Source organism: Primulina tabacum, chromosome 17 (assembly GCF_025594145.1).
Source record: "Primulina tabacum isolate GXHZ01 chromosome 17, ASM2559414v2, whole genome shotgun sequence".
In the NCBI taxonomy this organism is placed as follows: domain Eukaryota; kingdom Viridiplantae; phylum Streptophyta; class Magnoliopsida; order Lamiales; family Gesneriaceae; genus Primulina; species Primulina tabacum.
Genome location: NC_134566.1, coordinates 9,943,462 through 10,014,904, shown reverse-complemented (window position 1 = coordinate 10,014,904; position 71,443 = coordinate 9,943,462). Strand labels below are relative to the sequence as shown.

The 71,443-nt window shown below is 36.5% G+C and overlaps 6 protein-coding genes across 8 annotated transcripts; 3 read left to right on the top strand and 3 right to left on the bottom strand.

Moving 5' to 3' along the window:
* Window positions 1–4,126: 4,126 nt before the first annotated feature.
* Window positions 4,127–7,300, bottom strand: LOC142530466 (uncharacterized). The gene is made up of 3 exons (XM_075636304.1): window positions 5,494–7,300; window positions 4,690–4,989; window positions 4,127–4,392 (listed from the first exon to the last, which is right to left on the bottom strand). The coding sequence occupies exons 1-3, from the start codon at window positions 7,298–7,300 to the stop codon at window positions 4,127–4,129; spliced, it is 2,373 nt and encodes a 790-aa protein (XP_075492419.1).
* Window positions 7,301–28,470: 21,170 nt separating this feature from the next.
* Window positions 28,471–29,505, bottom strand: LOC142530465 (uncharacterized). Its single transcript, XM_075636303.1, has 3 exons — window positions 29,269–29,505; window positions 28,894–29,220; window positions 28,471–28,782 (listed from the first exon to the last, which is right to left on the bottom strand). Exons 1-3 carry the CDS (start codon window positions 29,503–29,505, stop codon window positions 28,471–28,473), a joined length of 876 nt encoding a protein of 291 aa, XP_075492418.1.
* A 5,933-nt stretch (window positions 29,506–35,438) lies between these two features.
* LOC142531239 (MADS-box protein SOC1-like) lies at window positions 35,439–39,792 on the top strand. Of its 3 annotated transcripts, none has more exons than XM_075637333.1 (8): window positions 35,439–35,870; window positions 35,998–36,187; window positions 36,672–36,753; window positions 37,925–37,986; window positions 38,099–38,198; window positions 38,417–38,458; window positions 39,056–39,097; window positions 39,482–39,792. In XM_075637333.1, the coding sequence occupies exons 2-8, from the start codon at window positions 36,006–36,008 to the stop codon at window positions 39,596–39,598; spliced, it is 627 nt and encodes a 208-aa protein (XP_075493448.1). In that variant the 5' UTR covers window positions 35,439–35,870; window positions 35,998–36,005; the 3' UTR covers window positions 39,599–39,792. The 3 variants fall into 3 exon arrangements, with proteins under 3 accessions (XP_075493448.1, XP_075493447.1, XP_075493446.1); XM_075637332.1 differs by having other exon boundaries at window positions 35,975–36,187; XM_075637331.1 differs by having other exon boundaries at window positions 35,439–36,187.
* Window positions 39,793–46,596: 6,804 nt separating this feature from the next.
* Window positions 46,597–48,787, bottom strand: LOC142530464 (uncharacterized). The gene is made up of 3 exons (XM_075636302.1): window positions 48,513–48,787; window positions 47,625–48,419; window positions 46,597–47,266 (listed from the first exon to the last, which is right to left on the bottom strand). Exons 1-3 carry the CDS (start codon window positions 48,785–48,787, stop codon window positions 46,597–46,599), a joined length of 1,740 nt encoding a protein of 579 aa, XP_075492417.1.
* A 7,593-nt stretch (window positions 48,788–56,380) lies between these two features.
* Window positions 56,381–59,639, top strand: LOC142531834 (uncharacterized). Its single transcript, XM_075638107.1, has 4 exons — window positions 56,381–57,021; window positions 57,174–57,289; window positions 57,489–58,580; window positions 58,747–59,639. Exons 1-4 carry the CDS (start codon window positions 56,772–56,774, stop codon window positions 59,500–59,502), a joined length of 2,214 nt encoding a protein of 737 aa, XP_075494222.1. The 5' UTR covers window positions 56,381–56,771; the 3' UTR covers window positions 59,503–59,639.
* Window positions 59,640–64,834: 5,195 nt separating this feature from the next.
* LOC142530463 (uncharacterized) lies at window positions 64,835–70,693 on the top strand. The gene is made up of 4 exons (XM_075636300.1): window positions 64,835–66,415; window positions 66,765–67,979; window positions 70,305–70,389; window positions 70,485–70,693. The coding sequence occupies exons 1-4, from the start codon at window positions 64,835–64,837 to the stop codon at window positions 70,691–70,693; spliced, it is 3,090 nt and encodes a 1,029-aa protein (XP_075492415.1).
* The last annotated feature ends 750 nt before the right edge of the window (window positions 70,694–71,443 follow it).

Sequence of the window (71,443 nt, the reverse complement as noted above, 5' to 3'; positions counted from 1 at the left end):
CAGTTTAAACCGATCTATGAAGAACTCCCCAGATCATGTTTTCTCATGTCATCTTATAAATATTATTCACTTTAATTATCCACATTTATGTGAATATTTATAAGCCAAATTTTTTCATTAAATAACTTTATATTCACATTTTTACTTAATATGAACAAATACGTTCCCCATCAGTTTTTCTCTTCAATCAGAATATTGATAAAGTGAGGATCACATTTACGCAAAAATGTGGACTCCTCATCAGTTTTTCTCTTTTATCAGAGTAGTGATAAAGTGAGGATTATTTGTTCATTTGTGACCATCTGAAATATTTTATTTTATAATATTATATTCACATCTTACTTGATATGTTCATTTCAAATTATAAACTAATTAATATAATTTAATATGATAATAATGTGAATATTGATGTACCAATTATTTTTCAATATTATTTGCATTTTAAATTTCAAGAATAAATGCAAACATAATATTAAATTTGAATGTACACATCAAACACTTATCCATAATATTTGACATTATATCTAACATGCAAAAATAATTTCTAAACATGTACGTCGATCTTTGGAATTATTTTAATGTGTACAAATTATTTAGCCAAATGCTATATGTATACCGAATTATACATATAACTTAATAATACATTAATTATTATTTATTTATTTAATATTATTATTTTTATTTTAAGAACAATAATAATAATGTAAGAAAAAAACTCCATCATTACCGACAATGTCACAAATTGACGTGGGTTCCGCTTAATTTATTAGTTTTTTTTAAAAAATAAATAAAAAACAACCGACACTTTGGAAACAATTTTAAAACGTGTGGCCTCTTTTATTTACTTCAATACACTGCATGTGATACAATTGATTAATCTCATTCAATTGCATCCTTCTTTAAGCTGCTTTCTTCTACAATTCCTTCGTAAATGTTTTGCTCTCAAAAATTTTTCTCATCTCGAAAAAATTTTCAGAAAGCAAATCTTCAATTTTTGAGATTTCATAGAAGAACTTCAAACTCCGATCGAGAACACAATTCTAAGGTAAGTATCTTAATATTATTACGTCCGATCTTTAAATTTCAAGTTTCTTACGTAAATTCCCAAAAGCAAAATTTTCAAGGCAGAAGTATCACGGCTCTGATACCAAATGTCAGAATTTTGCTCAAAAATCATGTTTCTACGTATATATGAACATGATAAACAATATGCGAAAGCGGATGGAGAATTACCTCCGGCCATTGAAATTTTTTTATTTATCTGCTTTTCCTCCGATTGATGTCTTCTAAGCACTTCACACACTCTATAGATGGTGTATAATTTTCTTATGTGGTGTGTGCTTAGGAACTTAATCGCTTCTATTTATAGGCGTTTATCGTACCATCAACGAGAAAAGTCGGGAGTCTGAATGTCAAAAGAAGATGCGCATGCCGTCTCAATTGTCAAAAATTTGAGGCTGCGTGTTCGTAAAAAATGGTAGGTGTCACGCCCCGAAACTCGGGAATGACACCGGCGTTGTTTAACAATCACACAATCGCAACAACAAGCCTCTTGTAGCACAGTATAAACCGAACCAGTTTATATATCATAATCTTAAATTAAATAACCATTGTCTTTACAATTCCCAAAATAAATAAGACGATAGAGTTTTAATGCGGAAACATAAATCTAAGTAATAATAACGTAAAGATAATCGATTTCCTTGAGCATTCACCATCCCCAAAACTGCTCGGATTCTTCCTCCTCAATCTGTTCTTCGGACTTATCTGGGAAGGGTTGTAAGGGGGTGAGTATTTGGGGAATACTCAGCAAGTGGGGGAAATCGAGCACAATAAAAGCAACATGCATAAATTTCGAATCATAAATCATGAGTTCATACGTACTTCATAACACATGCATAACTTTACTAGCCACTGTGATTTATCTAACTTTCTATGGTTTACTGACGTCAGTTCCTAATTTTTACTCCTCTAAGGGGGCGAGGCCGTATAGCGGTTATATCCCCCACCGCGTAAGGGTACGTCATGGTTGAGATTCCCACCCATATGCAGTCGACTCCTCACAGTGCTTAAAAACGAATGACAACAACACAAGAAAAGGAGTAGAAGAGAATTGTACTCGACTGTATTTTCAAAAACCAAAAAATTTCACATATGCATAACCGAAATTTTAATATTTAAAAACAGCCCACTTACCGTATATAATGATGCTAAAACGTGGTGCACAACTTCGGGGATTGGGTCGCTTCTCGTTCTTCGGTCGGACGGCGCTTCGGCTTCGATTTCTCGAATGATTTTGAGACGATATTTGGGCAGAGTTTCGCTAGGGAGAGTCTCGAAAATTTGCAGCAAGTATTTCGAGATTTAGGTGTGAGGATGGCTGGGTATGGTGTGGTATTTATAGGGGAGAAAAAATGGTCTAAACTTGGTACTAAAATCATGACAAAATTGCTTCAAATCTTGCAATATTTTACTCCAAATTTCCTTGCCCCTTTTCGAAAATATGATGACTAAATTATGGGATTTGTTTCCAATTTCCTTGTGGTTTATTCTTGCACAATAATAAAGGGATTTTCGAAAATTGTCAAGTCCATGCATTGATTCCTCTAGCCTTGGATGGTCCTTACCAAATCTTGTATATCCCCTTGCATTTTTCGAAAATATGCATGCCATATTGTAGGTATTCTTGACTTGGTGACAAAGATTCCAATAATTAATTATCTCCTCATATGTATATCTTATTTATTACAATAATCAAATCTGACAAATTTCCTTATCGTCATTAATTGCATGCTATTGCAGGCTAAAAAAAAATCGGTTCTTACATCCCTCCCTCCTTATGGGAAGTTTCGTCCTCGAAACTGGAGTCGGTTTGGTCTCCAAATAGGTAGGGATATTCCTTTCGCATCTTCTCTTGGACTTCCCAAGTTGCTTCTCGCTCCGTGTGGTTGGACCATTGCACCTTGACGTAGGGAATAATACGTCGTATAAGAACCTGTTCTTTGGTATCCAAAATTCTGATGGGGACTTCTTCGTATTTCAATCTTTCTCCCAAGTTTCCTGCGGTCAAGAGTGGTTCTATTTCTAAAACGTGACTTGGGTCTGGAATGTACCTCCTCAGTTGGGATACATGGAACACGTTGTGGATCCTTCACATGTTCGGTGGCAGTGCCAGCCTGCATGCTAGCGTGCCCACTCTTTCCAAGATTTCAAAGGGTCCAACATATCGAGGGTTCAATTTCCCGGCCTTACTGAATCGGACCACTCCTCTCATAGGCGAGACTTTCACATAAGCCTTCTCGCCCACATTGAACTCCACAGGCCTTCTCCTAAGATCTGCCCAACTTTTCTGTCGATCTTGAGCTGCCTTGAGTTTCTCTCGGACAATTTTAACTTTCTCCACAGTCATCTGCACTAGCTCGGGTCCCAATAAGGCTTTCTCTCCGACTTCGTCCCAATAAAGTGGTGATCGACATTTTCTTCCATAAAGGGCTACGTATGGGGCCATTTCGATGCTGCTGTGATAGCTGTTGTTATAAGCAAACTCAATTAAGGGTAGATGAGTGCTCCAGTTGCTACTGAATTCAAGGGCGCACGCTCGCAGCATATCTTCTAAGGTCTGTATGGTTCTCTCTGTTTGTCCATCGGTTTGAGGATGATAGGCAGTACCGAGGGTCACTTTCGTTCCCATGGCCTCTTGGAAGCTCTTCCAAAATCGCGAAACGAACCTCGGGTCTCTGTCAGATAAGATGCTAACTGGCACTCCATGCAGTTTCACGATGTTGTCCATGTACAGTGAAGCCAACTTGTCGAGGTTGTAATTCATGCGGACGGGTAGAAAGTGTGCAGTCTTTGTGAGTCTGTCCACGATCACCCATATACCGTCGTGGCTTTGCCTAGACTTTGGCAATCTTACCACAAAATCCATGGAGATATGCTCCCACTTCCATTCGGGAATTTCCAAAGGTTGCAATAATCCTCCAGGTCGCTGGTGTTCTGCTTTGACCTGCTGGCATACCTGACATCTGGAGACGAATTCAGCTACATCTCTCTTCATGCCATTCCACCAGAAACTATTCTTGAGGTCCCTGTACATTTTCGTACTGCCTGGGTGGACTGAGAATTTTTACTTGTGCGCCTCTGCCATTATCTCTTGGCGAAGGTTATCACTGTCGGGCACACACAGTCTCCCTTTCATCCACAAGATTCCCTTGTCATCAATCTGATGATCCTGAGTATTCCCTTCTCTGACCTGCTCCTTAAGTTTAGTCAGTACCGGGTCTCGACCCTGGTTTAACTTGACGGTCTCCTGCAGACATGGCTGGGCCGAGAGGGACGTTAGAGTTACCTTGCCACGGCTCTTCCGACTTAGCGCATCAGCCACCTTGTTTGCTTTACCCGGATGGTAACTTATGGTCAAGTCATAATCTTTCAGAAGTTCGATCCATCGCCTTTGCCTCATATTAAATTCCTTTTGGGTGAACAAGTACTTGAGGCTCTGATGGTCTGTGAAGATTTCACATTTAGCACCATAGAGATACCAAATCTTTAAGGCGAAGACAACCGCTGCTAGTTCCAGGTCATGAGTAGGATAATTCTGCTCATGCGGTTTCAACTGCCTTGATGCGTAGGCGATCACTCTTCCTTCCTGCATGAGTACGCATCCCAGACCTTCCTTAGATGCGTCACTGTAGATGGTAAAATCCTTATTCTCTGCAGGCAATATTAACACTGGTGTGGATGCGAGTTTCTCCTTCAATGTCTGGAAACTCTTCTCACAATCGTCATCCAAGATGAATTTAGAATTCTTCTGTGCGAGCTTCGTCAGTGGCACGGCTATCGAGGAGAACCCTTCGACAAACTTTCGGTAGTAACCCGCCAATCCAAGAAAGCTTCTGATATCGGTGGCGTTCTTAGGTCTCGGCCACTCGGTAATTGCCTCTACTTTCCTTGGGTCCACTGACACTCCTTCTCTCGAAATCACGTGTCCTAGAAACGACACACTCCTTAGCCAGAATTCACACTTGCTAAACTTAGCGTATAGCTTATTCTCTCTTAAGGTTTGCAGTGCAAGGTGAAGGTGCTCTTCATGGCTCGTCTCGTCAGGAGAATAGACGAGGATATCGTCGATGAATACCACTACGAACTGATCCAGGAATGGCTTGAATACTCTGTTCATCAGGTCCATGAATGCTGCCGGTGCATTGGTCAGACCAAAAGGCATCACTGTGAATTTGTAATGCCCATACCTGGTTCGAAAGGCTGTCTTGTGGATATCTTCAGCCCTGACCTTCAACTGGTGATAACCTTTCCTCAGATCCAGTTTAGAAAAGACGGCGGCTCCTTTAAGCTGATCAAACAGATCGTCTATCCGAGGTAGAGGGTACCTGTTCTTGATGTTGATCTTGTTTAATTCTCTGTAGTCGATGCATAATCTCATACTACTGTCTTTTTTCTTTACGAAGAGTACTGGAGCTCCCCACGGGGACACACTCGGTCGAATCTGCCTTTTATCTATCAATTCTTGGAGTTGTTTTAATTCCTTGAGTTTGGCTGGTGCCATTCTGTAGGGTGCTTTAGAGATTGGTGCAGCACCAGGAACCAAGTTGATTTCGAACTCAATCTCACGGTCCGGGACCGTCCCTGAGAGCTCTTCAGGAAAAACATCTGGGAACTCTCTCACTATCGGGATGTCTTCCAGTTTCATTTCGACTTCTTCTTTTCCTTCCCTGACCATCGCTAGGTAGATGTCCTCCCCGGATTTCATGGCTTTCCAGGTTTGAGATGCGGAAAGTAGCAACTTCCGTTCCCTGGATTTACCATGAAACACGACTTCCTTCTGCTCTGCGGTTAGGAGTTTAACTCTCTTCCCTTTACAATCTACTATTGCACTGTTTCTTGCTAACCAATCCATTCCTAAGATTACGTCGAAATCGACCATGATTAGCTGTATCGAATCGGCGCTAAAAGTCTGATCACTAATACTGATTTTACAGTCTCTGTAAATCTCGTTCTTTTCAACGGCTCTATTAGTAGGTGTGGCTATTCGGAAAGGTGCAGTTAGTTTATCAGGCTTACTTCCTAACTTCTTAGCAAACCTCTTAGACATAAAGGAATGTGTAGCACCACAGTCAAATAATGCGTAGGCAGGTACTGATTTAATTAGAATGGTACCTGACACGACTTCAGTTGCGTCGTCAGCCTCTTCCTGAGTCATGGCAAAGATCCTAGCATTGGGTTTGTCCTCCTCTGGTTTACTAGGGCCTGCTCCCGTATTTGGCCCAGTTCCTCTGTTTGGCCCTGCTGGTCGGTTGGCAGCGGTAGGACATTCTGCAATTCGGTGTCCCGCTTTCCCACATCCAAAGCATACACCGCTGGCCCTTCGGCATTCCCCGGAGTGCTTGAAGCCACATGTTGAGCATGGCTTGAGTCCTTGATTGTTATTGGCGGGGAATTTCCCTGAGGGAGGTCCACCCGACTGATTGGGCCTCTTGAACATTGGTCTGCCCTGAGAAGGCGGGTTGACAGGGGGTCGCTTGTTCCTGTTTTTCCCTTCTCTTCGACGAATATCAGCTTCGGCTCGGATAGCCGCACCCATCAAATCTGAAATGTTGGCAGGTTGGTAGACCGCTAGAGCTGATTGGATTCTGCTGTTCAACCCCTTCTTAAAGCGGTGCAATTTCAGAACTTCATCCGCCATAATCGCTGGAGCATATGATCCAAGGGCATTGAACTGAGATGTATATTCCACTACTGACATATCTGGGGCCTGGCTGAGATTTTCAAACTCACTTAGCTTCTGTAGTCTGACTTCTGCCGGGTAGTACTGTTTCAGAAATGTTTCTCGGAAGATTCGCCATGTGATTGGTCCAGCAGCGGTCATAGCTGGCGAGACTGCTTCCCACCATTTAGCTGCCTTATCTTCCAAGAAGGGCACTATCACGTCCACTTTTAGTGCATCCGGGACTTCCAACAGTCTCAACTGAGTTTCCACGCTTTTTAGCCAACTCTGGCTAACTTCGGGGTCGGCAGCGCCACTGAAGGTTGGGCACCTGTTCTTGCGCAGTGACTCGTAATGAAACTTGACCCCATGCTGTGGTGGAGGTGGGGGCTGCTGATTAGCATTGGGGTTCACTAACCCCTGAAGTGTCGTCGCCACGATCGTGGCTATGGCCATTAGGTCCGCTTGATTGAGATTGAACTGAGGTGGAGGCCCGTTGCCTTCTTCATTAGTGTTGTTGTTGTTGTTGTTGTTAGCATAACGGGGGTTGCGGTTTGGTCTTGGTGGTCTACCGGCCATTTCCTACAAGTTAAACGCTTCTAAGAATTTGTTGTATATATAACAAGATTGAATAGATAAGTTATGCTGGAACAACTGAAGTTAATAAGTAAGCATAACTTGAATATACATGAACAACTGAGATTAATAAATAATCATAATTTTATTAATTTTTTGAATGTAAAGAAACAACTAAATGAACAAAGCATGCTGAATGAAAATAAATCATACTGACTGAAATAAAATAGCAAAAATGGAAAGATAAACTCCTAGTAATAGGGAAAGGTAACTAAGAACTCTAATCATCTATCTCTCCATCTCCTATGGCAGCTATAGGCTCGTCGATCTCTATCGGCTCCTCTTCTTCCGGCTCCTCCTCCGGCTCCTCCTCTTGCTGTAGCTCCACCATGTGGGTGAGCTGGGCATTCTCTGCATTAAGCTGGGCCACCTGTGTCTTCCACCCCTGAACATCTGCCTATGCCTCGTCCAACAGATCTATGGTACTCTGATGGCGTAGTTCGTACCCCTTCTTATTCTCCTTGATCTTGTTCTTTAGCGCTTCACCCTGTTGAGTCAGCTGGTGGTTCACTTTGGCAATGCAGCTTATCGCCTCACTTAAATTTTCGAGTCTCCTCTTACCCTTGGCATTCTGCTGTTTCTCCTCTTCAAGTTCCTTGAGACAGCGCTCCGCATCCTCTCGTAGCTTTCCATTTTGATATTTGCATTGCTCTATGACGTCCCGTAGGTCCATGTTATCTCCCCTAACTAGTTCACCCTGATAGATAGCCTGATTAAGGCGGATCTGAATCTCTTCTTTCTCAGCGGTTAAGGTTTCGACCTCACTCCTCCTCTCACTCAATCGGGCTCTAAGTCGTCGAATCTGACGGGACTGATAGTGAAGGGCAAGCTCCTTCAGACGAATGGCAGCTTGGGCACGGGTGTGGGCCCGCATAGGGGTAGATGGAGCCATTTCCTGAAATCAAAAAAATGGAAATGCTCAAAATCCGAAATAGACAGTATATAACAAGTGAGAATATGCAATATATATGAAATTTTCGAAATTTAAATAAATATTTTTTTTTCCAAAAATGGAAAGTTTGGAATTTGACATATGGGTTCGAAGAATATGTCGAGAGGATTCCGGGACAATTGACGGAATCGAATTCGGAATTTCCTACGATATGTTATAGGGTCTACGAATATTTCCTAAAACGGCAAAAACGACGTTTCGAAGGCCTAAACGAAGGATTTTCGCGATTTCAGCCTGGTGCTCACAACTTTAAGGTGGTGAGCCTTGCTCGTTGGGCCGTTTCGGAGGGGGTAGCATCGGCCTCGAGTTAAAATTCCACCGAAAATTTTTAGGTTTTTTTTTTTTTCCACTCGGATTATGAACCTGGCGGCTCTGATACCACTTAAATGTCACGTCCCGAAACTCGGGAATGACACCGGCATTTTTTAACAATCACACAATCGCAACAACAAGCCTCTTGTAGCACAGTATAAACCGAACCAGTTTATATATCTCATAATCTTAAATTAAATAACCATTGTCTTTACAATTCCCAAAATAAATAAGACGACAGAGTTTTAATGCGGAAACATAAATCTAAGTAATAATAACGTAAAGATAATCGATTTCCTTGAGCATTCACCATCCCCAAAACTGCTCGGGTTCTTCCTCCTCAATCTGTTCTTCGGACTTATCTGGGAAGGGTTGTAAGGGGGTGAGTATTTGGGGAATACTCAGCAAGTGGGGGAAATCGAGCACAATAAAAGCAACATGCATAAATTTCGAATCATAAATCATGAGTTCATACGTACTTCATAACACATGCATAACTTTACTAGCCACTGTGATTTATCTAACTTTCTATGGTTTACTGACGTCAGTCCCTAATTTTTACTCCTCTAAGGGGGCGAGGCCGTATAGCGGTTATATCCCCCACCGCGTAAGGGTACGTCATGGTTGGGATTCCCACCCATATACAGTCGACTCCTCACAGTGCTTAAAAACGAATGACAACAACACAAGAAAAGGAGTAGAAGAGAATTGTACTCGACTGTATTTTCATAAACCGAAAAATTTCACATATGCATAACCGAAATTTTAAGATTTAAAAACAGCCCACTTACCGTATATAATGATGCTAAAACGTGGTGCACAACTTCGGGGATTGGGTCGCTTCTTGTTCTTCGGTCGGACGGCGCTTCGGCTTCGATTTCTCGGATGATTTTGAGACGATATTTGGGCAGAGTTTCGCTAGGGAGAGTCTCGAAAATTTGCAGCAAGTATTTCGAGATTTAGTGTGAGGATGGCTGGGTATGGTGTGGTATTTATAGGGGAGGAAAAATGGTCTAAACTTGGTACTAAAATCATGCCAAAATTGCTTCAAATCTTGCAATATTTTACTCCAAATTTCCTTGCCCCTTTTCGAAAATATGTTGACTAAATTATGGGATTTGTTTCCAATTTCCTTGTGGTTTATTCTTGCACAACAATCTTTATGCACAATAATAAGGGGATTTTCGAAAATTGTCAAGTCCATGCATTGATTCCTCTAGCCTTGGATGGTCTTTACCAAATCTTGTATATCCCCTTGCATTTTTCGAAAATATGCATGCCATATTGTAGGTATTCTTGACTTGGTGACAAAGATTCCAATAATTAATTATCTCCTCATATATATATCTTATTTATTACAATAATCAAATCTGACAAATTTCCTTATCGTCATTAATTGCATGCTATTGCAGGCTAAAAAAAAAAATCGGTTCTTACAGTAGGTTTCTTGGCCATCGCCAATTCCTACACGCTACGCCTTTTAACATGTATGTGTCATATTTCTTACATCTCTACAATCCAGACACTGGAAAGACAATCATCAGCCGAGATGTCATATTTGACGAGGAATGAGAATGAAATGGACTTGGAGGTCACATGATGAAGAATGAGCAAGCGAGAGAACAACCAAGGATGGAGCAAGCAAGAGAGGAGCCTAGGGGTGGGCATAAAACCCGAAAAACCGAAAAAACCGACCGAACCGAATAATTCGGTTTAAATGGTTCGGTTTATCGGTTTTTCAGTCGGTTATGGTTTTAAAATTTATGAAGTTCGGTTTTTCGGTTCGGTTTTTAGGTTTTAATCCCCCAAAAAATCGAAAAACCGAACCGGCCATATTATTGTTAAATAGAATGTTTTTATGTATAGTGGGCCATATTATTGTTAAGTATAAGATTTTTATATATAATGAGCCTATTAAGATTTAGGAACTTAGTATCATTAACCCTCAATTTTTCAATCCGATCGTTTTCTCTTCTTTCTCACCACTCACAAGTCGACGTTTTCTCTTTTTTTTTTCTATATATATTTCTTTAATATTTTCGTAAGATTATTTGTGTCCATTCGACCTGGTTGACACTTTGTTATCATTCTTATTACTGAATATTCCGTTGGATTCATGCATTTTTCGCGTTTACTTGGTTAATTAGTTATATATTGTTATTATATTCGTATGACATGTTTGTACATATATATATATATATATATATATATATAAGATTAAGTCTCACAAATTAAATGTTTGAAAAATACTATGATTTAGATTTTAAAGGCTTAAAATGACATATAATTTTATTTCTCAACAAATTTTAGCTAACCGTATATAACCGGCCGTATAAATCGAACCGTATTACAAAAAAACCGAACCGAACCGTAATAAAATGGTTTGGTTTTGGACTAGAGATATTCAAAACCGAAAACCGAACCGTTGTAGAGTAAAACAGGACCTAACCGACCGTTGCCCACCCCTAGAGGAGCCTACTACTCGACTAGCAACTCCAGCTTCAGGCACTCAAGGAAACTCGTCAACTTTAAGAGAAAGTTCGAGTGAAATAATATCATGCTTCAGGATCTTGCATGAGCTTTATGAGGTAACTGAGTTTATATTGAAGCAAACTCTCTTTCACTGTAGATAATCATAGAATCCGTAAAAAAAACTCCCATTTTACTATGAAGAACTGTTTTAACATGCTTCATAGTCGAAAATGCACGCTCCGTATTTTCCGTGGAAACATGCAAAGTTAAAACTAGACGTATCAACTTGTCAATAAAATTATAATGTTGCAACTTTTTCGTTTCAAATAACCCTCAACACAATTCTAAGATAGTGGACCTTTTCTGAAAATCTTCATGACGAACTACATCGAGCTCAAAATGTTGTAGCTGACACCTCAAATGATGCATTTCTTGTTCAGTGAAGTCCTCAGGATAATACTTCTCAGTGAGAGTACAAATCTTGGCAATGGTGAACCATTTAAAATTATATTTTGGATCCAAAGCAGAGCTGAGAATTAGAAGTTCAACTGTCTAATCACTGAATCTAGAGTTTAGCTCTTCCAACTGAAAATCTATTGCAACATTAAATATACCATAATGAAAATGGTATCCTTTTTCTTATATGAACGACTAGAATACTTATAATGAGAACTCATCTTCGGTATATCGACATCCAATCTTGTGCAAAATAATTTTACATACGAAAGAAGAATATAAAAACCATCATTTCTCAATCTCAAGAAAAGTTCTTTAGTAGTAGAGACCAAATCCATTGCACTTATGATATCAAAAGATTTTTGTTGCAAGGCACGACAAAGCAAATTTGTGATCCCCATATTTTATGCATCAAATGCAAAATAAAAATGAAATCAAAAGACTTCATCACTATTAATGAACCACCAGCTTTCCCACGCATTGAAGTAAAGGTTTCATCAATGATAATGTTTTCGAGCACATTAATAGTTGCATCATACATATCTATTAAGTTGCAAATAGAATCAAAATGGGAGCTCCAACGAGTAGTACCTGCTCCATGCAAAGTACCAATCTGATTAGCTCCTCGCCCAGTCTCATGTTCACCAACAACAACATGACGTGCAATTTCATTAACTTGATAAGATTGTAACTCAGCATTGCGCTTGAAAGAAGATGTAACAAGATTGACAATAATCGTCAGATTTGAAAAGAAAAACCATATAGAGATCTCCTTTTCAACTGTTGCAACTAATGCTAGTTGGAGTCGATGGATAAAACAATGTACATAATATACACATGGGTGATAAGTGCAAGAATTGCACTTAATTGATATGTTAATCCTTTTGATCTATGCTGGTTTCGAACAGAATTACGCGTGGTTTTTGTTGTTTTTGTGTCGTGCAGGGGATAAACAACTAGTTGATGGTTTAGAGCAATTATAGATGTTTTTGAGCGTGAAACTGCGATAGACGAGAGCCGCAGCGCTAAAACAAGCGCCAAGTGCTCATTTGTACGAAAGACGAGTGCCTAGGCGCTGCCCAAGAAGCGCCGCGGCGCATCATTGCCGAATTGGGCAGCGCCGCGTTGCCTAAAAGCCGAGATTCAAGCACTTAGGAGCTAAGGAACAAGCGCCGCGGCGCTAACCTTCACAATTGACCGGCGCCTATGCGCCACTTACTCAGCGTCGCGGCGCTAATGGCGGCGAAACAAGATTAAATGGGCTTCGACTCGCGGCCCAGACGGGGTTATAAGAAGAAATAGAGGGTTCAGAAGAAAAAAAGGCCGTTTTTTGGAGAGAAAAACACACAGGAAGACTGACACGAACACGAGACGAAGATCCAGAGTGCGAAGAACGATCACAAATACGAAGAACGACGGATCTGGGGACGGAGACGACACTTCGGATTTGTCATCTATTCTTTCGTTTTTTGTATTTTCGTGTATTTCGATGTCTAAATCTTTGAACATGCGTTGTTCTTATTTAAATTCCGTCATGAACTAATTTTCTAGTCTAGATAATGACGTAGCTTTGTTGATACGAAAATTTGACTCGGTTCTTTATATGATTGAATTCCTTCTTGTTTAATTGTGTTTCTTTGTATTGTTTTGACTGCAATTTACTGGCCATAAATTGTGTGTTATTTGATTAATCCTACAACTCGGGAGAGGGAATATGATTGTAGATCATTAGAGACGCATCGTTTAATATTTATATTGTTCGGACCTAGGCAAGAACTTTGTGTGCATTTATCATATAAATCTAGATTCTTATTAAGAATGTTTGAATCGAGGTTTGAATGATACAGTTTATTCGTCACTTGGGAAAGGAGGAATAAAATAATTAAGTGTTCTTGGTCATTAAATAATTTGAATTCATGAATATAAATTCAATCGGGAATCATTATCGTGGAAACTTAGTGAAATCATTTATCTAGATACTTTTCTCTCAGTGATATTTCTCCATTCGGTGTTAGTTTATTATTCATTTGCAATTAAATAGTTGTTAAACAAATCAACCTTCTTTTGATTTTTCTAAATAAAGTTGAGACTATTTTAATTACAAGCACTGATATACATTGATATACACACTCCTCGTGGGATTCGACACTCGTACTCAAAAATACATTTTACTATAACTTGACGTCGTGCGCTTGCGAGCAATCAAGAAAACACGCAACAAGGGGCAATATTTAAGAAATCAAGCTTGCAATCCATTAATAGCACCACTCATGTTACTAGCACCATCATACCCTTGACCTCGCATATTATGAATTTCTAGATTATATATAGTGAGGACATCACATATTTCTTCCTTGAGTGTTGCGGCTGCGGTGTCATGAACATGTACAATTTGAAAAAAACTGCTCATACAAAAAACCATGGGCATCAACAAATCCTAAAATTATATCCATCTGTTATTTGTTAGATACATCTTTCGCTTCATCCACCAAAATACAAAACTTAGAATCTCCAATTTCATCACGAATTTTATTTCTGACTCTATTACCAATAGTATGCAAGATTTCTTTTTGAAATTCTGGTGAGGTATATCTTGCATTTCCTGGAGCCTTGTCTAAGATAACATCTCCAATACTAGCATTCATTTTCTCCAATAGTTTTAACATCTCAATGAAATTACCATGATTTTGGGAATATGAAGATTCATCATGACCTCTCAATACACATGCTTGAAAACTAAGCCAATGGACGCTCTCAATTGTTGCTGCAAGCCTTATCTGATTTTTTTGAATCTGTTTAGAAGTTTCTCGATTCATAACTTTATCTATATTCCTAGTGACATTCATCAAATCAACAACAGATTTTGAAGATTTATTTTGTGTCGAGTTAAAAATTCCAATGTGAGACAAAAAAGCACACTTTGCTTCATCATTCACGCGTTTCCAACTTTTAAACCCTTAAATTGTAAATGTAGATTGTTGTGCTTCACTTAATTCAAAAAGATAGCAAGGAAAACGAAATACTGCATCCTTCGAAGGAGATTACTCTAATCATGGAAACTTTTTTAAACCATGTTATTGAAATCGACGATGCTGCTTTCCTGATTCAGACCGTGGGTTTTCCGACAATTTAGGTTGATATGACCTCATTTTGATATAAGCTCGTCTAATTTCATCACGATGATTAACAGGATGTCGCAACATCGAATACGCAATCCAAGATCTCGTTCAAGGGAAGTTTCATCAAACACAACTCTTTTAGATTTAGAAGGAGGTCCGGGCTCCTCAATATGAATGGATGCCTGAGTCTCGATCCTCTCGGATGATGAAGGATTATCAATTCTTGGCTGAAAGAATGATAAAATATTATTTCTCTCTTTCTCTCTTGATTTAACATTAAAATAACCTAATATAAACATAATTATTAAATTTAGATTAGAACCAAATAATAAAAAGTAAATAGATAAATTTAACGTTAATAACATGAGAATGCTCGATAAACAAATAATTCAAGAACATGTAAAGATTTCCCTATCATATTCGTCTATTTCTTGGCATTAAAATCAACCCAATCATCCCAAACATATTAAAATTCCAATAATTCTCATAAATATCACATAATTAAATCTGAAATAATTTATAGACTCATCGAATTATACCTCAAAGACTTCCGATCATCGAACCTGTAACAAATACCCAATTAACTATCAATAGCGATGTGATAAATTCGACGAAAAAGAATTACATCAGAACTATTAAAATCCCAATTTTCAGCAGATTGTAATCGATTCAAGGAGTGGGATTAATCGAGCTCAATACCTCAAAATTGAAACACCACTGGTCTCGCGGTCTTGATGCATATAGAACTCGTCGAAAATATTGTCGGAATTACTGTTCACGCTAAGAAAATGGTTGGAAACGGCACAAAGTGTCCCAAAGTTTTCCAACATTACAACACCACTAACCACAAATAAAATGAAGCAAGATCATTACCTAAATCGATCAAGAATCGAATGCAAGAACAGAAGCTGAAATCGCGTGGCTTCTTCGGCACAGTCGCACAGGAAGAATTGAAAGAAAGCGCAGTGCTTGGAGCTGTCGATGGCTGATCTCGCGACAGTGGTCGATGAGCAACACGATGGGTTGGGAGGAGGGTTTGAAATGTTCTTTTTCTCAGCTTCTATAAGTCTGCAACATAAATCGTGTCTTCAAATTTTTTTTCTTTTGATAATATCAAACAATCAAGTATGGGACTTTGGAGCATGGGCTGAGAAATTTTTAAGCCCATTTTGAGACATATTTATTAGTTATGTAATTTGGACCACATGGCTTGACCAAAACTAATACATACTAATAAAAAAAATTGGACCAGCTGGGCTGTACAAGTCTCCCTTCGCCCCTAGTGCTATATCAAAGGTACGATTCAACTTTGGTTTGTTTTAGTAATCATATAATGATTTTATTTTTTTATAATATTGTGACAGTGATAGGGTGGAGATATGGATGATAGAAAGAGCATCACGTGAATTGTGATTTTTATGGGAAACAATTTTTTCACTTAGATGTCGAAAAAACTTATAGTCGGTCTTTCCGCTTGCGAAGAAGAGTATGAAGTTGCAACCTCGTGTGTTTGCAATGCTATTTGGCTCCAAAACTTGCTAAAGGAGCGGAGTTTTCCACGAGGAAAGATAACCAAGATTCAACTTCTTCAACTTCTATGTTCTAAGAACCCGTGTCGTTACTTGTGGAGATAGGGGAGGGGTAAGTCCTAAAAAATCAATATGGTTCTCACAATTCAAGCAGCTAACCAAGACATAGTATCAGGGGCGGAGGGAGACTTAGCCCGAGTGGCCCATTTTTTTTTATTATGTATTTGTTTTTGGTCAAGCCCAGTAGTCCAAATTACATAAGTAATAAATAGTTTCTCAAAATAGGCTTAAAAATTTCTCAGTCCATACTCCAAAGTCCATACTTGATTGTTTGATATTGTCAAAAGAAAAAAAAAATGAAGACATGATTTATGTTGCAGAATTATAGAAGCTGAGAATCAGAACATTTCAAACCCTCATCCCAACACATTGTGTCGCTCATCTCCTCTCCCAGCATCAGCCATGATCCGCCGCACCACTTTATCCCAGAGTTCTGACCATCGTCACGAGATCAGCCATCGACAGCCCCAAGCTCTGTGCCTTCTTCAGTTCTTCCTATGCGGCTGTGCCGAATCGAAGAAGAAGCCATTCGATTTCAGCTCCTGTTCTTGTGTTCGATTCTTGCTCGCTTTAGGTAATGATCTTTGTTCATTTTATTTGTAATTAGTGGTGTGTGGTGTTGGAAAACTTTGAGCCACTTTGTGCCATTTCCAACCATTTTTCTTAGCCTGAACACTAATTTCGGCAACATTTCCGACGAGTTCTATATGCTGCAACACCGCGAGACCACTGGTGTTACGATTTTGAGGTATTGAGCTCGATTAATCCCACTCTTTAGATCGATTACAAGCTGCTGAAAATTGGTATTTTAATCGCTCTAATGTAATTCCTTTTCGTCGAATTTATCACACTGTTATTGATAGTTAGTTATGTATTTGTTGTAGGTTCGTTGATCAGAAATCTTTGAGGTATAGTTTGATGAGTCTATAAATTATTTCAGATTTAATTATGTGATATTTATGAGAATTCTCGGAATTTTAATATGTTTGGGATGATTGGGTTGATTGTAATACCAAGAAATAGACGAATATGATCAGGAAATCCTTACATGTTCTTGAATTATTTGTTTTCGAGCATTGTCATGTTATTAACGTTAAATTTATCTATGTACTTTATATTATTTGGTTCTAATCTAAATTTAATAATTTTTTTTGTATTAGGTTATATTAATGTCAAATCAAGAGAGAAAGATGAGAAACAATATTTTATCATTCTTTCGGTTAAGAATTGATATTTTTTCATCATCCGAGATGATCGAGACTCAGTGCATCCATTCATATTGAGGAGCTCGGACCTCCTTCAAAATCTAAAAGATTTGTGTTTGATGAAACTTCCCGTGAACGGGATCCTGGATTGCGTATTTCGATGTTGTGACATCCTATTAATCATCGTGATGAAATCAGACGAGCTTATATCAAAATGGGGTCATATCAACCTAAATTGTCGGAATAACCACGGTCTGAATCAGAAAGCATCATCGTCGGTTTCAATATACATGGTTTAAAAAGTTTCCATTGTTAGAGTACTCTCCTTAGAAGGATGCAATATTTTGTTTTTCGTGCCATCTTTTTAAATTAAATGAAGCTCAACAATCTACATTTACAATTGAAGGATTTAAAAGTTGGAAAAGCGTTAATGATGGAGCAAAGTGTGCTTTTTTTGTCTTACATGGGAAGTTCTAACTCGACACACAATAAATCTTCAAAATCTGTTGTTGATTTGATGAATGTCACTAGGCATATAGATAAAGTTATGAATCGAGAAAATTCTGAACAGATTCAAAAAAATCGGTTAAGACTTGCAGCAACAATTGAGAGGATCCATTGGCTTAGTTTGCATGCATGTGGATTGAGAGGTCATGATGAATCTTCATATTTCCAAAATCGTGGTAATTTCATTGACATGTTAAAACTATCGGGGAAATGAAATGCTAGTATTGGATATGCTATCTTAGACAAGGCTCCGAGAAATGCAAGATATACCTCACCAGAAGTTCAAAAAAAAATCTTGCATATTTTGGTAATAGAGTCAGAAATAAAATTCGTGATGAAATTGGAGATTATAAGTTTTGTATTTTGGTGGATGAAGCGAAAGATGTATCTAACAAAGAACATATGACTATAATTTTGAGATTTGTTGATGCCCATGGTTTTTGCGGGAGCTTTTTTTCCAAATTGTGCATGTTCATGACACCACAACGGCAACACTCAAGAAATAAATATGTGATGTACTCAGTAGATATAATTTAGAAATTTATAATATGCGAGGTCAAGGGTATGATGGTGCTAGTAGCATGAGTGGTGCTTTTAATGTATTGCAAGCTTTATTTTTTTAAAGATTGCCCCTATGCATATTATGTACATTGTTTTGCCCATCGACTCCAACTAGCATTAGTTGCAGCAGCTGAAAAGGATATCGCTATATGGCTTTTCTTTTCAAATCTGACGACTATTGTCAATCTTGTTACATTTTCTTCCAAGCGCAATAATGAGTTACAATCTTATCAAGTTAATGAAAATTGCACATCCTATTGTTGTTGGTGAACGCAAGACTGGGCGAGGAGCTAATCAGATTGGTACTTTGCATGGAGCAGGTACTACTCGTTGGAGCTCTCATTTTGATTCTATTTGCAGCTTGATAGATATGTATGATGCAACTATTAATGTGCTCAAAAACATTATCATTGATGGAAACTCTACTTCAATGCGTGGGAAAACTGGTGTTTTATTAAAGTGATGAAGTCTTTGATTTCATTTTTATTTTGCATTTGATGCATAAAATATGGGGATCACAAATTTGCTTTGTCGTGCCTTGCAACAAAAATCTCTTGATATCATAAGTGCAATTGATTTGGTCTCTACTACTAAAGAACTCTTCCTGAGATTGAGAAATGATGGTTTTGATATTCTCTTTTCGTATGTAAAATCATTTTGCATAAGATCGGATGTCGATATACCGGAGATGAGTTCTCATTAGAAGAATTATAGTCATTCATGCAAGAAAAAGGATACCATCACAGTTGAACATCACTTTCATTATGATATATTTAATCTTGCAATAGATTTTCAGTTGGAAGAGTTAAACTCTAGATTCAGTGATGAGACGGTTGAACTTCTAATTCTCAGCTCTGCTCTGGATCCAAAAGATAATTTTAAATGGTTCAACATTGACAAGATTTGTACTCTCGCTGAGAAGTATTATCCTGAAGACTTCAATGAACAGGAAATGTATCATTTGAGGTGACAGCTACAACATTTTGAGCTCGATGTAGTTTGTCGTGAAGATTTTCAGAAAAGGTCCACTATCTCATAATTGTGCGGAGGGTTAATTGAAACAAAAAATTTGCAACATTATAATTTGATTGAAAAGTTGATCCATCTAGTTTTAACTTTGCATGTTTCCACAACAACTATGGAGCATGCATTTTCGACTATGAAACATTTTAAAACAGTTCTTCGTAGTAAAATCGGAGATTGTTTTCTGATAGATTCTATGATTATCTACATTGAGAGAGAGTTTGCTTAAAATATAGACTCAGATTCTATAATTGATGAATATTATACTTCGAAGAATCATAGATCACGGTTTCAATAGTAAGATTATGTCTATACAGATCATCTTTGCATATTTTAGTTTAAAAATATTTAATTTAATCATCTAACATTAAATGAATGGTTTAGAAATATTCATTTTATTTGATCTTCATTAATTTTTCTTGCAGGATGATGGAGATATAATATTACATTTTGAATGTTTTGCCGATTTCTGAATCTTACGAGTTCAATAACCAAAATATTGAAGATCTTGTTAATGAGAAACTTTTTGAGACTACGATGAACATGTATCATAGTTATGATTTTAATTGTTATGGATTATTTTGTTTTTTGCTAAAAAAATTTAGCCAGAGTAGATTTTAAATCCTGGCTCCGGTGCTACATAGTATTAAATAGGTAAACATAATCACATGCTTAACATGGTCTAACCATATAGGTTCATAACAACAATCAAGAATAACTTAACATGATGCTCTTGAGTCACACACAACACATACAATTGCTTCCCCGAGTTGCGGTGGGTAACGAGCCTTAGCCAGAGTGGGAAGATTTCATGGATGTCCAAGATTTTGTAAAAACCTCGAAACATTAGTACAACATAAAAAAATAAAAAAAAATGTATAAATATATTTCGTTTCGAAATAAATTTGCATCCATAATATATATATATATATATATATATATATATATATATATATATATATATTGAATGCTTTCAGAAACCATTATAAACACAGATATTGTGTGCCCTAATTAATTGAAATAATTTTTAAAAATTTTATTTTACATATTGTTTTCAATAATCGCCTTAGGTGAGTTACTAAATTCATTATATACCTAACAAGTCAAAATAAACTCTATTTGACAGCACCAAATGAACACGAAACATGGTTCGAGGTTCTTCTCAATTAAGGACATATTTACTACAATTTATTTCATGCGGACCACTTTTTAGTTTCTCCTACAATTTTTATATTTATTTGAAGTCAAATGAGAAGCGTAATTGGCAAAAGGCTCTTCTTCCTTTCGAAATTTTAATATTGCAATTTCATGGTTATATTCCCAAATCATCATTGATGCATGGTATTGCTTACATATAACAAAATTAAAAGAGAAATAATTTTGAAATGAAAGAAAACATAAGCAATGTTCTTCTCGCACGAATGATATGTAAAACAAAATGATTCGGGTCGAGTTGATGATCTATCTCACAAAATTATTTTGTGAAACAATCTCGTAAGTATAAAATTAGAACATCCCGATAAAATGCATCTGGTGATGTCTCGACATGTTAGGGTTAAATAAAGGAGTCAGCACACCTGCATTAACCTATGTCCATTAGAATTTATTTGAAAGTGGAAAATTAAAATTAGAATCTCACTTCTTAGAAGGTGATGTGATCTCGCTGAAATAGGTGAGTTGGGTTAGGAGCTCCAACGGATCAAATCAACAATTTATAGTGTTTGGGAATTTTGAGTAAAGATAATGGCTGTGATGGCACCTGCAAACAATGAAAAGAACTCGTGAATGGGCGGCGGAGGGGTGTCCGGCAGTGGCCACTCCGATGCTAAAGTCAGCAGGTTTCAGATGAACACAAACAATATTTGAGAGAAAATATGTAAGTTCTTTAGAGTTCAAAGGTTTCAGAATCATTAAATGACATTAATACCTGCTATTTATAGTAGAAAATGGGGTAGGTACCTCGATTCTCGTGCCACCTACTAACTATGGCAAGTCGGCTGCCCATACTTGTAGCTTCTGATGACTTCTAGGACACTCCAAACCCAAGTTGTTCTGACAGATTAGACGGCCTGTATCAATCACGCTCGAGTATGGTGCAAGTTTCGAGGTGGCCTGGGTAGTAGAGCACCCGGGTTGTTAGTGGAAATCCCGAGCTTACGATGATGATTGCCCGAGAAGAGCCGCAGTGCCCGGGAAGAGAAGATTTGCCCGGGTCTTCAGGAAAGTAACCGACACATTGGCTATGATCTGGTCTATCCAAGTACCCAACCGGGTTAATGATGATCCCGATCCTTACGGGGGTATCACCACCCATCCCTAAAATAGTCGGGCTAGAGCTTGACTCGCTGTCCCGCTCAGTCATAATTGTTCTTTTGTAGGAACATAATTCATAGTGTGTAAGAGCATCGAAGGCTTCAAATATCCCATAGATGGATAAGATATCGGGGTTTGATACCACCCGGGCTTAAGATAACATGCCGGGGCCTTGCATCGCCCGGGTTTGGATATTCTGTTCTTTTAGTATTCTCGGGAATTCCAAGGGATATCATTATGACGTATGCATGTAGCATTAAATTCCCGCCGAAAATCGTTTCGTATTCCGAGAATCCGATAAGTCTGACACATTGATATTCGTGCACGTCCTTTCATATGCCCGATACAATTTACAAGGCGCATCATGATCGTCCACGTGTTTTTAGATCAACGGCCGAGATATCCCCCTTCCTGCCTATATATATTAGGCTTCCATTTTCGAAAAACCACTTACAAATTCAAAACCTCGGCGAAGCCCTTGCAAAATTTTTTCTTGAAGCTCCTCCGCGCAGATTCCTCCTTCTCCGGTGAACTTCTGTCGCTGCAACCACCCATTTCTCTTTTAAAATCGTAAGTTTTCCTCCTTTTATCTCCTTTTAACATGTCAAATTCCACATCTTCTACTTCGGGAGCAAATGCGGGAGGCTCTCCTAGCGATGAGTCCACCGCGATGCGCTCCGACTCATCCTCCTCTCACCCTCGTCGTCGCCTTATTACCCAAACTTCTAAAGAATCAAAAACTCTCCAAACCAAACCCTCCTCTTCAAAACCCTCCTCCTCAGGCACCTCCCGCGTTCCTAAAAAGGACAAAGGTAAGGGCAAAGCCCGGGCTTCTGAACCACCCTTCCTCGGAGACTCCGGGAGTTCCTTGGTTCTCCTAAATGAGCAGCTCTCTGCGCTCAGGGGCGGACGAGGAACTCAGAACTCTGGGGTCCATTCCTTCCTCCTACTCTATTATAATTCCCGGGGCTTCTGACAGGGCAGACAGTCCTCCTCCGGGTTATACTACCTTCTTCCGGGACCAAGTCAGAAATGGTCTTCGTTTTCCCCTCCCTCTTTTTTATATCCAGGTCCGCCAAGTTTTTTGGCGTTCCTGTCAACCAATTCCACCCCAATTCCTTTCGCATCATGGCTTTGGCCTATCTTTTATTTAAAATGAATAATCTCCTTATCAACCCCCTCATTCTTCATTATTACTTCTCTTGCAGGCTCGAGGATAATGCATTTTCCCTGACCGCCCGGCAAAATGCCCGATTCCCTGATGACATCCCTTCCTCTCAGAAAGGGTGGAAAGGAAGATATTTTTTTATTCAACTCCCCGGTCCTCTCCCTTGTCTGACCGGGTTTCTTCCTTCCATTCCAACACAACCTGCCCTTCCTCAAGCCTACAAATCTGAGGAACCTTTCTTCATGAGTCAAACCCTGGTGGAGGGCCAAAAATACTCCTCCTCCGTTCTCATCTCGAATGAGAATTTGGTAGCCTATGGGTTGAGTGCCCGGGCGGAGGACCCTTTAGACAGGGTGATCGACGAGGCTGTTGGCTCGGGTGCTCAACCTGGTACATATTCTTTCATACATGTCCTTTAATTTTATTTTTATGTGAATTTGCAATTTGTACTGACTTTTCCTTTTCCGTATTTGTGCAGATAACCCGAGAATACAGGAGGCTTTTGCCAAGAAATGGGCGGCCGAAAAGGCGGCCTAAAGAGAAGAAGCTGGCAGCCCGGAAAGCCGCTGCGGAGAAACAGGCCGAGGAGGAGGCCCAACAAGCAAAACGGGCTCGGGTCGAGGCCCAACGAGAGGAGAAGGCCACTCGAGATGAATCCCGGGAGGATTCTGAGGATGACGTCCCTCTAACCCTAGAGAAAGCGAAAGGCTATCACAAGCCCGGAGCAGATTCTGCTCGAGGATAGCCGGGAGGTGGGTCAAAGCTCCTCTCAAGCGACTCTGTCAACCACCCCCCGGCAACAATCCACCCAACAGCCTCCCCTCCTCGAGCAGCCTCCCCGAGTCAATATCCTTGATGAGGGATCCTCGGCAAGGGGGCTGAAGATTCTCAAGCAGCTCCTCACTCCTGATGAGGAGGCCCGCCTGAAGAATTCACAAGCCTCTGCCAAGCTTTTTGAGGGCTCAAATAAACTCTTGGAGGTAAGTTATCACTAATCTCCTTTCGCTCTGTTTTTGTTTATGCTCACTAACCTTGTTTTTGAACAGGCTGCCCACCTGCTGATCTCGGTCTTCGAGGAGGTTGCGGGGGCTGCCACTGTTTCTGGCTAGTGAGCCGGCATTTCCAAGATGCTCAGGAGAGGCTGCAGGAGGAGTTGGCCTGGGCTCGAGCCACTCACGAGGAGGAAGTGGCTAACTTGCGCTCGGCCTTGGACAAGGCCCAAGAGGACATCAATGAAGGCCTCGTCCGAGAGGAACATCTGCAAGGCTCCCTGTCTTTCTCGGAATCGAGGATCCACGCCCTTTCCGAACAGGCAGAGGTTCAATTACATTGGACCGAGAGAGCTGAGAGCGCCCTGGCCCTGACTGAATACAATAAGGACAAGTGGCAGGCTTCCTTCCTCCAATCTTCCGAGTTCAAGAAGGCCGTGATAAATAAGGCCTATCCTCTTTTTCAAACCGGCTTTGAAAAATGCCGGGAACAATTTGAGGAGGCCGGACTCCTGCCCCAAGATAAGGAAAACTTTCCTAATTTTGGCCTGGCTATTGCTATCCCTTCCCAAGGATGGCGAGGAGGAGGAGGAGGCAGCCCAAGAAGAGCAGCCAGGGCCCGAACATGTAGATATAGACTAGTTTGTATTTGCATTTTTCTTTTCCTGTTTTTATTTGTAATCTCTCGGCCTTCGGGCTTTTATTAATGAAAATTTTCATTTCCCTTTATCTTTTTCGCAATCATATCCTGACAAATCTTCAACAACTCTGGTAACACGATTGTTGGTGTACAAAATAATCAAGAAATTTTTCTAAGTGTTGTGGATTAACCGGAATCTTCAAATAAATACCCGGGACCTTGATCCTTGTAATGAATCAAATGCCTCATACTCAGTCAGTGACCCAGGTGTAGGCAACCTTTAAACCCGGATATGCAACCTTGGTGTGTATAATAAACATGGAAAAATCGGTCAAGAGAGCATATCTTCGGGATTTAGAATGCTCGAGGTGTGGTACGCCGAACCAGGGTGTAGCGCCCTGAGCTTATTTAGAACCAAGGTACGGAGCCTTGGGCCGGGGATCATGTCCCGGGACTTGGGAATGGTACAGGTGTGGTGTCCCCGAGCCAGGGTGTAGTGCCCTGGGCTTATTTAGAACCAAGGTACGGAGCCTTGGGCCGGGAATCATGTCCCAAGACTTGGGAATTGTCGAGGTGTGGTGCCACGAGCCAGGATGTAGTGCCCTGGGCTTATTTAGAACTAAGGTACGGAGCCTTGGGTCGGGGATCATGTCCCGGGACTTGGGAATGATCGAGGTGTGGTGCCCCGAGCCAGGGCGTAGTGCCCTGGGCTTATTTAGAACCAAGGTACGGAGCCTTGGGCCGGGGATCATGTCCCGGGACTTGAGAATGATCGAGGTGTGGTGCCTCGAGCCAGAGTCTAGTGCCCTGAGCTTATTTAGAAACAAGGTACGGAGCCTTGGGCCGGTGATCATGTCCCAGGACTTAGGAATGGTCGAGGTGTGGTGCCCCGAGCCAGGGTGTAGTGCCCTGGGCTTATTTAGAACCAAGGTATGGAGCCTTGGGCCGGGGATCATGTCCCGGGACTTGAGAATGGTCGAGGTGTGGTGCCCCGAGCCAAGGTGTAGTTCCCTGGGCTTATTAAATAACCGGAGCTTGGTGCTTCCCGAGTGAAGATACAAGAAACAATATATAACACTTCTCTCTGAGAAAAAACAGATCTTTCATTATATCTTCAACAAAACAATTACATTTGTTAGGCATAATACTTCTTTAAATTAAATACATTCCAAGACCTTTTGAAGGAATGTCCTTGAGCATTTTCTAAATAAAAGGATCCCGAGCTGACTCTCTGGGTAATTTTATAAGGTCCTTCCCACCGTGCTTCCAGCTTCCCAACATCCCCAGCAGGGTTGACCTTCTTCATGACTAGATCCCTACTTGGAAGTTTTGGATCCGGACCTTTTTGTTATATGATTTCATAACCCGACTTCGATATGCTTCCATTCGAATGAATGCTCGGTCTCTTTTTTCTTCCACCAAATCTAACTCCATAGCCCGGCCTTGATCATTGTTGTCCAGGGTAAGATTCTACCCGGGAAGATGTTTGCCCAATTTCCATCGGAAGGACTGCTTCAGAACCATATACCAAGTTGAAAGGAGTTTCTTGAGTAGGTGCCCGGGGAGTAGTTCTGTAAGCCCATAGAACACTGGGTAATTCTTCCACCCAATCTTTTCCTTTGCCTTGTAGCCTTGTTTTCAGTGCTTGTACAATAATTCTGTTGACAACTTCTGTTTGGCCATTAGCTTGAGGATAGGCAACAGAGGTGAAAGATTGAGTGATCTTCATTTCCCGGCACCACGACATAATTTCTTTGCCCTGGAACTGTCTTCCATTGTCCGAGATCAATCTTCTGGGCACTCCAAACTGGCACACAATGTTTTTCCACAGAAATTTTAAAACTTTCTGCTCAGTGATTTTAGCCAAGGGCTCAGCTTCTGAGCCCGGGCAATCGGGAAAGGGTCTACAATATCCATGTCCCCACTGATCAAAGGGGCAAGATACCCAAATAGGCTTCATGAGAGTGGCCGGGCTGTGTCGAAAATTTGAATGATGTTGACAGCTCTCACAAGCTTAGATCACCCGAGCAGAATCTTGATTAAGAGTCGGCCACCAGAAACCAGCAAGCATTGTTTTTCGAGCCAAAGATATTCCTCCGAGGTGCTCAGTACAACACCCTTCATGAATCTCTCGAAGGACATAATCCATCTCTTTCTCAGATAAACATTTCAAAAGAGGTCCCTGGAATGATTTCATGTACAAGATTTTATTTAAGAGAATGAACCTGGGAGTTTGCCTCTTAATTTTTTGAGCTCGGGCTTTGTCCTCGGGTAGTTCATTATTTACAATGAACTTGATAAGAGGTGTCATCCAGGAGTCCTCGGGTCCTGGTAATATTTCTTCCTCGGTGGAAAGGATCAGCCGAGAAACATGCAAGACTTCCCGGGTGCTAACCTCTGATAAAGAAGCAGCCATTTTTGCCAGAGAGTATGCCTCGCCATTCTCCTCCCGGGATATTTGTTCAATACTTCAATCAGCAAAGATTCCTATTTGGGCTTGAATGAGCTGTAAATATTTGAGCATCGTGTCATCCTTAGCTTCATACACGCCCTTTATCTGTTGAGTGATTAGTTGCGAATCAAAGTACAGAATGATCCGAGAAGCTCCAATTTCCCGGGCGGCTCGGATACCTGCAAGAACAGCCTCATACTCGGCCTCATTGTTGGTTACCCGTGAGTCAATCCTTAGTGCCAATTTAATCTTTTCTCCCGGAGGAGATATTATTACAACCCCTACTCCACGTCCAGCAAGACTAGACGCCCCATCCACAAATACTCTCCATACCTCTTCTTCATCGGGTTGAACCATTTCTGATAAGAAATCTGATAAGGCTTGTGCTTTGATGGCAACCCGGGGCTTGTACTCAATGTCATACTCTCCCAACTCTACCGTCCACTTGATCATCCGCTCGGATATTTTCGAATGAGTCATGATCCTGCCAAGAAGACTATTGGTAAGAACAATGATTTGATGTGACAGGAAGTAAGGTCGTAGCTTCCGGGCGGTCATGATCAAGGCCAAAGCAACCTTCTCTATTTCACTGTAACGGAGCTCGGGGCCTCTTAGAACATGGCTGACATAGTAGACATGCTTTTGATCAGAGCCTTCTTCTTTTATTAGAACCGAGCTGACATCATGCTCCGTAGTGGAAAGATAAACAAATAGTTTTTCCCCGGGCTCCGGCTTTACCAACACAAGGAGCTCTGCAAAGTGAATCTTCAAGTCCTGGAAGGCCTGTTCACATTTTTCATCCCACCCGAACTTTTGGGCCTTCCTTAGAACTTGGAAGAAAGGATAACTCCTGTGTGCTAACCGAGATATAAATCAAGACAGGGAAGCAATCCTCCCGGTCAGCTTCTGTACTTCTTTGACAGATCGGGGAGATGGCATACACAACACGGATTTGACTTTTTCCTTATTCACCTCGATCCCCCGATCTGTCACTATGAATCCCAAGAATTTGCCATTCTTGACACCAAAAATGCATTTGGTAGGGTTGAGCTTTATTCTGTAACACATGAGACTGGCAAAGGTTTCTTCCAGATCAATAATGAAATCCGCAACCTCTTTGGACTTGGCCAGAATATCATCCACATAAACTTCCACATTTCGTCCCAGCTGCTTCTCAAAGACTTTGTTCATTAGACGCTGGTAAGTAGCCCATGCATTCTTCAACCCGAAAGGCATTACAATATAACAAAATGTACCTCTCGAGGTGATGAAGCTGGCTTTATCTTGATCACTCTTGGCTAGGAGAATTTGATGATATCCCTGGTATGCGTCCATGAAACTCAGTAGTTCAAAACCTAAGTGAAATCCACCAGCTGATCAATCCTGGGTAGGGGATAATGATCCTTGGGACAAGCTTTATTAAGATCGCAGAAATCTACACACATCCGCCACCTCTCGATAGATTTAGGCACCAGAACCACATTCGAAAGCCATGTAGGAAATTGAATTTCTCGAATGTGGCCGGCCTTCAGCAGCTCCTTCACCTGTTCATCAATAACTTTGTCCTTTTCAGGACCAAAGTGTCTCTTCTTCTGCTTTACCGGGTGAGAGCCCGGGAGAATGTTCAATTGATGCTCCGATATCAGGGGTGAGATCCCTGTCAACTCCTGTTGGGATCAGGCAAACACATGAATATTAGCTTTTAAACAATTGATCAGACTAACTCGGGTGGATGTAGTGAGGTCCCGAGCCACCCGGATTTGCTGCCCTGGTCCGACCTCTATCATCTCATGTTCCTCTTCTGCCACAAAATGTACCTCTCTCTTCTCCACTATTCTTCCTCCTTCTTCTTCCACTCTTGCTTTCTTTCCTTCCCTCCTAGTTTTGCTCTGATCAGCTCGGACCGCCTCCACATAGCACTTCCGAAAAGATGGCTGATCCCCCTGAACTTCTCCTACCCGGGCTCTAACAGGAAATTTTATCTTTTGATGGTAAGTGGATGCCACAGCTTTTAATTCATTCATAGCCGGCCTCCCCAGAATAATATTATATGAAGATGGGGAGTCCACTACAGTGAAAGAGGTCATCACTGTCTTCTTGAGATCCTGAGAGCCCAGGGTTAGTGGTAAGACAATCTCCTATTCCGGGTAGACCACATGGCCAACAAAGCCAAAAAGGGCAGTTTCTACAGCTTCCAAGTGAAAACCCTGCAAATCCATTTGTACAAAGGCGTCTTTAAAAATTACATTTACAGAACTGCCCGAGTCAATAAAGACCCTCAAAATGTCATAATTTGCCACCCTGGCTTGGATAACCAGGGCATCATTGTGGGGCTGATTCACCCCATTCGAATCCTCCGGGCCAAAACTGATGATCGCCTCATTCCTCATTGTCCCCTCTACCTCCATACATTCCCTCCTACTTCTTGATTTTCTCGCCCGATTGAGTCTCCATCAGTGGAGCCTCCTGATATCATTTTAATCAATCCCATAGCAGGGGGCAAATTCTTTTTTCTCTCGGGCTCGGGCTCTCTTCACCTCCCGGGCTCACTTCTCGGGTTACTCCTCATACCTCCTTCCGCGGGCACTGGCTCCTGGCTGCCGAGATGTCCAAGGTGGCAATCTCGGTCTCTTGTTGTCGTGACTGGGTCCCGGGGCGGAAGGTAAGACATAATCTCCCTTCAGTGTCTTGCAGTCCTCGGTGTTATGATAACACACCTTTGTGGAGAGTGCAAAATCCTCTCTTCTCTGGCCGGGATAATTGATGGTCCGGGGCCAGGTCTCTACTGCATTCTTGCACTTCCCTCTCCCGGGTAATCTTCAGAGGCACGTGATGAGAAAAGTGCCCTAGATTACCCTTCTTCTGTCCTCTCTCCTCGGGCTTAGACACCCGGTCCACTCTCTCCTTCCTTACAGCCTCCCTCTTCTGTTTCTGAGCTTCTTCCATATTGATATACTTCTCTGCCCGGGACAATAAGTCTTCGAAATCCCCGGGCACTTTCTTGGTTAATGATTTGAAAAACTCACCCTCCCTCAAGCCCTGGGTAAATGCAGGTAGTCTTTGTTTCAGTGGCACAAGTGGGAACGTCAAGAGCCACTCCTATTGAATCTTCTGATATAAGCCCTCAAACTCTCCTCCGGGCTCTGCTTGACCTCGAAAAGACTAAAAGCAGTCTTCTTGTACTTTTTGCTGCTGCTGAAATGGTGTGAGAACACCTTTTGGAAGTCTTGGAAAGAACTAATACTTTGAGGAGCCAAACCCTCAAACCACCTTTGAGCCGAGTCAATCAATATTGTCAGGAACACTTTACACTTAATTCGATCAGTATAACAGTGTAACATGGCCATATTCTCAAACCTGACTACGTGCTCCTCCGGGTCTGCGTTATCATCATAATCTTTCACTTTGGCCGATTTGAAATTCCCGGGAAGAGGTTCCCGGACAATTATCTCTGCAAACGGGCATCCCTTGGTGACATACCGGGAAGTACTCCGTCTCTCCAACTGCCCTTCTAGCACCTTCATCTTCTACCTAAACTCCAACAACTCTTCCGTCACAGTAGGAGATTTGGACCCGGCGCTGGACTCCTCGTCTTTTCCTCTCACCTCCTCCTCCCTCATCTCCTGATCCTGCTCCTGCTCCTGTCTATCTCCGGGTGGTATAACATGATGAGAAACTTCTTTCCTGGCCATATCTTGCTTTATGGCATCGGATACAATCTTTTTCAGCTCTTCCCGGGTCAAAGTAATGAGATTTGGTCCGGTGTTATTACCACCACCTTGTCTCGAAGTCTGCCCTCCATCCTCCTGCGCCCTAGAATTATCTTGGTTAGTTCTTCTTGTACGAGCCATATCAACGTCTTAGTCTCGATTTCCCACATACGGCGCCAATGATGTGATCTCGCTGAAATGGGTGAGCCGGGTTAGGAGCTCCAACGGATCAAATCAACAATTTATAGTATTTGAAAATTTTGAGTAAAGATAATGGCTGTGATGCCACCTGCAAATAATGAAAAGAACTCGTAAATGAGCGTCGGAGGGGTGTCCGACGTGGCCACTCCGATGCTAAAGTCAGCAGGTTTTCAGATGAACACAAGCAATATTTGAGAGAAAATATGTAAGTGCTTTAGAGTTCAAAGGTTTCAGAATCATTAAATGACATTAATACCTGCTATTTATAGTAGAAAATGGAGTAGGTACCTCGATTCTCGTGCCACCTACTAAGTATGGCAAGTCGGCTGCCCATACTTGTAGCTTCTGATGACTTCTAGGACACTCCAAACCCAAGTTGTTCTGACATATTAGACGGACCTGTATCAATCACACTCGAGTATGGTGCAAGTTTCGAGGTGGCCCGGGTAGTAGAGCACCTGGGTTGTTGGTGGAAATCCCGGGCTTACGATGATGATTGCCCGGGAAGAGCCGCAGTGCCCGGGAAGAGAAGATTTGCCCGGGTCTTCAGGAAAGTAACCGGCACATTGACTATGATCTGGTCTATCCAAGTACCCAACCGGGTTAATGATGATCCCGATCCTTACGAGGGTATCAGAAGGTGTTTGCAACCTATATTGATTCTTCACTTTTCATTTTTAAAAACAAATGTTTTTTTTCTTAACCCCAAATTTCGAATTCAATATAAACTCATCTCATGCTGATTTTGATTCTTAAAAAGTATCTCGATAAATAAATGAACATGTTTCTCGACACTCTTACCCTCAATATTTTTCTTTTATAAAAAAGTACCCTTTACAAATACATCATTAAATCCTAAGTTTCACCAAAATTGATTAAGTTGTTTCTCTTAAAAAAATGATTAAGTTGTTTTAAATCTTTCTTGGGTGACATACACAAATGACGGTTTTTTCATAGGAATGAAAAATGGAACAAAATTGAGAGATATTAAATGTTTAATCTAGTATTGATCGAAATAGGGGGAACCCTAAAAACCGAACTGGGGGGACCAAATTTTTTAACATTTTATTAATTCGGCCGACCTACAATATTTTAGGCAGATTGGTCCCAAATCTGATTTTTTATTTTTTGGGAACGATAGAATCCGGCTGTTTATGATTATGGACAGCTGCCTTTTCAAAAACTTTAAAAAGTAATTAAGAATAAATATCTTATTAGACGATTTTCGAAAATTTTTTAAAAAAAGTAATTAAGAGTAAGTATCTAATGAGACATGAGACGAGTTTACTCAATCCATAATTATCATGAAAATTAATATTTTTTAAATAAAAAATAAGTTTTTAATGAATTGGGTCCGTCTCACAAAATAATCTATGTGATGGTTTCACAAAAGTGTTTTGTGATTAATTTAATATATATTTTCAATTTTAGTTTGCACTGAAATTATATTAAATTGGTCTTTCTCAACTATAATTTACTCTTATTATCTATATTATTATTTTATATTATTAAGTGTGAGAAACTTAGAGTAACTATCTTAAAGAGCACCAAATTGAGACCTAGGGCAGTCACCCATTGGTTCTCACTCGTACTCTCAATGAAAATGACAAGGGTTTGAGATCCCTCCCCTCACCCTAGATTAGGGTCCCAAAAAAAGATATCCAAAATATTTAATTTAGTAATTACTTTTCTTCCCTTCTTAAAATCATTCTCAAGTCACTACATATTTTACATAGAAAAAAATCTAAACAAAATTTTTCTTTTAAATCGAAGAGCTCTTCTAAATTGAAAATAATTGCGTGTTAATTATTTATTATTATTTAATCAAATAAAAATTAATAATAACATATGCAACGCGTGTGCATCGTTTACTAGTTAATAATTAAAGTTAAGGAAAAAACTTGTGTGAGACGGTCTCACAGGGTCGTATTTTGTGAAACAGATATCTTATTTGGGTCATCCATGAAAAAATATTATTTTTTATGCTAAGAATATTATTTTTTATTGTGAATGTCAATATGATTGATCCGTCTCACAGATAAAGATTCGTGTGACCCGTCTCACAAGAGACATACTCTAAAGTTAAACCTCCTAAAACAACAAACTTCTCATATATTAATGAAACCTATTTATAGTTAAAAAAAAAAAAAAAACACTTCTAACGATGCTCTTCATATCCCACATTTATCATTTCATCCTATATTATCTTATACAATTTCAGTTTTAAAAATTTTATTTTTAAAATCAAACAGAAAATTACTTGAATTGCGTGGATAAAAAGGTAGGCAACGTGCAATTAACATCTTCGTTTGAATAACACAGTACTATATAAATACAGATTTAAAAAAAAATATTTATTGCCATTATTTTTTTCCCTGTAGTAATAGGTTTTTTTTAGTACGAAGTCAACTGTGTGTGTTCAATGTATTAAAATATCAGCGGAGCAAAAACAGATGGGAGAAATCGTAGCTGTTATATTTAATCAATACATCTCGAAATGTATTTTAAAGTGCGTATTTCAAATTCATCAAAATTACATCTATATTAATAAATTAACAAATTGGTGGATATGAAATTTAACCAATATAAATTCATCCAAACAATCATGTGAATTTGAAATTCACAGCTTCAGATAACTCGATCTAACTATACTTTATATCTATCACAAACACGTTAAATAAAAATACATAAATAGTATTTATCTCTTATTTTTCAAATTCCGAATTTTTTGACATAGAAGAAACTATATTCTTATTTGCTATATAAAATTTCAAAATACATCGAGATTTTAATTTTAAAAGACGGATAGCAAATTGACACATACGGGCCCAGTTTTTTGTAAATTAAAAAAAAAACGCGTGAGACTGGTGGTGACAATGTGAGATGAATGTTAAATGATGTATGATAAATCAAAATATATATGGATAACAAAATTATTTATAACTCAAATTTTACGTAAAACTTGAGTCAAACATTCTATAAAAACAAAGAGAGTATGTCTCTTATGATACGGTCTCACGAATCTTTATCTGTGAGAGAGGTCAATCTTACCGATATTCACAATAAAAAATAATACTCTTAGCATAAAAGCAATGTTTTTCATCGATGACCCAAATAAGAGATATGTCTCACAAAATACGATATGTGAGACCGTCTCACACAAATTTTTGCCAAACAAAGATATGTAATCAACTAATAACCAATTTACCGTACCAAAACGGTTAAGTTGAACAATATGTATGATTGTCTAATTCATTTCATTCACTGATCTTTCCCATACACGTTGGGAATTTCTGTTTTTTGAATCCATTACTGTTTCCTTTCGTTAATAAATTTTTTGGGTAATATATATGACTCCCAACAAAAAGAGATTTTATTTACATTTATTATCGAGTTTACCAGTACTTTCTGAGAGTAACATGGCCTAAATTACCTTAAAATTTTTTTTTAAAAAAAAACATTAAATTCACCTAATACCAAATTTCATAAAAACTTTGTAAATGATTCTTTCATAATAATGGCGCATAAAATTTGTGCCATAATAATCTCCACTGCCGGTGGTGGTCGAGGTAAATAATGTCTTAAAAAGCAGCATCTGTTGTCGCTGCTCTATTCGTGGACACATCACCTCAAAGTACGATGATGTTGACACTAGGAATCCCATTTATTCACACAAATTAACTAAATTTTGTCAAAAATCAGCAAATTCCAATGAAATTTTAGTAATAATTATCTCCCTTTTCCAAGGAACGGGTGAAAATTTTCTTATTTATTCTAACGAATTAATTGCTGCACAAGTGAGATTTGAATTCAAAACATCCATTTTTATGGATTCAAACTTTTGAAATCACCCGAATTTGTGTTTGGATTGATGAATTTCAAATCTGTTGATTTCAAATTTACACAAATGTATTTGTATAATTTTAGAAAAGTAAGAGCATAAACTTCAAATTCAACTCCAACTTGTTTTATGTTGTTTCATGTTAATTAGGATAAATTTTAAGTTCGCTCAATGTTTTGGTAACCACAATAAATTGTTCATACTGGTTAGAGTAATCAAAACGTGTTTGAGTTTTTGTATCTTTTAAAATATTTGAGCTGTACATTACTACTAGCTATAATTTTTGATAAAGTGACAAGTATTCGATATCATCGATGTATGTACGAAAAATATATTTGTATTTCATGTCTGTAAATAATATTATTTAAAAATTTCCAATTGTGCCGTCGGCGCTTCTCAATATATAATTTCTTATTAGCTGTAGTCTGCGACCCTTTTCAGCAACCATCTTTCCCAATTTCTTAATTAAACAAGATATAATACTAAAATGTCAAGTTTTTTTTTTTAAATTAATATTTTTTATTTGAGATTATTTTGAGTTAACCTTTTGTGGGTAAGACTCGATGAAAAAAGACAGAGAATAACAGATTTGTGATCGATATGGAAATTTTTGGTTATGTCGGCCGAAATTAAAGAGAGTGTTGCATCAATTACTATTTCATTTTCAAGATAAAAATATCCCTATTTCTTCTTCATCTTCTTCCTGCTATATATATATGTATGTATGTATACACACACACATTAATTTATATGTGCAAGTCATATATAATTTAGAGCCAGCTCAAGATTTTTTCTGGGTTGTTTGGTTTATCATCTTTTTTCTAATATCTCGCCTTTTCTAGAGCAATCAAATCTTTGAGAGCTAGCTAGGGTTTGTAGGTTGTAGCTTTCCTTAATTGAATTTAGTGAAATTTTGAAATTGTTGGCAGTAGATTTTGTTGGGGTTTTCTGGTGTGCTGGATATATATCTGAGCACTACATACAGGCATAATTAATTGCTCTGGTAAGATTAGGAAATCTTTGAGGTTATTTTATGGTTATTCTTGATAAGGGTTTTTTTATAAGAAAAAAAATTATGAGTTTTACATAATTTTAAATTTGCAAAAGGGCTTTAGGATTGATTCTTGCAGCAACAAAAATGGTGAGAGGGAAGGTGCAAATGAAACGAATCGAGAACGCGACGAACCGGCAAGTAACGTTTTCGAAGCGTAGGAATGGGATCTTGAAGAAAGCTTATGAGCTCTCGGTTCTTTGTGATGCAGAAGTGGCTTTGATCATTTTTTCTCAGAAGGGGAGACTCTATGAATTCTCAAGTTCAAGGTGATTAAGCTTCAATTAAAAAATAATTCTTTTTTGTTTTGGAAATCTGATCATATTAACCAATCTCTATGAAATCCCATTTGGATAACTTTTTTTAAATTTAACAAGTTTCATTTTATTCAATGTGTAGTACCAAATTAAACTCTAATTTCTTGATTATAATATGCATCAATTTAGGGTCTTTTTCTCCAATGTCATTTGATTCTTGAACAGAAACTCTTTATCATTGATAACTCTCTCCATTTTCTAGCTTTTGTTGGATACTTGCAAAACTAGCCAGGTAAGGTTTTTTATTCGTTAATGTGTGTCTCGATCGAGTGAAGAGTTCAGTTTTCCATGACGCAAATAAGAAATCTGTATCACAAAATACGATCCGTGAGACCGTCTCACATAAATTTTTGTCATATTTTATATACTTGTACATTGAAAAATTGATTACCATAAATTTTATAGGTATCTAATTACTTGAATAAATTCAATTCAGCATGGAAAAGATAATAGAGAGATACCTGGAGCATGCTAAAGAAGACAGGAATAATTCCATTGTAGTTGAACAACAAATACAGGTTTCTATAGATGCTCTTATTTATGCTTTCTCTTCTACATGAATTGCATTTATGGATATGATACACGAAAAATATTCGACGAACTCGAGTAATTAGGCGAAAACTTTTTTTTATAAAAAAATAATAAAGATACTGATGTTCATATAAATTGTTGTGATTTTTTTTAGACCGATTCTTCTAACACGCCTCCATGGGCGGAGCTAGACATTTTTATTTGGGGGGAGGGGTGATTTTTTTTTTTTCAAATTTACTATATTATAATTAAAAAATAATAATACAAGCATAATGTTTAATATTTACTCATAAAATAAAATTATAATAAAATTCATTGTATTTGATTTTATATTAAAAAGAAGTGGCTCTTGGACATGATCTTAATTTAACATAATAAAAATTACAAAAAAATTTAAAAAATTTACTATTCAGAATACATTACCTAAAAAATAGACTCTAAAATAGAAGTGACGCTTTATAAAAAGAGTGGATCTCATGTCAGACCGTCTCACGGATCTTAATATGTGAGACGGGTCAATCCTACCGATATTCACAATAAAAAGTAATACTCTTAGCATAAAAAGTAATACTTTTTCATGGATAATCCAAATAAGAGATCCGTCTCACAAATACGACCTGTGAGACCGTCTCACACAAGTTTTTGCCTTATAGATATTGAGATCCTTAAAATAAAATTATCCGAATTGATAGAAACCAAAATAATATCACATGCACTATCTCCAAAACATTGTTAAGATATATGAGTAAGTCTTTTGTAATACGGTATCACGGATCTTTATTCGTGAGACAGATCAATCTTACTCATATTTAGCATAAAAAATTTAGAGCTTGGAGAGAAAAGAATAAAAAAGTTGGATAATGAATAAGGTTAAATGAAGATTTATTTTTACCTAATGGACTTTTATTTTTATGTCCTATATATATATTTTCCATATAAAATCAACCTAATACCTTCTTAGAAGAGATATGAGGGGAGACGACACTTTTTCCCGCCTATGTTCCCTACCACATACAATAGTAAAATTTCATGATATATATCATTGTTGTAAATATCGATATACGATATATTTGTTGTACTTTTAACATTATTCTCTCGAAGAATATATATTTCTTTCAAGAGTGATGTTATTGAGAAGCTGATGATTGTTGCATGCAGCACTTGAAGCATGAAGCAGCCTTCATCTCAAAGAAAATAGAGCTCCTAGAAAATACCCAAAGGTCCCCTTTTTTTATTTTATTATTATTTTATATAATAAATCATTAGTTTCAACATCATCTATATATATATTTCCTTTTCTTCTAAATTTGATTGAATTTATGGGTTTGACAGAAAGATTTTGGGACAGAATCTAGGAACAAGTTCATTGGAGGATCTTCAAGAAATTGACAGAAAGTTGGAAAAAAGTCTAAAGAAAATCAGGGACAGAAAGGTAAATTCACACGGTTGCCTTCGAATACTCGATAACTTCGAGTCAACTCGGACTTAATCGAGTTCTAGAATTTTGACAATTTTTTAAAATCAATATTTATGTCTAAAGATCATAATCAAGCTATTTTTTAACACTACACACAAGCATAATCCATTTTAAATTATGAGTGAGATGTAAATTATTAAGACTGGCATGATATTTTCTTGTTCGTTTTCCAGGATCAACTGTACAAAGAGGAAGTTGAAAAATTGCAAGCGAAGGTAATTTATAATCATGCATTTGTGCTCGCGCCTCGGACCTATGGATAGGACTCCTAACCGATAAATGGCGGAGCCAGAAATATGGCTCTACCCAAGTTAGAATTTTAAACTTTAGAATTTATTAATATTTTAAATTTATGATCTACCGAGATTAATATCAAATTAATCCAAAAATTACATATATTTTTTTAAAAAAATAGCCCTGAGTGCTTATGAATGTGGCTCCGCCACGGTAACCGATGCTAGTTCAATAATCGTTCTATCTCGTGTTCAAGGATAGACTTAGCAAAGACTGAAGCAACCTACCTAAAACAATTACACAAAAACTCATGTGAAACAATCACAAACGTCAATTTTGTTAGATCAACCCAACTCATGAAAGTATTACTTTTTATATCATAAATATTTTTATTCTCTGTAAGATCAATCCATCTCACGAGATCGTCTTACCAAAAATCTACTCAAAAAATTATACATCCGTCATCCTCTTTGCACCTCTAGCGTTATTCCCTCACTCACCCCTGGCTGATTTAGTTTAATATCATATTCCTTTGGCTGTTTTGGGCATTAATTGGAACTTTGTTACCTTTTATTCAGGAGAAGCTTCTGTTGGAAGAAAATGCAATATTGTCCCAAAAGGTGAGCAATATTGTCAAACAGCCCCTTTTTATTTAAATATATAAATCTTCCCATTATTTTTATTTTTATTTTTTGGGTTGTGAGGTATTACGTATTTTCATATGTTAATTATAACATGATTAAATATGTTTTTAAATGTTAAATTTTGAAATAAAATTATTTGACATTTTTTCGTCACCAATAAAAAAAAATTTCATAAAAAATAATCGTTTTCGAGGCAAAACGGATTTGTTGGCTACACGCGATTTAAGCGCGTGACATATATTATATTAGATATTACAAAATAATTATTTTAAATGTCTCATAAAATATATCAATACGTATATGAATTTGAATTTTTTTTTTACCAAATTTTTCCATTGAAATAGTTTTGAGAAATCGCAGAGTGGGTTGGAGGGCAAGTGCCGAAGCACAATAAGCACGGAGGTGGTGACTGACTTGTTTATTGGGCCCCCAGTTACACCAAATGGGCCCCCAGTTACACCAAATGGGCCTTCATAATCATTTGTCCAACTATACAAAAATACGATGCATAATTTTAACATTAATTATGGTTTAATAAAGATACACACTGCCATTGGAATTTTGTTTTCTGTCAAATTATTATTTCGGAAATTGCAATTTTGGTTCAGTAAATTTTCATATGTACAATTTTGGGTCATCGTTATTGTCTAATTTTACTTTAAGTTTGTCAATATTTTCGATTAAAATGACTAAAATTGTTAAAAAGTAAAAGATACATGACAAAAAAAAAATCAATTTTGACGATATACGAAATCAAAATTACAAATATACATATGCTAGAGGAGGAAATTTGCTATTTTTTTTATTCTTTCAATTGTCGTTTATACATTTGTATATACAAGAAACAAATGTATGATTAGGGATGATAATTTTTCCCGTAGGTTTGGGTACTCACGGAGAAAACCTGAAATGGTTATGGGATCTCCCGATTTTTTTGGATTCGGGTTCGGAGATTTTTTAAAATCAGTCGAACCCTCCTCGAAAATAATATTAATAATAAAAAATATAATAATGTTGGTATTAATAATATAATGATAATATTATTTTTAAAATATTAATAATATTAGTATTGATATTAATATTATCACTAATAATAATAGATAAAAATAAGTTTTAGTTCGGAGAATCCCCATACCCGCATCCGTCTTGGCTCATTAATATTTTTGAAATGGGGGTAGGGATTTGATCCCCACAATTTCGAGATCAGGGTGAGTACGGGGATAGAGATGGAATTTAAGGACGGAGATGACAAACCCGAACCCACCTGGTCCCATTTCCATCCCTATGTATGATGCATCCCAATAGATTAGAGGCCCTAGAATTGAGAATTGGGCCTTTTTTGGGCTTGAGATTTTGGAGCATAAGAAATTTAACAAAGAAATATTATTAATAATTAAAATTAGATTCTCACGATCTATTTTTCTCATTTATTTTATTAAGTCACAAATTTTGCCCCAAATTGATTTTTTTCCATACAAAAAATTAATTACACCAGCATGCCCTTTTATGCTATTACTTGTATACTTTTGAACTTGGCGTTTTCATGCATCGGTTACGTAGCCAAACAGTCTGGGTTGGGAACTCAAGTGCTTGGAAGCTCTGAGGTGACTAGTCGGGCAATCGTAGGCTCGATCATGCGGAGTGTTATAACAATTTTCATAATTATAATTATTTAGTTGGTCAATAACGAATAATGTTTACCGCTAGCGAAAATTACGGGGATCGAAAATAACGCAAGGGATAAGGCAACTCTTTGGAAACAACACCTTATTTCATGATTGGTTTTCATGAAATGATGCAATATTTGATGAAGAATCACGTATGTTCAGAATCGAATTTTCGTTTCTATATATATGACATCATTAGATCAAAAAATAATATTATTTTTGTTGGATTTTGATTTGATTTAGTCACCTACAAATACAGAACATCTACATTATATCATGAGAGAGATTTTTCATATCCATGTGACTAAAGTGAGGAAGGAAACATTCCTTAAAAGAAAGCGTTGCAAACGTGCATTGGAGTTCATTCACAAATTATTTATATTCAAAATATTTGATCAACACGGAGTTGGTTTATCGTTAGCCGACTATGCTGTCCATGCGTTTATCAGGAGAAATTGTTGTGAGTCATTAATACGTAGCGGTCAAGATGTTTTCAAAATAATGACACGGATATCATATATGTCATGCACTCGTACGTCGATAAAAATATCTTAATTTAAATATGAAAAAACTCTTCAATATTTACATAGCTATTGGATCAACTAAGATTACTAAATAATTTTAAAAATAAATTTTAAAATAAAATAGGTCGTTTGAAAAAAAATGATAAAAAAACCGATCATTTGGGAAAAAAATTAATGAAAAAACAATTTGTGTTCTCAAAGTTTCAAAATATTCCTAAAGCTTGGTAAAAAATCCAAGGAGAATACAAGTGCTTGAAAAATGTGTCATGGGGGCAAAGTAGGAAATTTACTCAAATCTACGTCGTCGATGAATTTATTATTATTATTTCTTTATCGTTAAGTTTAAAAAAAGGAAAAGATATCACGCGCACACATATATATTACATATATACAAATATGCCATGTAACATATCGAATTTGTTTATATCCTGTTATGTTCGACATAGCTCAAGTCAATTTTTCGGAGAGTACATACATCATGTGAAGCAAACACTTGAGCAGTGAGAAAGAAATTATTGGAAATTGATTAAATCCAATACGAAAAATGAAGGGTAAGATTAAATTTTTTAAATATAAATAACATTCAGTTATTAAATATTATTATCTAATAAAATTAATTTAAATTGTGAAATTGAATAATATCAAGTTTTATTTTTCAAGAGACTCCCTAATGTTAAAATATTATTATTTTGTTTTTAAAAAATTTTGAAATTTTTATAAAACCAAGTCGTCCTTACTAGCCGCCAATTATTCAATCCACAAATTAAATCTTGCAAGATGGGATTGGAAATTTCATCAAATTCAAATTTAATTTGTGTTGAGTTAATTGTGCATGGATTGACTTCCAGAAAAGTTATCGTGCTTCTAGCTGTTGACGATGATTGATGTCAGATTTTAACGGGTAATATTATTCAAAACACTACAACAAAAACGGCCTACAACAACGTAGCCTTTTTAAAATTGTTGTAACTGAGGATGTTGTTAAAAGTCCGTTCAACGACAAGGGTTTTTACCCGTGTGGTAGGTAGAATTTGCGACGGTTTTTGAAAACCGTCGCTAACTAAGTTAGCGACTGTTTTATTCGTAACCGTTGCTAAAATTAGCGACAGTCAGCATATAATAACCGTCGCTAAATTTAGCGACGGTCTTTAATCATGATTTCTGTCGCTAAGTTATTTCGAAAAATAAAAAAAATTCTTTTAATAATTTAATAAATCTAAAAGAAACTAACAATCGAAACTAAAATCGTGTAAGAAAGAAAAATTTTAAGTGTTGTAAAGTAGTAAAATCATGTAAGAGAGATAAATTTTAAGTGTTATGAAGTAGTGAGAAAAATTTTATGTTTTATGAAGTAGTGAGAAAAATTTTAAGTTTTATGAAGTAGTGAGAAAACCTAAATGTTGTGAGAAGTGATAAAATTGTGTAAGAGAAAAAAAAATTGTGTGTTGTGGAGGAAAATGGATCGAAAATGGAGATATTTCATAAAACCGTCGCCAAAGTTTGCGACGGTTAAACGAAAACCGTCGCTAAATGTAGCGGAGGTTTTAAAAAAAATGTGGCATGTTTTGACATGCGATGAATTTAATTTAAACCGTCGCTATCAGTAGCGACAGTTTATCTAAAAGCGTTGTAATAATTAGCGACGACTTTCCTAAAACCGTCGCTAAGTTGAAAGTAGCGATGGTTTTATGATAACCGTCGCTAAATTAGCGACGGAATATCTAAATCTGTCGCTAAATATGAACGTTTTCCAAAACCGTAGTTGTTTGTCCAATAACCAGGCCAATCGACAACCGTTTTAAAAAACCGTTGTCGATTATCCAAAAAAACACGCGAATAGACAACGGTTTAAAAAAACTGTTGTTATTTGTCAAAAAACACGCCAATCGACAACGATTTTCAAAAACCGTTGTCGATTGGCCAAAAAAACACGCCAAAAGACAAACCGTTGTCTTCTGGCCTAAAAAACGCTGAAAGACAACGGTTTTTGGAAAACCGTTGTCGTTGTCGTTGACATCCTAAAAGACAACGGTTTTTTGGAAACCGTTGTCTTTGACTCCTTAAAAGACAACGGTTTTTTAAAAACCGTTGTCAAAACGCACCTACGACAACGGTTTTCACTAAAACCGTTGTTAAAAATTCTACGACAACAATTTTTTTAAAAACCGTTGTCGTAGGTGCGTCTTCGTTGGGCATTTTTCTTGTAGTGAAAATTAATATTTTGGTATAAAAAGTAATAACTTTTCATGGTGACTCAAATAAAAGATTCGTCTGACAAAATTGACTCATGAGATTATCTCACAAGAATTTTTATATATTATTGGTCTACAGAAAATATTGATGTTTAGTCCCAACAAAAAAAATTCATGCAGAGTTCCGTGACTCTTTTGCGTCCATATCTATATAATTATTGTCATTTTCGTGGGTCATTATCACCAGGATGGAACTCGAAACTTGAAATTTTGAATGTAGACATTTTTTACATCTCTTTTGTCTTTTTTAAAAAAACAAAATATTACTAGAATTTCACAAAATTTACTTCAAGATAAAGATTATTTTTTACATCTAAATCAAAGCATCCAGATATTTTAAATTTGATATTAAAACAATTAAATTATTTTTACTTACAAAAAAAATTGTTTAAAAAATATTAATTATTTAACATATATGTCCTTCATCAACTTATATTAAATATATCTAGACTTATAATATGTAAGATCTCTTCAAAAGTATATAAATTTAAGTTATATACATAAAAATAAAGTTAACGAGCTTGAACATTTAACATTATCATATAAACCAATTTAAGTTACATACATTTGAGACGGTCTTATAAATTTATATATGTGAGATGAGTCGACCCGGTTCATAACTGTAATGGAAAGTAATATGTTTAACACAAAAAATAATACATTTTTATGGGTCGAACTGAGTTAGAAACCTTATATCTTCAATATTTTTTCTTTTCAAACCTTATATATTCACTATTAACTAAAAATATGTGTTAATGTAAACATTGCCTCAATAATATTCTTTGAATTACTAGCTAATAACAAATAATGATGCAACATTTGTCGTTCTACCAAAAATCATTATAAGTAATATCACACAACAATCTAAGTATCACATTTTATTGAGAATTGGAGCTCCCAACTTCCCGGAAATGGAAATGAATATTATTGTGGAAAAAATGTTCCAAAAATTACAAAACAAATGCTCCTAACTAATCTATTTATACTACCTGATCCTTGAACTAAGTTGCTAAGTTCTTATAAGGTAAAACACGTTTTAACACTCCCCCTCAAGCATGCAAAAGATCAAGTATTCCAAGCTTGCATAACAGGTGTTGATGCTGGCTCTTGCTCAATGCTTTTGTGAACAAATCCGCTGGTTGTTGGTTTGTAGGCATGTACGACGTCTCAATTAGCTTGTCCCGAATCTTCTCTCGAACTAGATGACAATCAATTTCTATGTGCTTTGTTCTTTCGTGATATAATGAATTAGCCGCAATATGTAATGCTGCCACGTTATCACAATACATCTTCACTGGCAGCTTCAATTTCATTCCCATATCTCTTAGGATTTCAACAATCCAAACCACTTCACAAGTTGTGTTTGTCATTGCCCTGTACTCGGCCTCTGCTGAAGATCTTGAAACCGTAGGGTTGTTTCTTGGTCTTCCAAGATATCAGAGATTCACCCAATTTAATACAATATCCAGTTACCGATCTTCTGCTCATGGGACATGTACCCCAATCAGAATCACAAAATGCTGTCAATGAGAGTGAGCTCTGCGAAGAAAAGCAAGATTCCCTGTTTTGGTGTGCCTTTCAAGTATTTTAAAACTCTTACAGCCGCTTCCATGTGAGATGTTTTTGGATTATGCATGAATTGACTCAGCAATTGTACAGCTAAACATATGTCCGGGCGTGTGACTGTAAGATATATCAACCTCCCAATCAATCTACGGTAAGAACAAGGATCATCAAGTAGGGGATCAAGTGAACTCTTCTGTCCAATGCTGTCATCATATTCTTTTGTAGTTAGCTTCAGATTCTGTTCCATAGGTGTGTCAAAAAACTTGGCACCAGCAAGCCCTGCTTCTGAGATGAGTTCCAAAGCATATTTCCTTTGATTCAAACAAATTCCAACCTTCGATCTAGCAACTTCAATTACCAGAAAATACTTTAAGGTTCCCAAGTCTTTGATCTTTATTTTCGAATGCAAATATTCTTTTAGACTTGAGATTGAAGGCTCATGATTCTCTGTTATAACTATATCATCAAAATAAACCAATAAAATGGTTATGAAGTCATGTTCCTGTTTTACAAATAAGGAATGGTCATGTAGTGATTGTTTAAAACCAGCAAGTCTCATGTGTTGAGCAAACTTCATGTTCCATTGTCTCGAAGCTTGCTTGAGCCCATATAAAGATTTTGTTAGTCGGCATACTAACTCCCCATTACTTCGAATGCGAGTAGTGATCTCCCCCTTACTTCGAATGTGAGCAGAACGTGAAAAACCCTCAGGCAAAGCCATGTAAATTTCCTCGTAGAGTTCCCCTTGGAGAAACGCATTTGTCACATCCATTTGATATAGAGGCCACTGACAGATAGCAGCAACACTAAGCAAACAACAGGACAGTGGTAATTTTAGCCACCGGAGAAAATGTATAATGGTAATCGATCCCATGAAGTTGGGTGTATCCTTTTGCAACAAGGCGTGCTTTAAAACGGTCAATACTTCCATCAGCGTGATACTTAACCTTATAAACCCATTTGTTGCCAATAGGAAGTTTACCAGGGGGTAACTGAACAAGATCCCAGGTGTGATTGGCATCCAATGCCGCTAATTCTTGAGCCATAGCCTCTTGCCAACGGGAATCAAGGACTGCTTCTTGGTAGGTAAGTGGTTCCTTGATGGACGAAATGTTGGATAGAAAAGCTCTATAGGAAGGAGATATGTTGGAGTAACTAACAGAATTGGCAATGGAATATAGAGAGAAATGCATGTGTTGTGAGGAAGAACATACAAAGTTCTGAGTCCAAATGGGAGGACGAGACTCTCGGGATGATCATCTGATAGGGGGTTGTAGGGGAGCAGCTTGGGAATGGATTTGTTCAGGGAAAGAAGAAGGATATACGTCCGCATCAGGAGACAAGGCTGGCAAAGAGTTAAAAATGGATGCAGGAGCAGGGGTGTGATAAAAAGGAAAAATCGATTCATGAAAGGTAACATCACGAGAAATAAAGATTTTATGAGTGGTGAGATCTTGAACTCGATATCATTTTTGAGTGGATGAGTAGCCTAGGAAGACACAGGCAGTTGCTCGAGGAGCAAATTTGTCACCACGTGGCAACACCGAGGCATAAACCAAGCAACCTAGCACCCGCAAATGAGAATAGGAAGGTGTGCAATGAAACAATGCCTCATAAGGAGAATGATTGCCAAGAAGAAGGGTGGGGGTACGATTAATGAGATATACTGCTGTGAGAACACAATCACCCCAATATTTGTGTGGGAGGGAAGCCTGAAGTTTTAAGGCACGAGCCGCTTCCAGAATATGCCTATGTTTTCGTTCTACAAGGCCATTCTGTTGTGGAGTGTAGGGACAAGAAGATTGGTGAATAATGCCTAATGAGTTGAGAAGGGTAGTGCATTCAGCCTGGAAAAATTCAGTGCCATTGTCAGTCCGAATGAACTTGACAGAGGCAGAGAATTGATTTTGAATGAGAAGCAAAAAAGCTTTGAAAGTAGGGAACACATCAAGCTTGGAATGGAGGAGATAAACCCAAGTGGCTCTTGAGAAATCGTCCACTATGGTGAGAAAATAACGCTCACCATTGTACGTTGGTGTGTTATATGGCCCCCATATATCCAAGTGAAGTAATTGGAAAGTATGGGTGGATTCAAATGATCCCTTGAAAGGAAAAGGCAGGTCTAGTGTGCTTAGACTGTGGACAGATATCACAATGAGGCATATTAAATTCATGGGACAGAAAAGAAAGCAATTTCATTCGAGATATTGAAATGTGTCCAAGTCTTTGGTGCCAAAGAGTTTCATTATTTTCATGACAAACATGATTATTTACAGCTGAAAATAAAGATGGACATAAAGGTACAGAAGAATGCAAAGAGCATAAATGACGCTGTTTATTCTTGGAGTGAATGCTTGAGTTGTCTAGGTGATATAAGCCATGCTTCTCTTTACCAATCCCCATTATTGTCCCATTGGAGAGGTCCTGAAACACATAAAAATTGGGATAGAAAGTGACACAGCAGTGATGGTGTTTTGTAAATTGGGAAACTGACAAAAGATTATGCTGGAAATCAGGAACAAAAAGGACATGGTCAAGGGTGATGGTATTGTTTATGTCAACTGGTCCTACATGAGTGACTTTGGTGGTATGACCATTGGGCAGTTGAATGGATCCCATGGCATCAGCATATGGCAAAGAATTACGCAACATGGTGTGATGACCAACCATATGATCGTTGGCCCCTGTATCAATTATCCAACTAGAGCCAAAAGAGGAGCTGTTATCTGCCATGTTAGCCGAAGCCACGCCTAACTCCTCTGCTGGTTGGTCCTTTTCAAGCATCTTAAGTATAGCTGCGTATTGTGCTGGAGTGAAGAAACTTCCAGTGTTAGAAGGTATGTCAACTTGATCTACCATGGCTTGTGGAGTCACTGAAACATTTGCTCTCCCCATTGGTTTTCCTTTGTCATACCAATCCCTATTGTATTTTTGATTTATTCCTCTATTTGGGCCCCTATACAATCGATGGCCAGGAGGATAACCAACCAATTTGAAACAAACTTCTTTATTATGTCCAAGCATATTGCAATGCTCACAGCGAATATTACCACGCCTTTTATCTTGTGCAGAAAAAAAAACAGAGGAAGGAATCACCGATTGAGATGACATAGGACTCAATATACTTCTGTGGGATTCTTCTTGAGAGATAATAGCAAATGCTTGAGCAACAGTGGGAAGAGGAGTCATCATTAAAATTTGACTACGTATGTGAACATAGCTATCATTCAATCCCATTAGAAATTGGAGGAGTTTGTGCTGTTGAATATACTCCACATATTCTTTGCCGCTTCACAAGAGCATGTTGGCAAGGCAACTAAAGACCCGAATTCATCCCACAATTGCCTAAGCTTCGAATAGTAGACAGAGATAGAGTTGTTACCTTGCACTAATTGTCCGATCTCCCTGATGTAATGTGAAAATTCTCGAACCATTCACCTTGTCAAACCGTTCACGTAGATCTTCCCAAACAGCGACTGCATCAGTGGAGTATACAATGCCCCCAAATATTTCCTTCGATACACTGTTCATTAACCATGACAACACAATAGCATTGCAGTGCTCCCACTGTAAAATAGTATTGGCTCCAGGTGCAGGCCGAGAGCAACTAGCATCAATGAAGGCTAATTTATTTTTGGCGCGTAATGCGATAACCATCGCGCGGCTCCAGATTCCATAATTGTCAGTGCCGAATAAGCTGCTCATTGATCAAATTAAGACCAGGAGTATCAGATGGATTCACGTACAGAGGATCATATGGATCAGTTGGATTGGTGTGCACTCCCCATGGTGAGGTAGAAGTAGAAGCCATTACGAAGAAAATTGGGAGTAATATCTGAAAAAAAAAACAATTGATCCCCTTCGATTGATTGGTAAAATCAGGAGAATGAAGCTCGAGCGGAAGATCTCAAAACTCGGCAGTTATATTGCTCTGATACCATATTGAGAATTGGAGCTCTCAACTTCCCGGAAATGGAAATGAATATTATTGTGAAAAAAATGTTCCAAAAATTACAAAACAAAGCTCCCTAACTAATCTATTTATACTACCTGATCCTTGAACTAAGTTGCTAACTATCAAATTCACATTATGAATAATTATTGTTCTTCAATAATGTATCTAGTAATAGTTGGACCAATTTATAAATAATGAGAATCCGAAACAAAATATTTAGAGTGGTAATACATGTACAACAACATTTGTACATCGAATCTTACATCATAAGAATATAAATATTAAAATTCAATTTTTCAAAATCTCATTATATATTGAATACAGAATCTCGCAATATAAATAGCAAAATCTCACGATAAATGATAAATTGGATGTATCTTTAACATTATCATAATACATGACTATTTTGTCAATCGTAGTAGAATTGAGTTTTGTCACGGATAATTGAACAACTCAATTCTTATACATCTTCAACAACTCAACTTTCACGTTTCAATCGTCCTCCAACTTCCTACTACACCAATTATTATTTCCCAACAAAATGTCTTATATCATTATTTTTCTCACATTATTTTTCTCGTAAATTTACCTTTAGGGAGAAAATGTACTTATAAAAGGAACAATTGAAAATGGTGCCAACCAACCAACGAGATATTTGAGATGTGATGGGACATACCTCGTACGGAAACAAATAAAATTTAAACTATTATTTATATATATTTGTAATCGTTCAATTATTTGTAACTCGAAAAATTTAGAAAATCTATATATGTTTTAAAAGAGTTTGAAAAAAAAACATTAATAATTTCGAGTGGTAAAATAAATATTATAAGTCAAACTCTAATAATTAGAGTCAAAGTTATTATTATTATTATATTTCAATTTATTATCCTCATATTATAGATTATTATCTTATACTATGAGTAAAACGGTCGTATCAAAATTTTAGATATCGATATACAATGGTGCTTGAATAATTCAAATGTTTAAAAAAGATCAATTTCATTAGCACATGTTAGTTGTCTTACAATCGGTTGGATAAAATACAAGAGAGTTGCATATATGGACTTGGACAATCCTCCCTCTTGAGCTAGCTTTTGGGATTGAGTTATGTTCAAGTTTCATACGCAGCGAGTATCGTGTTTTGTTTTCTCAAAAGCTTTTAAAGACATCTTTAGTCTTCTTAAATTGGGTATAACAAACCTAACTTTTAAAAATTGGATTGATGTCTAAATTTTTGAGTTGATTCTCAGCAAAAGAAATTCGATCTTTTGTAGATTCGATTTTTTTAAAAATTATTTAACTTCATTAGGCATGATATAATCAGAAAGAGGATCTCAGATATAATCTAATTCATAATTCATAAATAATTCATGAAACTATATGTGACATGACATAAAGAAAAAATATTTACAAAACGAGAAAAAATACAAATAAAACTTAGTGAAATATTTAGTAGAATATTTCCACTAGTACACAAATTACAAAAAAAAAAAAAAAAAAAAACATAGTGTATACATTCCACTATGCAAATTATTATAATAACTATTCTACTTATTACAATGAAAAAATTATATGAATGAATACATTACAGTGGATGATTCATATGAATAAGAATTCAATCTCTTTTAAGACAAAATTCGAATTTAATGACTATATGATTTTTTATTTATTAAATGATATTTAAAAGTCTTCCGTAAGATATTAACATAGGGAGTTTCAATGCCCCACGTATTTTAAAAATAGATCACCCCGTTTCGATTATTATTAACTCCTTTGAAATAAATGTCTTAAATTTTGTAATAAAATTTTAGGTTCAGGATCCAATTTTAATAAACCCTCCACTATTTTAATTTTTTATATGCAATACCTCATGGTTAAAAAAAATGATGTACCATCGAGTATTGCATACAATTTAAAATGATGAAAAAACTAGTAAAAATAAAATTTAGACATTGAAATTTGATAGGTTATACATGTACTACAACGACGATGTTTAAGAGTCATTGTTCTAAAAATCGACCTAGACACACTTAGATGCTAAGCGGTGGTCGACCGCCTAGAAAAAAAGCTAATCGAACAGCCTAGACGACGGCAACGCTGTCTAAGAGGTTCTAGGTGGTTAGGGCTTTAATATTTATTTTTTGGCTATTTTTTAAAAAGTTTTTTTTTTGTTTTTTTAATTTAAATTAAAAATGAAAGGATTTTTTTTATAAGCCCTGAACCAAAGTCCAATAAGAAATGTAATTTGTTGGCTTGACTTAACACTTCAAACTTCATTTGCGATCTAGAGTGAGAAAATTTCACAAGAATGATTTTGCATCTGAATAAGAAGAAGATCGTAATGATGATATTTAATTAATTTAAAACAACGATTTAATATCATAAAATAAAAAAATCATCTTGTTTTTTTATTAAACATGTTTTACACACCTATATCAAACAATGATTTAATATCGAAAAATAAAAATAAAAATAAAAAAAATCTAAAGATATTAATATATAATGTCACTAAATATTATAAAAAATAATTTTAAAAAATCGCATCGGCGCCGCATGACCGACTAGGCATTAAGCGGTAAGTAGTCACATGCTTACCGTTTTTTAGAACACTATTCGAAACTAAAATTGATGTAGTTTCGATATAAGGTGATAATTTCAGCTCGAATTTAAAGGATGTATAAGAAAAATAAATTATAGATAAATAATATGATGTGACAAAATATATATTGTTTGATATGTTTTTATTGTGATTGATTAATTTTCTGTATTTTCTTGTATGACCAAAATATTCCTACTGTTTTTTCCCAATTTTTTTTTAAATTAAATTCAAATTATAGAATAAAAATGACTCCTACAATTATACATATATAATTTACTTTCCAAAATAAATCAAATTATCACTTTTTTCCCTATAAATATTTAATCCATATTCTTTTCTTTTTTAGTTACCATCGAACATGCATTCAAAATGAGCACTGAAATTAAATCAGAATGAACTAAATGAGCTGTAGTTATTGCATGAAGAAAATTAGTTTTTGGAAATTAATTTAGGGCACATCAGCAAGCATCAAAATGGAAGACATGATCAAGAAATTCTGAAAATTTAATAGTCGTGCTCGACAGCATCACCAACCAGAGTGGTTTCAATGGTGGTGGAAAATATGTAATTTCATCTGTTCATTGGATTTTATGACGTCCAAATAAACCAACTGATTATAGAGTATAGAATATTAATCTGCATATCGAATAGTGAGACTGTCTCACATGAAATATTACTCAAACTGATTATACCTAATCAACACACTTATTTCCTTTATTATTATTTTTTTGCCAATTTTAGCAAGTATAGGATAAGATATGATTTATTGTTTAGCAAAAGATCTTTATTTTAAATGTTTTTCTTTACATTGGGACAAATTGATAAAAGACATAACTATAATTAAGTATTATGCTACAAATTTTATGATTTTTTCCGTTTATATCGGAAATAAAAATAAAAAAGGCCTTACAACATGAATAGATTTATCTAAGAATTTATATAGGATTTCTCTAAGAATTATTCCATCTACAACGTGAATAGACCTTAACTCAGAATTATTTCTCCTACAATGTGAGTAGAGCTAAACGCATGGATATTGTTAGAACATTTTACGTTTTAGTGATTTAACAAGGTTTCCAATTTAGATAAATACAAAGTCTAGTCAAATTGAATTCAAAGAAGGAAACTGCCGATTCATACAAATATATGTTTCCTAAGAAAAATTGTTAAATAGAGCCCAACTGATGCCTAAGCCCTGCTGAACTGAAGATTATTCGATGGCGAAGGATTATCGTTATAAAAGCCTAGGTGATCAAAAAACAAATGATGGAACAACTTGTATCAGACGATCATTCAATCTACAATAAAAAAAATTCTCTTCAATTCCTCAGATTACTCAGTGTTAAGAATCAGAGCAAAGCTGAAATCTTGGATAAAAATTTTCCGTACTAACAGTCTCTGATTCCCAATTACAAAATGTCAGAAATCATTGAGCACTATTTGGTGTACTATTGCCAGAAAAGATAGAGACGTGACCAACGACTGCTTCATTTGGAATGAATATGAAATTTGATTTTTCAGACCATTAGATCAAAGCCTATAAATAGTTGAATATATCACCCTCTCTCGCTTGCTTACACTTCCAACAGTCTTGTGCATTTGTGAAAAGTCCATAACATTTTTCAAAGCTTTCAAGAGCTCAACTGATAAGAAAAAGCATACGCTTATTTGTTCATTCTTATAATTGAGGATCTTATTTATGCTTAGCATTTCATTTCTGTAATACTTGTAATATTACAGTTAGTATACTATTTGGTTTTGTTAAGAGAAGTTATTAAGAGTTTTAGTTAAGCTGTGCGGTAAGTCTTATTGAAGTGAACAATTGCAATATTTGTAACTGTCAAAACCTTTTAGCCCAATTAATCATTCCGAAATGAAAAAATGAGTGACATATGAGTGTTGAATTTCTCCGAACATTCAGAAACAAATCTATAGCAATTACATTTCAGTCAGCCTATCTTTAATTATTCATTTGACAGCCTAGTTTATTATATTTAAACCATTTCAGTGTTTGACACATTCAATGAGCTTCTTTCCGCGCAGTACCACATTGCAGGTTTATTGAATACCCAACCGAAAAAAATTACATTTCAGTGTCACTAACCCAACTGAAATATTTCAAAATTTACTGAGATAATTTATTCACTCCCTCAAAATTAATCTCTGATCCTAATAGACACCCCATCAAAAATTATAATAAATAAAATTACATTTTTTATCTTATATATTTATCTCTTTGTGATTTTGGTTCTTTATGTTGTCAAATTTCGACTCTATTATTTTATCTTTGTCTTTTTGTTTTTGGCAATTGTACTCATTTTTCCGAAGTAGAAATGACGTCGCGATGAAGTGATGCCAACATGATGTTGAATGTGTGCATTGCCTAATCAACACTCTAAATGGAATAGAAACTAAAATTACCAAAAATTGAAAGATACACGATTAAGACAGAAAGTTGACAACAGTAGAAAATCAAAATCACAAAAAATAAAATACATATGACTAAAAACATAGTTTTTCAAAAATTCAATATAAATATAGACTCCCAACTCACAAATTGTTTTTATCCATTTTCTGTGGCCACTCAAAAAAATTGTGAAAGTACTTGGTGAATGTTTCGAAAATAATCTAAAACGAAGCAAGAAAACACAAACATGCATGTAAAAACATCTTTTGACTCATGAATAAAGTCATCTTTAAATTTTCCAAATCCAATTTCGAAGATCAAAATTTCATATTTCATGAACATATTACATACCCCCGTCTGCTCAAGGCTGTCACATATATATATATATATATATATATATATATATATATATATTAAATTATAGTATAATTGAAAAAGATTCAAATTGGCTTACAAATATATATTTTTTTGGTATAGATTTAAATAAATAAATAATAAATAGCAATAAAAGAATAATAAATTAATGTCACATCACGAATATACATGAGGAGTCACAATCACATTTCAATAATATTGCAGAGATCCCCATTAATAACCATTTCAAAATCTGAAATATTATCCTTTTATTATATCACCCCGCTGCATCTATCCTATATATTCAATGTTTCTCTTTCTCTCACACACATCTACACACATATATACATGTAATGCAAAAATTTGTGGAAAACGATCTCACGGATCGTATATTGTGAGACATATCTCTTATTTGGGTAATTCATTTTATGATAAGAGTATTACTTTTATTGTGAATATCGGTAGGGTTGACCCGTATCACAGATAAAGATTCGTGAGATCGTCTTACAAGAGACCTACTCTACATATAAATATATATATTTATGTATGTATGTATTTATGTAGCACATATATGTATATCTATACTATATATATTATATTATTAAGTGTGAGAGCCCTTAAATTAACTACCTTAAAAGACACCAAAATATTTAATTCATACCTTACTAAAAATCTCTTCAAGTCACTTCATATTTTACATAAAAAATACAGACAAAATTTTTCTTTTAAATCGAACAACTTTTCTAAATTAAAAATAATTTTGTTTAAATTTTTTAATATTATTTGATTAAATTAAAAATAATAATAACACATGCATCGCATGTGCATCTTTAACTAGTCTATATAGCGTGAAAATTAAATTTACTCAAAAAATATAATATAAATACAAAATTTAACTAATTAACATTTTTTGTTAGAAGTGTGATAATTTTAAATAATAAGTTGGATAATAAAAATAAATTTGAATCTTAATATGTTTATCAAATGTAGGATTAAAAATGCTTATCAATAATTATTAATTCTATTTCTTGACAGTCAATGCATGCAGATATCTAACTATGAGTATATTTAGATGTGTACATATCTTTTAATACTTTTTTTTCTATCAAATATTATATTTGAACTATTATTTTATTACATAATTACATTTTTTTGTAAGAATATAGGTTATAGATATATGCATTTTAGAAAAATGATATATTTTTTAGATAAAAATATAACTATAATAGGAGTCTCATATTTGATTAATATATAGTTGACAATGAAATTATATTCTTAATTATATATTATGTTCTAGCAAGTAATTAAGATTTTTAACTTCATAATTACTGAAATCTTATTAAATATTTGATAATATTGTAGAACATAAATTTCAAATCTCATTATATGATTTAATATCATTCGAAGTATATTATGATAACTTCACTTAATTATTCTTAAAACTATATTCTAAAAAATGGTATGGTCGATTGATTGTTGGCAAAAACTTATGTGAGACGGTCTCATAGGTCGTATTTTATGAGACAGATTTTTTATTTGAGTCATACATGAAAAAGTATTACTTTTATGCTAAGAGTGTTACTTTTTATTGCGAATATCGGTATAGTTGACATGTTCACAGATAAAGATTCATGAGATCGTCTCATAATAGACTTACTTTTTTTTTTGAAAGTATAAGAGACCTAATCTTGATTGTTTATCAATGAGTAAAAAAAATAGGCAAATATATGTGAAATTTTTAGTTTCATATGTTTGGTTGAATCAATTATACCTTTTGTAATTATATTTTGACAACAAATTTTAGTCGATAAAAAAATTTAATTTTTTATTATTATTTTTGCCTAACCAAACAAAGGCCATATTCGAATTTCAGGAGGGTAACATGGTGGACAAACACTGTTATAAAAAAAGGAGAGAGCGCGTCAGTCATTTCGTCATCCTTTCAATTCCCGAGAGGGAGAGGGAGAGAGAGACAGAGAGAGAGAGAGAGAATTTGGTTTCTGTTAATTCTTGGGAGTGAGTGATCATAATAAACTGTTTGATACATAAAGCAGACGAAAATCTCTGAGGAATTGTGTGTTAGTGTGCGAAAAAAGAGAGATCTTTGAGTTGATTTTTCTTCGTCCAAATTTCTTACAACCCATTGATTTGCAGCTTTTTCTTGACCCTTTTCAGAGTTTCATCTTGTGAAGAAGCGACAAGTATCAGACTATCAGTTGCGTCATTTTCACTGGCGATTCATTTTCTTTGAGGGATTTTATTAGATAATTTTTTTCTTGTTGGTTTATTGTAAAATAAGTGGTTTTGTGGAGGAGGAGCAGGTATGGGGAAAGAATGGCTGTATTGGGTCGGTGGCGGAGGTGGAGGTGGAGGTAGTGGATCCGCCGGCAGGAGAGGAAGAATGGCCGGAGTAGTGGAGGAGGAGAAGGCGGCGTCGGCAGCTTCTGCTGGATGCATGTGTGCTGTTTTTCAGCTGTTTGATTTGAATAATTTCCAGTTTCCTTTGACTGCGCATAATTCTGAGTTTAAGCCTGATGACTCCTTTCTTCAAGAAGAAGCCACCATATCTGAAGGTTTCAGAATAGAAATATATATATACATAATATATATTTCTATATTAAGTTGTTGGAATTAAGTTTTGGGTCCCTTTTTTAGCTGCATTTACTGTTAATAATGGTCTTGAGTTGGTGATGATTTTTTTTTGTGTATTTTGATGTGATGTTAGGAGTGGAAGCGCCACGAAACAGCTTGGAATTAGAGGAGCCTGCAGCCGCCATGAAAACTGGTTCAACGTCTCTGTCATTAGCTATGAAACAAGAAGAAGAGAATTTGAACTTCCCTGTAAGTAATGGTGGTGCTTATACATATCCATTCATTTAATGTAGTTTGAAGTGTGTATTTTTTATGGGCATTTAGCTTTTTTATTGCATAAAGATAAAGATATGAAAGTTTTAAACTTTTGTTTTAATTTTTTATGAAAATATAGGTAAGTTTACGCTCCCTACTTTCTTGATTATGGAAATGTGATTATGTTGTCCAGGTGGGAATTAAAATCAAAACACCGAAAGCAAGAATCCCCGCATCTGCATTGAAATCCAGAACAGATACAGATGTTTCTTCAGAATGCAGCAGCTATTCCCCTGGAACCAAGACTCCAAACCTTGTAGCCCGGCTCATGGGACTTGATTTACTCCCAGATTGCACCTCTCCTTCGAATCCCAAGCCAAAAACTAAATCCCATTTCCTCAAAAACCTCCGGAAAACAGAGACAACCCTTTTGCGTTCCAGGTCGAATCTAACTTTTTTCGATGACGAGTCGAGCACAGGCACTGCCCGGTCCTTGCCGGAGACACCAAGAATCTCATTATCCAGAAGGTCGGATTCCGAGATTCACAGATTGTCCCTTCAATTAAACAAAGAGAACGCAGGTGATGAATTTGGAAATTCGGCTGAACGGTGGAGAAGCAGAAGGGGATCACGATTGAAAGTGCTGGATGAGAATGCGACAAGTCCAGGTAATTATGCTAAGCAAATTGTGAAGCAAGTTAAAGAAAATGTGAGCAGAAGAGTTGGAGTTGATATCACAAACAGAAACAGATCGGAACCGATTAGAAGAGATGAAAATCTAGTGCTCCTCAAGCCGAATAAACGGAATCCCACCATTTTTTCAAGATTCCGAGATGATTCAACTCCATCTTGTTCGCCAAAACTGAGGTTTTTAGACAACACCAAGAACAAACCACTTGCAGAGGCGAACACCAAAAGTCCAAGAAACTCAACATCTTCTGATTATAGTCCATCACACGGGATTTCGAATTCGAGTTCGGTGCCTCCAAAGATTCAAACATTTCAAGAACACCGACAGAAGGATTGCAAGAAAGTTGCTAGTAGAGGAAGAAGTAAATCATCAAGTCTGAAGAAATATTTGCCCCCTCCAGCTTCTGACCATGGCATCAAAAACAAGAGAGAGGAGCCATTTGTGCGTTCACCAGCTAAAAATAAAGCCAGATTAACAGATAAAAAGTGCAAGAAAACTCCATTTTCAAGCGATGTTTTATATATCAGTACCCCAATTCTTTTACCAGTCATGAAAGATCCATCTCCCCCAGTCACAAAATTACCTCAAAAACAGGTACTTGTGACTTCTACTTTCTTTTTCTTAACGTCATTTAAAATATTCAAAAACCATTTTATTAAGAAGATAAATCAATGATTTTGTAATCGAGGATTACGTCATTGTCATCCGTTTGACAGATTTTTTTTAAAAAAATATATTTTTCTTGCGGGTGAAAATGCAGTTACAGGTCTCAGATGCTCTTGCATCCAAAAGGCGCGCACAGTTATCTAGTAAACCGAGCCATTCGTACAAGCTGCAGCTGCACACAGATAAAATATTCGATGTCCTAGAAAACGTCGAACCAGACAGCACTAACGGTCGCGCCACCACTCCCTCCGCCGCCGCCGAGTACGAAAATTACATGCAGAAAATCCTCATACGCACCCGCAAAAGGTGGCACTCGTGTTCACATCCCCTTGACCCAACAATCTTCCACTACCTCGAACTGTTCCAGCCCACCACCGGCACAACCTCCTCCTTTTTAAGCCGCCGCAGCAACCGGAAGCTTATATTTCAGCTGGTAGACGAACTTTTGGGCGAAATCTTGAGACCCGGTCTCGGTTTTATGAAATTGGCTTCTCCCATTAACGAGAATTCCTCCCTGGTTGATGAACTGTGCAAGAAAATCGGGGGTTTTCCTGCGGCGAAATGTGAAGTTCTTGAAGATATTGATGGCTTGATTGAGAGAGATTTGTGCAATTTACCTTTGCAAAGATCCTTTGAGAAAGAAGGGGACAACATAGTGTGTGAGATTGCGGGTGAAATTACGGAGTGGTTGATGCGTGAAACGGTGGCGGAAGTGGGTTCCGGTACGGACGAGGCAGTGGCAGATGTCACATGGCGGCTTCCAGGTGGCGAGATGCCATTGATTAGTTTTATCAGACCCCGATTTCAGGGGAGCTCTTCCTTGGATGTAGTGAAAAGAGAGTGGAATTAGTGAGGTCCACATGAAGTTATTTTATTCCGTTAGTATATAAATTTTTTTGAGGGATATTTTTCTACGAGACAATTTTATGTGTTTTCTCTAAATATTTTCTATTGTAATTATTAAATTTTCTCTTAGTCCCAATCAAATAATCATAATATATTAATATATTTGGGATCATAGGATGAGATTATAAATAAAATATGATGCAGAAATGATAAATTAATAAATATGTAGTATATAATGATTTATAATTTTAAATCATTTTTAGATTAAAAATTAAGTCTCTTGTGATATAATTTCACATTTCTATATCCATGACATGAGTATATCCGATCAATATTTATAATAAAAAATAATACTTTTGATATAAAAAATAATATTCTTTCATGTGTCGGTTCGGATCGAATATCTGTCTCGTAAAATTGATTAATGAGATTGCGTCATAGTTTTTGTGTTGAATAAATTGTTAGATGAAACAAATATGTACAATAAACTAATACCTCACCGTTTACACCAAACCTGTGAGTATTTAATCTAAAGACATTAATGCATTCGAGGACCATATCTATATCATATATTCAACATCAATCTCCACATAAATTAAATTTTTATTTAATAAAAATAATTATAAAATATATTTTTAAAAATTTATGAATTTATTTATAACTATAATATCCATATTATGGTCTTTTGAATTCTTAAAATTATAAAATATGTTTGAAAGACTAAAAGGAGGCCTGAAATTGAATTCTATTGGAAAACATTATTGAGTAGGTCTCTTGTGAGACGGGTCAACCCTACCGATATTTACAATAAAAGTAATACTCTTAGAATAAAAAGTAATATTTTTTCATGGATGACCCAAATAAGATATATGTCTCACAAAATACGATCCGTGTGACCGTCTCACACAAGTTTTTGTCAACATTATTTATGTGTCACTAATTTGTCTACATTTAGTTCTTGAAATCAAAAGGTCAAAAAATATAATTTTTCATTGTTATAATATATTCTGGGTGAATTTGCTTTAAATCTTCAAACATAAACTTAATTTTGCATTGAGTAACGGTTAGAAAAATTATGTGCTTGCACTACCTGATCCACACAAAAAATTTAGTGCTCCCTGCACCTTCATGTTTTTCACGGATATTAATATATGATATTTTAGTATCAATTATTTAGACCTAACATAAAAAATAAAATTTTGAGTATAAAATTAAAATAAGTTTATTAATATCAACATTTTCTATATATGTTTATGCATTCAAAAATTATATATCAGTATCAAATCTGAAACTTTTTGTAACAAAATATAATATATTAATATCATATTTTCAATGTTTTGCACCGATTTTAATTTGAAAAGACAAATGTGTCATCAATACCAATGCTTGTTATATATGCTTGAGTACTCATTAATAATATATCAGTATCAGATTTAAAATATATGATACTTAAATATCATAATTCAGTACTATATTTTGTACCATGTTCATCCGAGAAAAATCACGGAGTAGGTCTCTTGTTAAATGGTCTCACGAATCTTTATTTATGAGACGGGTCAACCCTACTGATATTCACAATAAGAAGTAATAATCTTAGCATAAAAAGTAATAATTTTTTATGTATGACCCAAATAAGATATCTGTCTCACAAAATACGACCCGTGAGACCTCTAACATAATTTTTTGCCAAAATCATGTGGGTCAATGGAGTGAAGAATTTTTTTGTTTTTTTTTTTGTTTTTTTGAATCAGAGAGTACATACACGTAATTTTTCTGATAGAGACCAAATGTAAACTTAAGTTTTGGTGTGAATTTTTTTAAAAAAAAAAAATTACTCATATCTAGGGATTTAAAATAATATTGTTATTTTTAAAAATAATTGAAAGGGCATTTATGTAAACTTTCATAAAACTCCAACTTATTCACGTGGCTTCAACGATGAAAAGAACTTGTCTCGCGCTTTTAAGTACGTAGTAAAAGGTACCATACCATGCATGGTCCATGGAGAATCAAAAGATATGATTCCACGCTATGGAAAGGTGAGCTTCGAAATCAATATTAACATTTTCCACATATAAAAGTTACAGAAACCTAATATTTTTGAATAAATCTCTAAATTTAAAAAATATAATATTTTGTAAAATATAATTAAGTTTTCGTTAGAATATGAAGAAATACACAAATTTTGACAGAATAATAGTTTCAAGTGAATCAATAATAAAGTAAAAAGATAGCCACAAATGTCCTTTGGTCCAGTTTTAGAACATGAAACAATGTCTCAAATTCGAAAACTGTGTAAAACATCCTTCCCAAAGTAGAAGATAGTCATGAGCCTCTTGATTTAGTGTCAGCCAGTGTCCCGATGGAACTAAGCGTACATACGAGGCGAGTTGAGCTCGTGTATCATACTACTCGAGTTCAAATCGATTTTAATTTTTTAGGCTCGACTCGAATTCGGTTAAGTATTCAATTTCAAGTTTTAGCCCAGCTCGTGAAAATATCAAGTTATTCGAGTTCGTGCTCGAAAATACTTGTATCATAATTTTAAGATTTAAATTTTGTAATTATATGAACAAAATACTCTTAAATGATATATATATATATATGTATATATATCTTACTCAAGTATAAACATCTTAATATATAGAACGATGTCTCAAATTCGAGATATGAATAAAATTCTCCCAAATCGATACTTGGCTTCAACTCTTCCAACAGCCTTATCATGTAAAATTCATTTATATAAGTCTTGTAATTTTAATAATATTTTAAGTTGTCGAAAGTACAATAAAGATCATAAAACATAACAAGCATTCATGGTGGGAAGTTTAACTGATTTGTAATTTTTCGATTTTGATTTTCAGAAAACTGCACAGATTTTGATTTCAATCGAACCGCTTCATGAATTAAGGAAAAAGGTAAACCTAGCTTCTCAGGTGTTCGTGTTGGTAGAGATGGTGAGCGCTTGAACATTGATCAGAAGTTCAATTCTCCCTATCAATACCTTCTTGGACGAGTTTGGCAAACAACGCTTGAACAATGTATTTTACCGACTGACGTGGTTTGAAGGCTATTATGTTAGTCTATGGATTTACCCCTGCGCACCGAAGAGGTGTTCGATTTAGTGGAGTATGTGAGCTCTTCACCAATAACAGGAATTTGATTCGCCCTACCAAAAAGATCAAACTTGTCACACGTGGAAAAAACATTGTAATATGAAAGTTTTTTCTCTCCATGTTGAGATCCGATGTTCTTTTCTCTCCATGTTGAGAGTTTCCCTTAAATCATCCTTTAACAAAATTATCTGATCTATCTACTTTGCAAAATCGTAGAACGTTTCGAAAGTCTTTCAATCACAAATGATGAAGATGAGGAAATACTTCTGGAGGCCAATCAGGGACAAGAAGGGGCTCCACGTCTAAAGTTTTGTCTTGTTGGGCGTTTCCTCACAGAGCGGCCGATCAACTTTATTGCGATGAGAAATCGAATCGCAAGTATTTAGAGACCAGGGATGGGAGTCAATATAACCTTTCTGGGTTGTCGGACCTATCTTTTCCAGTTTTTTCACGGAATGGACGTCAAAAGAATACTGGAGAGCGGCCCATGGTCATTTGACAACAAGTTTCTAATCCTAAAGCGACTACATCCAGGAGATATACCGACATCGGTACCGCTATTCACACTAGCTTTTTGGATTCAGATTCATGACTTGCCAGTGGGTTATATGTTTGAAGGCATTGGGAAAAAGTTAGGAAACTTCATAGGATCATTTCTGGAATATGATGGGAATAACAATTCCACTGCCTGGAGGAAATATATGAGACTCAGAGTCATGATAGATGTCTGAAGTCCGCTAAAAAGATACAAGAAGATAAGGAAAGCCCAAGTTGATTCGTTCATAGTTAATTTCAAGTATGAAAAATTAAACTCATTCTGTTATCTATGTGGTATGTTGGGACACACCGACAAATTCTGTGAAATGCTCTTCTCCATCCCGGAGGAGCAGCTCCATCGTGAATGGGGTCCATGGCTAAGGGCTATAACGTGAGGCAATGTTGCGGACAAAGGAGAGCAGTGGCTTTGCAACGATCAAGGGGATCTTTTAGGAAACAATTTTGGAACATCGAATCAGGGAATCATCGAGAAAACACACACTGAGGTTACACCAGAAACATCCGAGGGTCAGGCTTCCATTGCCAAAATTATCGCCTCGCAATCCATGCAAAATTTACGGACAATCCCGAAAATCACGGAATCTAACAATCATCGTGGAGATACTAATCCATCAATTAATTCAAAGCTAAGAGTTGGGCAAGAAGAACAAGAGATGGAGGTAACGGAAGAGCGCAAAAGAAGACGTGGGCCAAACCAAATCCAGGCCCAACAACAGGAGATAATAGTGGACAAGTTTAGGGCAGTAGCTGAAGGCCAACTTTCTACTGGGCCTAAAAACAACACAACCGAGTTTTTTACAATGGCAGGACCTGGATCCCAGGCCTGCCAAGATCAATTATTATCTTAAGCTGGAATTGTAGGGGCTTGGGCCACCCCCGTGCAATTCCTACCCTCTGTAACTTGGTCCGTGTATATAAGCCTGATGTAGTCTTTTTATTTGAAACATTATCGCACTCACAAAAGATTGAAGACATTCATGTTCGGATTGGATTTGAAACTTGTTTTGTTGTTGATATACTAGGACGAAATGGTGGTATTGGGGTCTTATTGAAGAAAAATGGAGAATTCACAATATCAAATTACTCTAGAAACCATGTGTACCTCATTGTCACTGATGACAAGCATGGAGATTGGCGTTGCACTGGATACTATGGTTACCCAGAAAGGAATCGTAGGAGAGACTCTTGGAACTTTATCCGTTACCTGGCTGCACAATCCAACCTGCCATGGTTGTGTATTGGGGATTACAACGATATGCTCTCTAACGAGGACAAACGAGGAAGAGTAAATCACCCACAGTGGCTTTTCCGTGGTTTTAGAGAAGCCATTGAAGATTGCAATTTAACGGATCTCCCGCTCAATGGCCATCAGTTCACTTGGGAAAGAAGCAGAGGTACTGATAACTTCGTGGAAGAAAGAATTGACCGAGCGATTGGCACACCGACATGGGCAGCTAAATTCCCATTGGCAAGACTCCGCAATCTAAGTGCACCAGTGTCGGATCATTCCCCGATCTTGCTAGAAATAGAGGTCAAGGAAATAGCTTTCCATAAGCACCGTTTCCGTTTTGAAAACCGTTGGCTTAGAGAACCTGACCTTAAGTCGATCATGGAAGATTTTTGGGCTAGGAATAAAGAGAATGATGTGATGCGAACACTTACATGATGCTCGAAGATGTTGGTTCCATGGGGCAAAACAGCAGATGGAAACTTCCGCCCCACATTCAAAAATGCAAGGAACGAATGGAAAACTTGAGGGACAAATTATATGACGAAGAATCCATCACAGAATTCAAGGAACTTAATGAACAACTTGCTTCTCTATTACTGCACGAGGAAGATTATTGGCATCAAAGAGCAAAACAATACTGGCTTAAAGATGGTGATAGGAATACTCGGTTCTTCCACACTTCGGCATCGGCGAGAAAACAAACACACAAGATGAACCAACTTAAAGATGTAAATGGTAACTGGCAAGAAGAGCAGAGCAGTATATGTGAAGTGGTCCACAACTACTTTCAAAACTTATTCTCTGAAGTTAATAACACACCAAACGAAGGGTTAATGGAAGGGCTAGACGAGGTTCAACCTTGTGTGATGAATGGACAAAACGAAGAAATGTTAAAGCCGTTCACGACAGAAGAGTTTAGAGAAGCTGGATTTGACATGAAAGCGGACAAGTCCCCAGGGCTCGATGGCTTTAACCCGGCATTCTTTCAAAGATTTTGGACACTAATTGGGACATATGTAGTTTCAAGTTGTGTACGGTGGTTACATGATACGAACCTTCCTCCTAAACTTAATGACACGAATGTGGTGTTAATCCCAAAATGCAAGAGCCCACAGTCCATGAAGTATCTTCGACCCATCTCTCTTTATAATGTTCTGTACAAAATCATTTCCAAGGTCCTAGCAAATCGACTTAAGAAGGTACTGCCCCACATCATCTCACCATTTCAATCCGCTTTGGTAGCTGGTCGTGCCATAACAGATAATGTTCATATTGCATTTGAAATCATCCATCACATGAAGAGACAAACTCGAGGAAACACGAGAAATGCGGCTGTCAAAATTGATATCTCAAAAGCATATGATCGCATTGACTGGGCCTACCTTCTTCGGATCATGGAAAAACTTGGCTTTGCACCGAAATGGATCCAATATATGAAATTGTGTGTCACCACTGTCAAATACTCTTTCCTTGTTAATGGACAGGCTATAGGTCCTATAACACCACATCCAGGGCTTCGCCAAGGTGATCCTCTATCGCCCTATCTCTTTATCCTATGCACTGAAGGGCTATCAGCGCTCATCCGGAATTCTGAGAGGCTGGGACAGATACACGGAATTAAAGCATGTCGTGGGGCTCCATCAATTAGTCATCTATTCTTTGCCGACGATAGTATGATTTTCTTCCGAGCCAATGCTAATGAAGGGCAGAATGTGAAGAACATTATTGAAAAGTATGAGAAAGCTTCAGGCCAAGCCATAAATCTCTCAAAATCTGGCATCATGTTCAGTGGTAATGTTCATAATATGGAAAGGACAGCTATATCACAGCTTTTGGAAATATCGACAGTACTGGATACAAGCAGATATCTAGGGCTCCCTTCCTTGATTGGAAAAAACGAAAAGCAGATCTTTTCTTACCTTAAAGATAGAGTATGGGCACGGTTACAAGGTTGGAGGAAAAAAACACTGTTCAAAGTGGGTTGCGAGATCCTCTTCAAATCAATGGCACAGGCAATTCCAACTTTCTGTAGACATTCATCCTCCCTCCCTCCTTGGTAGAAGAAATCCAGAGGATGATCAACTCATTTTGGTGGGGTAGGAAAAACAATGCAACTAGAGGGCTCAATTGGTTTCGATGGGAAAAGTTGTGTGTCCCGAAAGAATTTGACGGATTGGGCTTTCGAGACTTCTATGGCTTTAACATGGCATTGCTAGGGAAACAATGATGGAAACTTTTTAGTAATCCTAATGCTACAATTTGTTGCATCTACAAAGCTAAATACTACCCGAGAGGGGATTTCTTAAGTGCCAATCTAGGGCATAACCCAAGTTTATTTTGGCTTCCCAATTTGTGTTAAAGAGAGGCTATAGATGGAGGATTGGTGATGGCAGTCTTATCAACATTTGGAACGATCCGTGGCTTCGTGACCCTTCAAATTTCTTTGTGGAAAAACCTATAATTCTGGAGGTACATGATTGGACAGTGCAAGATTTGATGGTTCCGGGCTCAAGGGAATGGGATCATGACATCATGGAAACAATCTTTGAGAACAGAGATACTAAGGCAGTCACTGAAATCCCACTAGGACCAATAAAACTCCAAGACAACCGAATTTGGCACTTTAGCAAGAATGGTGATTACACAGTGAAGTCAGGCTATCATGTGGCCATGAGCTTGGACGCAAATCTCGAGGCAAGGAAAATCCAGGGCAACTGGAAGGCAATCTGGAAGTTGAATGTCCCTCCGAAAATTAAAATCTTCCTCTGGAGAGCTTGTAGAGAGTGTCTTTCTCATCGCATTAATATGCAAAATAGAGGAATTCAAGTGGCATCTTTATGTGTGGTGTGTAACAAAGAATTAGATACATCATGGCATACATTTATCACCTGCCCATTCGCACGTGAATGCTGGACCAATGCTAAACTGAGACAGGCAGTGGATTTCAATGCAGACACAACAGAAGGGTTCACACAATGGGTTTTCAAGATCATCCAAGACCTAAGTGGAGCAGAGCTCAGCAAATTTGTAACTATCCTTTGGGCTATCTGGAAACAAAAGAATTCCCTGTTATGGAACAACCACATAGATACCCTATCTAGAGTGGTAGTTAGAGCAATGAGGTTCCTTAATGATTGGATATCTCTAGCCAAGAGCAACAAAGGATCACAAGAAGCAGGTCCAAGGAATCAAACTTGCCGATGGACACCACCCCTTATTGGCGCTGTTAAATGTAACATCGACGCAGCTTTCTTCGAAGACATAAAATCTGCTGGAATAAGTATGGTGGTGCGAGATGAGGAGGGAAGACTTCTAATGGCTAGAACTAACTTGATCAAAGTACTTCGTTGTGTCAAAGAAGGAGAGGCAATAGGACTGTTGGAAGCACTGTCTTGGATCCGTAATTCAGATTATTCAAATGTCCTCTTCGAGGTGGATGCGATGACAGTCTACCATGCTATGAAGGAAACAACCGTTGATAGAACGGAGTTTGGAGGCATAATGGGAATATGTAGAGACATTGTAGCTACTAACCCAGGGTTCTCGGTTCATTTTACCCGTAGACAAGCTAACGAGGTTGAACATGTGTTAGCTAAACATTCTCGTTTTCATGCTAGTCCGTTTGTTTGGTTTGAGACACACGTGTGTTGGTGATCTTATAGTTTGTATTTTGCTCATGACAATTATTGAATGAATATCTCTTTATCGTCAAAAAAAAAAACTTGTCACATGTGACTTTTTCAATGTGATTTACATGTCTAACGTGATTTGTTAGCTATTGCGTTAACTCGAGAGTTTTACCCAGTGCATAATGAATGATAGCGACTATGGTCTCCCACATCATTAAAAAAACTAGTAAAACTAAATTCATATCCCAAAGTTGTTGTGACACAGCCTGAGCACAATAAAATAGTATGATATTTAACCAAAATTAATTAAAAATACATTGATGCGATCATTTCAACTATACTAAAATAATGTAAAATGCAGATTTTAAAAGGATAAATTAGAGATAAATCCTCAAATCAAAACATAAATTTATCATAACTCCTTACATCTAAAAAACATTATTTAAATTGTCAAAATACCCTTATATTTATTTAGTTTAATTGATTGATTTATTGAGTCTATAAATAATATCAGGGCATAAGTAAAACTATTTCAAAAATACAAAAGTATTATTATTGTGTAATTAAATATTTTAATAAGTGAATTATCTCAAATAATATGGATCCGGACTCATTTTTCAGATTAACTATTTGCATAACTTATTCCAAAACTTTGAAATATTTGAAACAAGAAGTTCTAACAAATGTTAGATATCAGGGGCAAAGTGGAACTTATCAGAATCCAAATGTAAAATTATGATTAAGTCCAATAATTTCCTGAAAAAACACACATGATTCATTTAAACTCTCCAGAGATCTTAGAAAAATTCAAATGATGGTATAAAATTATGGCAGCATGATGTATTATGTACTAAAAAAATTAGAAAAAATAATTTAAAAACAAAAAGAAATTCTTGTAACATTAAAAGATATTCAAACAAGAAGAGTTTTAGATCTCACATTTATGTTCCAAACAAAAAGTAAGATCTTACAAATCTGGGCAGAGAAATTGACCACCGAGAAGTAGAATGTCATCCCAAACATCAAGCACATCTCGAATCATGGGAGGAACACCTTTAAAGAAAAATTTCAGAAGAGTTCACCCCGAGCTGATGAAAGTTTTAAAATGGAAATTTCAAAGATTTTAATTGCTGAACATATAGAGCAAGATGTCACATTTCGACCAACTGCCCAGAAAATGATAAAAGGAGATTAAAACTCTTCGATCCCAAACCCCGATATTTTAATAGTGGTTTATTACCAAGATCTTGTTCAAGTATACTAATTCGAGGATATTGCTTCAGACGAAAGTACATATTAAGAAGAAGAAGTCTTGAGTCAGGAAGAAATCGATGGAACATAATTAGAATCTGACTGAAGACGAGGTAGTTTGACACGAAACACATGAAGAATTATCTGGGTTCTTTAGCCAGACAACAATATCTCATAACATGGTCCAAAAGATTATGAGATAAAATCCTAGTCTACAGAGATATTAAGAATTTTCTGCTGGACAGGTAAAAAAGTTCTTAGGATATCTTGGCCTAAGAAACAAAAAGCATCATCTAATCTATAAGGTTTCCAGAAGAGAAATGACAATCCCAATGATATTTACGGGAAACCGGTGGAGATGCAACTAATTTCTTTTGAAGAAATTAAGGAAGAATTGCAAAAACTCAAGTTAGAAGTAGCATGAACCATGTCCTGAATTCATATCAAATCAATCAGATTAGGATAAAAACTACTTTTAAGTAAGGAATAGTTCTGTCCATTGACATTGTAATATGCGATAAACGAATATGTAATCTTCAAGATTCAATAATGGGAACAAGGAATCTATGTGCAAGGAAAATTATAGTAGTGATTTATCTGATAATTGCCTTCAATCTGGAAGATCAAGATTTTAGCATAGCTTTAACGTTGTGTCAAAAATTCAAAGGTAAAAGCTGATGAAAGAGAATAATAGATCATATTCTATTACCTATCAAATTTCATATACTATATCTAATACACATCATTCAGAATTTTTTATTAGAAATAAGTTTATTAAAATATCTGAGATATTTGGAAAATTTGCTCATACAATTTACCAGAAAGAATTGAGTTTTTTTTAATACATGAAACAAATATTCAAATTCAAGACAAACTGATTCTACACAAGAGTCAAAGTCTTAGACAACCCAAAATATTATATTTTCAAAGAGAGAGAATAACAAGCTACAAGTGGGGAAAAACCATTGTCCAAAAAGATCAACCGAGAACAAAAAGTTTTTCAAACTTTCCCTAAATGCAGAAGTTGCAGGTAGACTATAACAAGCCGATAAGAGAATTACCTCTGATTGAACTACATGATGTTTGCATGCTTATACCTAGAAATGGTATGTAATGCAAAGGTCTATCCTCCAAAGCATTGAGAAACCAATGGTTTCACAAATGGACAATTTTCGAGTACAATATTTTATACCTGGAACAGGTGATTCAAATACCCTTAGTACAAGTGTTAATTCAGGATCATCTCCAGATGAATTGGCTGAAACAAAAATTGAAACTCCAAATCATTATCTCAAGTTTTCAAGTCAACCTTCATATCGGGGATTGAAGAGAGAGATCAACCTTAGACATCAAACAGACAAAGGTAAATCTAAGGTTGATACTAATGAATATGCAGTTTCTCAATTTTAGATATATCAACAGAACTGATAGAAATTGAAAACACGAAAAGACATTAACCCAGCCACAATCTGGGTTGATGTAGTAGAAAATATCCTAAAGTATGAATGAAATCAAATTCATATCCAAAAGAGGTCAAGACATGGTAAGAATTCGGGACCCTTACCTCAGTTTATGCTACATCACTCAACTTCTCAGAAATTTCAAGATTACCTAACTGGATTTAGGAAGTTGTTCATAAGACATGGGAAAACAACGACTATTTGTCAATATGAGATATTTTGGAACTAGTATAGTACCAGAACCAGTGGAAAAGGCTTGCACAAGCATTTCATCTTATTATGCTAAGGAGACCAAATACAAATTTTAAAATTTTTATCAAAGATTCTCAAATAGAAGAAACACCCCTTGTTGCTTCATAAACCGAAGATGACATCTTTACTAGAAGAGCATAGGGTCTATGGGTCTGTTTAATTGAGTGGACAAAGTCAAGTTTCAATCTAAATTTCATCATAATTCTATAAGTAGATCTTTCCTATTTAAACACTATGACATGAAAAACAACAAGTTTTGCAGAAGACTTATTTGAAAAGAAAAGAAATCTTATGTGGAATAACAAGCAGTCGGGGAGCAAAAAAACTCGCTGAAAATTCTGAAACATGGAAGGTGGTCAAAAAACATCTTCTCAGAATGCCTGAACCAAAAAGAGCCAGAATTCGGGAAAAGTTTAGGCTAAGATCTTATCGAAAGCATAATATAGAG

What these genes read in the sequence shown, in the direction of transcription:
- LOC142530466 (XM_075636304.1), bottom strand. Translation starts at nt 7,300, where the DNA reads ATGGCCGGTAGACCACCAAGACCAAACCGCAACCCCCGTTATGCTAAC. An exon ending in TAAAAGGCAGATTCGACCGA is followed by an intron (nt 4,990 to 5,493) that starts GTGTGTCCCCGT and finishes TGTCGTTTCTAG; the next exon opens with GACACGTGATTTCGAGAGAA. An exon ending in TAAGGATTTTACCATCTACA is followed by an intron (nt 4,393 to 4,689) that starts GTGACGCATCTA and finishes ATCCGGGTAAAG; the next exon opens with CAAACAAGGTGGCTGATGCG.
- LOC142530465 (XM_075636303.1), bottom strand. Translation starts at nt 29,505, where the DNA reads ATGAGGAATGAGGCGATCATCAGTTTTGGCCCGGAGGATTCGAATGGG. An exon ending in TTGGCTTTGTTGGCCATGTG is followed by an intron (nt 29,221 to 29,268) that starts GTCTACCCGGAA and finishes CTGGGCTCTCAG; the next exon opens with GATCTCAAGAAGACAGTGAT. An exon ending in AGGAACATGAGATGATAGAG is followed by an intron (nt 28,783 to 28,893) that starts GTCGGACCAGGG and finishes TGATCCCAACAG; the next exon opens with GAGTTGACAGGGATCTCACC.
- LOC142531239 (XM_075637333.1), top strand. Translation starts at nt 36,006, where the DNA reads ATGGTGAGAGGGAAGGTGCAAATGAAACGAATCGAGAACGCGACGAAC. An exon ending in TATGAATTCTCAAGTTCAAG is followed by an intron (nt 36,188 to 36,671) that starts GTGATTAAGCTT and finishes AATTCAATTCAG; the next exon opens with CATGGAAAAGATAATAGAGA. An exon ending in ATGCAATATTGTCCCAAAAG is followed by an intron (nt 39,098 to 39,481) that starts GTGAGCAATATT and finishes GAGAAATCGCAG; the next exon opens with AGTGGGTTGGAGGGCAAGTG.
- LOC142530464 (XM_075636302.1), bottom strand. Translation starts at nt 48,787, where the DNA reads ATGGTTATCGCATTACGCGCCAAAAATAAATTAGCCTTCATTGATGCT. An exon ending in GATCGGACAATTAGTGCAAG is followed by an intron (nt 48,420 to 48,512) that starts GTAACAACTCTA and finishes GCTCTTGTGAAG; the next exon opens with CGGCAAAGAATATGTGGAGT. An exon ending in GATTTCCAGCATAATCTTTT is followed by an intron (nt 47,267 to 47,624) that starts GTCAGTTTCCCA and finishes ATCTGTCCACAG; the next exon opens with TCTAAGCACACTAGACCTGC.
- LOC142531834 (XM_075638107.1), top strand. Translation starts at nt 56,772, where the DNA reads ATGGGGAAAGAATGGCTGTATTGGGTCGGTGGCGGAGGTGGAGGTGGA. An exon ending in AAGAGAATTTGAACTTCCCT is followed by an intron (nt 57,290 to 57,488) that starts GTAAGTAATGGT and finishes TATGTTGTCCAG; the next exon opens with GTGGGAATTAAAATCAAAAC. An exon ending in CAAAATTACCTCAAAAACAG is followed by an intron (nt 58,581 to 58,746) that starts GTACTTGTGACT and finishes GTGAAAATGCAG; the next exon opens with TTACAGGTCTCAGATGCTCT.
- LOC142530463 (XM_075636300.1), top strand. Translation starts at nt 64,835, where the DNA reads ATGATGCTCGAAGATGTTGGTTCCATGGGGCAAAACAGCAGATGGAAA. An exon ending in TCTTCAAATCAATGGCACAG is followed by an intron (nt 66,416 to 66,764) that starts GCAATTCCAACT and finishes TTTGTGTTAAAG; the next exon opens with AGAGGCTATAGATGGAGGAT. An exon ending in CATGCTTATACCTAGAAATG is followed by an intron (nt 70,390 to 70,484) that starts GTATGTAATGCA and finishes TACCTGGAACAG; the next exon opens with GTGATTCAAATACCCTTAGT.